The sequence below is a fragment of the Pyxicephalus adspersus genome, chromosome 1 (assembly GCF_032062135.1).
Source record: "Pyxicephalus adspersus chromosome 1, UCB_Pads_2.0, whole genome shotgun sequence".
Lineage (NCBI taxonomy): Eukaryota > Metazoa > Chordata > Amphibia > Anura > Pyxicephalidae > Pyxicephalus > Pyxicephalus adspersus.
Window position 1 is genome coordinate 20,303,183 of NC_092858.1, and position 72,089 is coordinate 20,375,271.

Sequence of the window (72,089 nt, forward strand, 5' to 3'; positions counted from 1 at the left end):
TAAGATATGTTTATAAAAATAATATTAGTACAGGGAATCTGTAAATAGAACTACAAGGATCATTTGCAGGCTTACATACTGAATTGTGAAGCTGATGTCTACAGTTTGCTTCAGTGTGAACATGTTAGACACATTTAAAGTCCTGCATAAAATCAATCCTCACAATCCCGTGTCATGATTATCTCTTTGTTAGATTCAGCTTCTTACAAATTAAATCTAAATTAGAAAGGCACACAAAAGTTTTTTTTTGGTTAATATTGGTATTAGCAAACATCTTGTATTACCTGCTTTTAGGTAGTACTCTTAAAATTACTGTTTATCAATGGCCCTCACTCAGACCCTATCCTTTTTAAATATAGGCACCAGACAAGGCTGTTTTATTTCCTTTTATAATTCAATACTGTATCCGGTACTTTTAGTTATGGAAAATGATCAGTCATCCATACAGGCTCTGTAACCAATTCTTTGTAATCTTTTACTAATGACTTGTGTCTCTAAAGTAGCAATTCCATATGTTAAGATTTGTAAGTCATGTGAGATTTTGGGAAAATATTAGGCTTTAATATAAAGCAGTACGTTTCTCTCTTTCAGTGAGGGGTCTCCCATTGTCCTCTTCCTTCTTTATGTTTCTTTTTTTCCATTCCAATTCTTTTATGTATTTTTGTATGCTCTACTTTTGGGCTCTACCCTTAGCTCCTGGGGTATTTGATAGACATGGGTTTTGCAGACCCACTCCTTTACCCTGTTTTCCATGTAGAGATCATGCCTTATTTCACTGCTTATGACATTTACATTCATTGAATTCCAGGGTTTACCTGTTAGGCCTATTGTTAGTGTTGTTGAAATCCTAATAAAATATTTGAAGAGAAAAAATTGTGCTATTGCCTAAACTGGTATATCCACATGTGAAACTTCTGATTTAAAAAAAATATGAATAAATAAATAAGGCCTATAAATGGCCTTACTATACTATACTACACTATACTTATTATTATAAATATAAATGGCATGGGAAGATGAATTGGATGTGTCTACAACATTTTAGGTAAAGTTTTCCTTTTTTTTTTTTTAAATACTTTTTATTGTGATTTTCAAAAAATTTTAACAACCAAGAAAAAAGAAAATATATAACACAAAAAATAAACAATATATACAATAAATAGTAATGTGAATAAATGTTTGCCAAATACCTGAGAGTATGTTATAATAATAATATAAAACAAAAACAAAAACACAAACATTTTTAGAAAGAAGAAAAGAAATGATGGAGAAAAGAGAGAAAAAGAAAAAGAAGAAAAGGGGGGGAGGTAAGTATAGGAAAGAGAATGTTGGGGGGGTAGAGTGCTGTGCGGTGATGTAAACCAAAAAACACAAAAAATATTCAGGCCTTCTGGATTATTACAAACAGAGAATTTATCGCCATATAGAACAGTGACATAGCAACTGGACAAGGAACCTTCAAAAAATTATTTTGTCTCGTATTGATTCAATTACATAGCGTTCTGTATAATGGAATGGGGTAAGTACCATTACCCATTCTCCCTCTAGGAGAGTATTAAGTATAAATGTAAACCATCTGTTGAAGAAATGATCAGCTTGTGGCTCTTTGTTGATAGCATTTTGGGCATCCAGCTTTTCCATATACATTAAGTTAGTGAGATCAGTGGAGACATCTTTATTAGCTGGAGGAGCCGTTGCAACCCACACTCGCATTATCACTTGCCTTACTGCCAATAGACATATACTTATCCATTGTCAATGTACCGACAAAGAACTGGTGAGAGTTTTACTAGTATGATACTAAACAATCTGGTACCAGTTTTAGGATTTGTAGTAGAATAAATAAAACGCATTAATGCTGGCCATGCACTGGTCAATATATTACTTAAAGTTCCAACTTTAGATTCGATCTAAACATCAAACTTAATGCAAATCGGCATTTGCAATATAATGTTTAATCAAGAAAATGATCAAGCATGGATCAGACATTTCTGTTCTTTCCAATTAATGCCACTCCCCTGCTCTGATCACCAATATGACTAACAAATGTAACTTGGTATGAGAAGTCGACTTTGCCACTGGTGGTCAGGATTAGGGAGATATTGGCATTAATTAGGCAAAGAATAGAGCTGGCAGATAGGTGCACAGTAGTAGCTAAATATTAAACAATTGATATCTGGGAGATATAGATCATTTACCTGTTTATCAATCAACCAATCAGCCAGCTTACTCTCTAACTTATTTTATTGTTCAGTCAACTATGAAAGATCAAAACCAGCTTTCTAACCATTAAATGTCAGATTTTACCAGCTTTGGTTATTTTTATTAGGATTTTCCCTGCTTTACATTCCTTCCTTCGAACAACCTCATAGATCTTGCTAAATAGAAAAACACAAAATTCCTTAGCTGTCTTAGCTTTATCTAAAAAAGAATAAAATGATGGTCCAAAAAGATGGCTCTCATTTTATGTTATATAAAATATAAAGCTGTCATCATACAGACAGATACTGAAAGCCAATGGGGTACCTTTTTTTTAGTATTTTGACATACAAAACTAAATACTCTCTAATAAAAATGTAAAATGGGACTGCAGGGGGACACAGAAAGTTTATCCTGCAAAAAACAGTTCCCAGCCTAAATACAATCATACAAAAAAACCCTTGCACATAGAACAGAGAACCACTTTTGGGATCTGGCAATCATTTTCAAGACAAAACTTTTCAAGACAAACAAAGCCAGCAATGAAGGCTTGTTTTGAACACACCTGTACAATGATAATCATTTTTTTATTTTTATTTGAATCCAAAATGTGTGGACAAGCTCGGCTCTAGATAGTATCCTCTGTGCAGTGAGAGGAAAATGGAATAGAAATGGAAACAATGATGCCAAGGTAATGTAGCAGTGTTTGAATATGAACCATTCATGTTTTAAACCTAAAAAATATAAAATAAGTAATACAAAAAAATACATTAGCTCTCCCAAAGACATACGTCGAAACAAAAATGCCAAATCGCCTAATGGATGTCAATGACAAGCAGGACCCTGAAGTGTATTTTTTTTCCAAATTCATGCAAATTTTTTTGTGGACCTTCACTCAAAAAGTGATGCTCCATTAGTCATCCTTTATTAGTCCTTCAGCAAAGAAAAATATGTGAACCCAAACAATTAGGATTTTTGAATATTTATCTTAAGCCATCTATGGGTCATTGGTTTGTGCGACAGGTTAAGATGGGCACTAAGACTAACTAAAATTTCAAAGACATAAAGCCATCTTGGCATGGTGTTGTGTCCACCTTTACTTTATGATTAAAGCGTACCTAAACTCAACATTTTCACTTTACATAAAAGGGTAGACAACACTTTATTTAAAGGGAAAATGTTATTCATTTTTTATTTTTTTTAAGTGCAACACTTTTTTTTTAAAACAAAGTGTGCAGCACTTCCCCTTTTAGTGGTAATTGGCAATGGGAGGGCAGTGCCTCCCGGGATAGCTATGTTACGCATCCCTGGAGGCTCTGAGTGCTCCTTCTGCGCTTGTCTGAGATCTTGGATGGGCAGAAGGAGCAATTTTTTTCTAGAGGAAAGAGATGCTGATCTCACGCATGCGCTCCCTTTTTTTCCCCTTCACAGCGGGCTATGTCACCTGATATCGCACATGCACAGTGGGAGATCAGGTGACGTGCCAACAAAACTGAAGAGGAAGAAGGAAGAGAAGAATGAACATTGTGCGGCCAAGCATTTCCTTAGTGTGGGAACGAATAAAAATTCCAGGATCATGCGGGACTAGATTGCAGGAAGGACCAGCGCCATTGGGGGACCTGCCGGGTTAAAGGTACGTAAAATGTATTTGTTTTTTGTTTAGTTCCGCTTCAATCAAAACCTTTTTTTTATAGAATGTGTAAGGACTACAAAATTTGTCACGTTTTCTTTTATTACTATCTGTGTCCACATTGGGAAAATCTACTCCTCTATTTTTCCTGGTGACCTCACTCACTGAGAAAGCGGAAAAATCTGTTCTGGTACACTTGTTTTGGTGACTACTAAGAGAGGAATTTTCTCCCGTTTTCATCTAACTTCTTCTTGCACCTTCAGGATGGAAAATAAAGGACATAAAGCAAATTTCCAAATTGTACAAAGACAGGTTGTGGTTGCACATAACCCTTTGTTGTATATTTATGGGCTTTTTCTCTTTAGCCTCACCAATGTTGATGGAATTTAATTTAGTTTTTCCTTTTGTTGTTTACTTTTATGACCACATCTCAGGGTGTTAGAATAAAAGAGAAACCTTTAAAGCCATAATATTTACAAGCACTAACAACCATGACCACATGTGATGTTTTGTTAAAGATTAGCATTTATCTTAATTTCCTATCTTAGAAAAACAGATCATAGTTTACAGCAATTAAACTTCTAAAGCTTCTTAAACATGATAAAGATCACCAGGCACTGTGAATAAAAATATGGATGATTTCTCGAGTGAATAATAAGATCAATCTTTAGGAAGCTGAAATGTGCATTATGTAGGGTTGTTGTATAGCATAATGTTTTATGACTATAGAAGGATCTAAAAAACAGTGAAATTTAAGGTAGAGATTGTTCACATGGCAATGACCTCCTTTGCACAAGATCTTTTCAAGATAGGTCTTTATTGAGGAACTCCAGATGAAACCCATAAACTTATGTTTTAAGTTACATCTTTGGTATATTGGGTCCGATTTAACAAAGTGCACCAAGACTGGGAGAAAAACCTGGAATGGATCAGGTCCAGGGTTGAAAATATTTGATAAAACTAATAGCAAATGATTTTTGAGAAATCCATTTCAGATTTGCTGAATCACCCAGGTTCTCCCCATGATAGTCTATTTTCTCTAGTCTCAGAGAGCTTAATTTAAGCAGACCTAAACTAAAGTTTTTACTTTACATGAAAGGGTTGACAAGCCTTTTTTCATCAAATCAAGACTGAATGGGAGCGCAGAGCCTCCTGGGATACACATGTCACGAATCCCAGGAGGCTCTTGGCTGCTCCAGAAAGGGCATTTTCCTACACCAAGGGGAAAGGGATGCCGATCTCATGCATTTGCAGTGTGAGATCAGGTGACGTACCCAAAAGATGTAAGACCAAGGCTACAGATGTCGGTGCCTGGCGTTTCCACGTGCCGGGACGAAAAAGAATTCCAGGACAGCGCGGGACCCAATTGAGGAATTCTCCAGCGCTATCAGGAGATCTGCGGAAATAAAGGTAAGTGCGATTTTTTTTAATTTTCATTTTAGCTCCATTTTACATCATGCCCATTGTACTTTGATTTCTTTTAAATAAAACTTTTGAGTGTGCTGTAATATATATAACCAAGAGATGTAACGGGGAGTTGTGCACAGGGTATATAAATGGCCATCAAGATCTTATAACCTTCTGAATGGCTAGGCTAGAAGTGGTAAAGGTAGAAATTAAGAAATCATTTGCCTTTTATGATTGTAGTACAAGCATGTACTGTCTCAACTACAACTTGTCATTGTTGCTTTAGCAGGTCAGAAGCATAGCCTTGTTGTTTGGATCTGAAAAACATTTCATCCAATTGCCTACTAGCCTTGATGGCTGATCCTGTAGAGATAGCCAACGGACATAAGATTTCTATTTCTGGAAACAATCTTTTGTGATCATTTCTTTTGACAGGAGAACAATCTAATACTGTACACACAGCACTGTTCTATGACGAGGGACAGGGTTGAGGACAAGCAAGTGGCATACGAGAGTACAGCCGTTGTCCCCGCTTAATCATTCATAAACCCTCTAGGGCTGGTGGGGGGGGGGGGTTCTGAACAATTTTGGGGTCCACTGTACACGTTCATCATCCAGCATGTGTTTATAGCTTTACAATCAAAAACAGCACTCATGCATTGACTATTCTCCAATTGCTTTTACATTTTTTCCTCAGTAGACATTGAAGCGGAAACTATTCCTAAGATCAGTTTACTATAACTAAATAAAAACACCCCCTCTGATTACATTAATACTTAACATTATCTGAAATGAAAACTTTTTTCTCCCATACCTGATCATCATACAGCATATTTACTACAGGAATTTCCAATTAGGTTGTCTATTGGACTTATTTTAAGAGGATAACAAATGTCAGTAAAGAAGGCAAACAAGTCCATGAGTTTGATTTTGCTCAAACTAAAGCTACATACACACTTCCAATTATTATCGTTGGAAAACGAACGACGAACGTTCATGCACGATATATATGAACGATCGTATAGCACCGATCCTGCACATAGAGTTAACGACACGATCGTTCGTAGATATTGTACACACAATAGATACGATCGTTTGAGCGATAGAGGAACTATGTGCACGACAGGAAAGTGACGGACGTTCGTTCATCACGCATGCTCTGAACATGGACTATCAACGAACGACCGTACACACGAACGATGGTCAACGATCGTCATCCAATCCGATCCGTCGGTCCGGTCGTTCGTTTCCAGCGACTTTCCTCGTTCGTCGGCGTCGTTGGTTACTTTTTTACGAACAATTTTTTGCCCAATCGATCGTTCGTCGTTCGATTGGAACGATAAAAATTGGAAGTGTGTACGCACCTTAAGTGGTAATCTGCTTTTGTAAGCTGGTGTTGAAAATCTAGTGGACCTTTTCTTTCATCATTCTAGTTGTAGTTTGCAGATCAACTTTTAGGTCAACCTTTCTTTTTATATGTTCTTTAGGTTATTAGGCATTTTCTGCCATTTGCCTTTTATCATAGTCTGTTGCCTTTACCATCTGCTTGGTATGTATTATTGGGTATGGGAAGTGTATATCATTTTTTAGCACTGCAAAACTGCATAAAATCATTTGACAATGTTCAACCCACTATGACTATAAAAGTAACTGAAGGACAAAAGGTTTGTCAGGGCCCAGTCTCTTGGCTGTAGATTATAGCTGGCCTTCTTCTTCGGCTTCTGGATGATCTGATAATCATAAAGACCATGAGTAGAGGCTTTGGCCAGAACATTGTGATTTTATCACATATTTCAGCTCAGTGGGGTTAATGATCTAATTCATCCTTTTCCCTAGGCCTGAAGATTTAGCATGATAGGGGAATGGATATTCCCTTATTTACTGCTTCCCCTAATTCTTTAATAGCTTTGCCAGGAAACTAAGGTCTTTGGTCACTGTCCAAAGACTCTGGTGTTCCAAAATAATAAAACATTTAGAAGGAATTTTGCAGTAGTTTTAAATCATTCTTCCTGATAAGATACACTTCCACCCAACTGCTGCATATGCCCAATATAAATAGACAGTTCTACCGATTACCTATACATTACCAATTACAATTCAAAGATGATGAGCAAACTGTAAAAAAATAGTGTGCATATACCCTAACTCTGTTCTCTAGCTTTTGGAAACCGTGATTATATAGGTCTGCTGCTGGTAACTATAATAAGCTTTAGAAGACAGCCTGTGGGCACCATAAGTAGATTCCCCTGGCAATTGTTTGTTAAGTCTTCCTGATTTCCTGGCATTCAAGATGAAGCTAGAAGCAGATGGCTGTGTAAATCATTACAACACTTCATAGAGGTAAATTCCTTTAGGGAAACCATTGTAACACCCCCAGTAAATGTACATTAGAATAAAATATGTATATCTGTTAATTGGTAGCTGCACAAGTGCTCCTCAGTTCTCAGAATGCCTACTGTTAGATCCAAGGTTGCTGTGTGAGTTGCTTGGATTCATGCAGAAAAAAAACACACACACACAGAGTATTGTATAGCAGACTTCAATTAATGCTGTAGCCCAAATAAACAAAATAAATTACTTATTCTGCTATTAAATGCATGAAAAAGCAAAAAAAGAAAAAAGTTAAAATCTGTTTTAAGTGGAACATTAAAAAATTGCGACCAGGTAGATTATTGCAAAAGGGACAGGGAAGCTCTCTTCTGCATTAAAAAAAACATACCTGCCTGATTTTTATTAAAAATACACTCAACTTATCCTGTTCCATTGTGAATTCCACCATCTTCTTCTTCTCCTTTTCCTTGTCTCCTATCATGATTGGGCAGGCCAGAATAACTCAATTTAGTCTGGGCAGCTCCAGGATACCCAGCATATTCCAGCATTGTATGCAGCTCATTTTTTGTGTTTTTTAAAATAGCAAATAGGCATGTAACATGTTTCATTGCAGAAGGGGCATTGCTTGTCCTTTCTGCAATAAAGGCCTGCCTGGTCTAATTTTTTTAAACCAATACTATAGTTCTGCTTTAACATAGGAATAATTTTTAAAAAATCTGCTTCCTGGATGCTCTATTGGATACCATTTGGTTCACAAAATTATTTGTGTTTGTAATGTTTAGACAATACTAAATACTAAAGTCAATGGTGTAGTATATACAATAGGAAGCCTAACAAATCTTTAGAAAATTTATTTAAAGCTGATTTCTGAATCCCGCTGAAAATAATTAGAAGAGTTAGAAAATATTAAGACAGTTACCTTAAAGTGGCAATCCAATGCTTAAAAGGGGTGAAGACTGTTTATTGCTCAGTGTTATGAATTGTATTATAATGACTTTGAAGCATAAAATGTTCTTCTGGCATTAGTGGAAGCTGGCAGTGAAAGTGGTTGTTTCAAATTATAACTAAATAGCATGATCCATTAAAAAGATACATAACATGCTGTAGGTATTGCTAGAAAAAAAACTTATGAATGGCTACCCTACTGAGCTACACCTCCGCCTCTGCCAGGTTAATGAAATACTCCTAAAACAAATAATGATGATGGGATGAGGATTCTGCCTTTGGTGCCCAGGTAGGAGTTGTGCTATTAAAATGATATAAAGGATGCAGTCTTAGCAGTGCATTAGCAGACCTCCTGTAAATGATAATATGTCAGATTATGAAGAACTTCCTCCAAGGTCAGTGTGATCTATAAATAATGCTGGCCACATAAGAATCAATTCTGAATTGATTCTTCTATAGATCAAATAAAGACGTAGAGTCATAATTCGCCATATGTGTTTCTTTCCCTTTCTTAATGTGATAAAAGTGTTAAATAATAAAAGTAAAAAGAAAGTTGTATTTTGTACTATTATCCTCAATATTTTTAACTAGATGTATTTATGGTTAGTTGCACCTGCTTTAGAACTTTGGTAAAATATATATATATTTTATTGATACCTTCAATAGGAAGCAATGTGGGAGAATTATAAAACATATATTTTTTTCTTTACACGTTTAACCTTACATTCCTGATCTGCCTTCCTGTTCTAGGTTGAGGAATAGGAAAGCAATGATGACAGAAGATTAATTCCACGGCTAGGTAACTGGAGTATCAGAATGATGTCAGCAATGGCAGCCTTCCTATAAGTATTGATATGGGTTTTCTTCAACAACATTGCTGACAATATAACTTATGTGTTGCAAAAATGTCAGTGAATTACATAGGATGGGATACTCCTGAAATATTGAAACATGGATGAATCATGACAAGTGCCAAATGTATTAAAGGGAGAATATAGACTATAATAGGTGAACCTGGGTGATCCAGCACACAGTTCTCTTTCCTGGCTCAGGTTGCTGGCACCCTGACATTCATTCTCTATTGGGATGCCGCTACATGTAGTGTCTCCCCCAAGGCAATGGTTTGGTGGCAGGAGCCGGGACTGATTTGTACTTTTTTTTCTCCCCTAGCCCAGCTAGCTTGTGCTTAGGGGCAAATATGAGAAGGGGGTTATGATGATAGTGGAATGTCATGGGTGGGAGCCATGATCAATGGGGACACACCAGCCCTATGGTCAGCCCTTTACCTTCCTGGGTGGCTCATTTCTGTCTGGATTTATATGTCTGAAAGCGGTACATTGTCTTTCATGTAAATTTATTTTACATTGTAGGCCTGTAATTCTTAGGCATGACTCACCAAAATATGTCCAAACAAGGGTCTGAGTATAGTAAAGTTTGAAACACAAAATCATGTCAAAATAATAAATAAAATTTAATAATAAACTTCAAATAAAAAACACAAAAATCTGCTAAAACAAGGGTGCATGAATAAATTAAAAATGCTGAGACCTGTAATACAAAATATAAATATATATATAGGAATAATTTGTATTGTATTCGATACAAATCATTTGTACTGAATCCAATACAAAATAATTTGAAATTCCCGCCACACCCCTCGTACGTACTGACATCATGGGGAACTGCCAGGGAATGCCAGCACAATCGCCGGGGGACCAATCGGAGGAAGAAGAAGCAGCCCTGGAGGACACCAACAGGACCAGGTAAGTCTTGATTCAATATTTTATTAGCTACCCCGAGTGTGGTCCCGCTATCAGCTGTTTTTTTTTTTTTACCTTAAGCCAAACTTAGAGTTACCGCTCAGAAGGTTAATGTATTAGAATGATAATATTACAGGCATTAAAAGCAGTACAAATGTCACCCCTAGTGGCCAGGGCATCCTGGGCCATGGTTTTGTGAGCAATCTGGTCCTGTGTGTGAGTGGTAACAGCAACCTGACCACTAGTCTGCAAATTCCTAAGGCAGGGCAGGTAAGCAATACATTTAGATCACCTTACCACCCACAGCCTGAGAACGGACAAAGAAGGATCAGCAGCAAACTAGCTCATGCTTCTACTTATTTTGATCCAAGCTTTTGATTCAGCTTTAATTATTTTTACTGCTTAATAAATAATCAGAATTTGGGACAAATACCCTATGAAGCTATAATGAAGGGGATGTAATTTAGGGAAAAGAACACCCAGTTTGGCTTGCGTCTCTGTTGTGCTCAGTTCACAATTCCCTCATTCACTGTTATATACACAATGCTTTGTCTGGATGTTTGCTATGTAAAAGTTTTATCCCACCCAACCGGTTTTCATCAAGCTATCAAGTGCCTCATTGAGAACAACTGGCACTAGCAGAGTGTTAATCCTGAGAAACTCTGGCAAGGACCGATGTATCCTGTGTGTTTGTTTTAGGCTTGGAACAAAAAATATTCTACGCACTCAAGTCAAGCAACACTGCTCTTTAAAAGCTGTCAAAAATTCCAAAGATAAAATACAAAACAATAATAGATTTTGATTGCAATGTGTTTGTTTTCAAATAAATCTTTGTAAATCAACCAAGGCACAAGTATTAAAACTATGAGCCTAATCATTCTCCTTATATTGTTTAGTGATTTATTGATAGGTTTCTCTGAATAGAGGGCAAACCATTGCTGTCCAACTGCAGTCCTCTGACGTACGTGTTGGACTGTGGTTGCCAGCTTGGAATAATGATGGACCAATCTGTCTGGATTCCATCATCAAGAGTTCGGCGAACTCCAACTTAAAACGTTCTCTTTGTCTGTCCATGGATGGGGGAAAATCATGTAGTTAAATTCTGGCTTTTTTGGGGCTAATTGGCAAACTAGTTGTTATCAAAAAAATGATATGGGAAGCTGGTAACTGGCAAACATGCACTAATGCAAATAAAATACTCTTCAAGGAAAAGGTTATTTCTCATGTGGCTTCTAGGCAACATTGAAAATACCAATCACTTTGAATATTGTGCTTTGAGAATGTTTACATGTTGTTACAGAACAGACAACATCAGATACACCATACACAGCAAGACATTTTGATCTTGGTCCTTCTTGGTCTGGTAAATATTGCTCATTGGTGGAATACAACAACTGCTTTTTCCATTAAATTGAGTAAAAAGAGTATGAATGTTTTGAATGAGTTTGCTTGAAACAAAATTCAGTTTTAATCATTTTTAAGTTTTGTCTGGGAAAAATAACTGATGTGATCAGAGTGTATTAGGTGGTCAGTTGTAAGAATTCTTCCATTGGGAAGAATGCTAGCCTTACAGCAAAAAAAAAGTTAGTGGTAACTGATCTGAGAGGCACACATTGCTCATTGCTCAAGGAATTCCTAGCAACCTGTAGAGCAGGGGTGCCAAACTCAAATACACAGTGGGCAAAAATTAAAAACTTAGACAAAGTTGTGGGCCAACCTTGAAATTTGTTGAAACAATTGGCGGGCCAAATCTTATAAGTGGCCCACCGCTGGAACTCCCTCTTCTTAGATATAGCACCGCTACTACAATTCCCTGCATTACTTGCGTCTATAAAACAGTCAAATGCGGGGCCACACATAGGCAGAGAGGCCGCTGGTCTATAGACCCGAGTGATGCCAGGAATTGTAGTAGTGGCGCTATTTCAATGCAGCGGTGGGACAGCTGCAGTTCAAATTTAGGATCCCATTGTGGGCCAAAACAGGACGTTGCTGGCCAGATTTGGCCCGCGGGACAGAGATTGACACCCCTGCTGTAGAGGAACCCTATTTACTTCTCCAGGGTAACTAATACTGGACTGGGACTACAACCATCTCAATAAATGAAACCAGTCACACCCCCAATGAGTTCAAAGTAACAAATTCACCTAACAGTTTTTCCCTACCATTGTAGATACCTACCTTTTCTCTGCCACTGCCATCAACCCACTTTGTTCCTGAGTATCTAGTATTTTGGGTAGAGGCCGTTAGCTGCATGCTCCAATACAGCCGAATACACAGCTTACGCATGGCTGCAGCAGGTATACAGAAAAGTGGGGGAGTGCAAGGAAGGTAAGTATCAGTAGGGGAGAAATTACATTATGAAAACTTGTTTTTTCGTCCTAAATAGAAAAAGTTAAGCCCCCCTTCAAACAAACACAGAGACAAACAATACATCTGACAAATATCTTTATTTTTCAGTACCATAATGTGACATTGATGTATGAAATAGGAACAACATATTGGATACATTACCACTTTTCGATGCAGATTCCACAACAGTACAGGAATATAAATCTGTGTAACCACAGTATTTACAGTATTTTGTTTTGAGTGTTTACCAATACAACAAAGCTGTAACATTTTAAAAGCTGGCATGACCATTATGTTTGATTCATCATAGTGAAAGTAGTAATGAAGTGAACTATTACCTTCCATTCACCTCTGTGTTTTATAAACAGCAACGTACAGTTAACCGATCCATAGAGAGCCAATTTAGCAACGTATGGTGAAATTCTGGGAGTAATTCCTGGCATGCTTTTGAGGGCTATTTTTGTTTGCAACAAAGATTTTTCAAAGGTTGGGAGTTTAGCAAAGAACGAGAGATTTGCAGTTTTTTATTGAATCTTTATTGGATTTATGCATATGCTTTATAAAAAGAGGAGATAAGTATAATCTTTAGGGAATGACAATAAAATCAACCCATTGGTTTGCTTTGCATAGACCAAGCACAGTTTTATTTATAGCTACATAGTTACGTAGTTAGGTTGTAAAAAGACATCAAGTCAAGTCAAGTTGAACCCCTAGGGAAATAAACATATTGCAGGTAAAAACCCTATAGACATAGTTAATCTAGAGGAAGGCAAAAAACCTGGTTCACTCTGCAACAGGAGAACAAATTCCTTCCTGATGCCATGAGGAAATTCTGTTCTATGTATTAGGAAAAACAGCATGTCAGTTCCATGTAAAAAATGGAGGCAAATTAGAGATAGATCAATGAAAAATGTTTTTAATTATTGACTTTTTAAAGTGTTAATTCCACTTAATTCCATGTGATAGAGATAATGTATTGTACCTTGTCAACAATATGAAACTCCAAGCCAGCCATTTTCAAGTAGATATCATCTAGAGGTTGCTGGGGGTTCCTCAAACTTCGGCTGATTGACTTCCCATGTTTTAGTTATGTATAAAATTGTGGATCATGCCACCAAAGGGGGGGTGGAGGCATTCTCTCCACTTGTCACAATTTATGAGGCTTTTTCCCACTGAACCCCCCAAAATTGGTTTTATTAGCGGTTCCCAAAGGCCTGGAAAATATTTTAGCTGTTCCACCGGGGTAAAAAGGTTGAGGAGAGCTGCTGTAGGTTCTACTTTTCTTGACTTCTTCCTTCCAACTAAATTTTTTAAAGTTGTAAAATGCACTCCTAAACATTTGTTCTCTGTGAGAATCTCACCAGTAACTATTAGTAACACTTTAAGTTATGTATGTGTGCTAGTTAGCTTGTGCTATCTAATTTTGTGATATTTATAGACTGGCAAGTTTACAGTTGTCTATGATCTTTGACATGCTGGGCTTCGGTTGCCTGCCTACCATTGTGCAGAACAAACTTGAGCAAAGGTCTCTTTCAACTTGGCTGGGATGATGTAATGTTCTTTTGCCTGTGCTGGGAATGTGTGCATTCATTCCTGGCACACATAGAGGAAGCCAGGAGTGCAGGGTATCCTGGCAGCTAATGCTGATGCTGCTTATGTGCAGCTTTTTTGCCAGAAACCCAGAGCAATCAGGCAGGTAGGAAGGATTATTGCACATAATCTGGCCCTAATGACCGGTCTGATCATGTAATCTTAAAAGTGAAACATTAGTCCTGCTTTAATCTGTTCACTGGTTCAAGAAAGGATGGTACAGTTTAACAGCATTGCAAGTGCAAAATGTTATTATTATAAAGTCATTGGCATTACCTATTTTTATACTTAAAACGGACATAACTTCAGAATTTTTAAACACATGTGTAGTGAGATCGGCAAACTTTTTTTCCAATCCACCTCAACCGATCTCGCGCCTATGCAGTGCGATATAGGATGACGCAGGAAACAGAACCCAAAGGAAAAGAAAAGAAGATGTTGGCACTCGCAGACGGATACCCGGACGATGCGGGACCCGAGGGAAGAAACCTCCTGACAGATCTGCGGGATTAAAGGTGTATTTTTTTTTCTAATTTTGGGTTTATTAACGCTTTAATGTGTATGCTTAGGTAAAGCTTTTTCTTCGCTTTTGGATAGGTTTTGGATACAATTGTTTGCTGACCACTAAAATTACCGGCTCCCGACCACGCATGTGCAGTGAGCCGGGTGTCAGAAACCTCCCCCATAGTGATGTCATGATGGCATAACCCCGCCCACTTCCCAACGCAGATCTGAGCCTGCGATAGGAGAGTGGGAGGGTTGTGTCCAGGGACACAGCCCGCCCACTTCTCCGAGCCAGGGATTTATACAGGGGACATGGTCCGTGGCTCTGGCCAGTTTCTCGCATACGACCAGTGGTCCGCTGACCATCAGTTGGCGACCGCTGCTTTATTATATATGTAATAAATCAATCTAATTTTCAGTATAATCTTTAAAATAGGTTCAGTTATGGAATAAAACTGAAACATTAACACCGTATTGCTTCCTTAAAATAAAACAGTATTATGTTTGGCGGGTGAAGGATAATTACTTAGCAATTTGATTTCCTGCCAGTATTTTGTCTTATTTGCATTTGCTTGCTATTAAAACATGTGATGGCAGTGCCTTGTAGCTCAGTCATGTGCAGAGATTTTAATTTTAAAACAAACTTTTATACCCAACTTTGCAACATTTATTTTTTAGGTTATTTGATTTGCTTTTAATTTATAATGTTTCTATTATTGCCGATTTTTTCCTGATTTTTTTTTAGGTAATTTTGCACTGTTCAATTTACAGGATTGCATTTTAGAAATGACTGCTGTGCTTGAACGTTAATACCTTACACAAATACCATTACATAAATGAGGTGCCTAAGCTCTGGATTGAGACTGACTTAATTAAAGGGGCTGTCTAGTCAAAATATAAATACATTTTAAAAATAATTGCTCACAGGTAAAATGATGGCCTCATCTGCTTCTCATACTGTCCATATATAAACAATTTATTAAGCTCTCCACAATTCTCAGTATATCTGCTTATTTTTACAGTAGCAGAATTATTTTAACACAACCGCAAAGGAGAGAGACTATGAACTAATTTTCACATTAAAGGGGACAGAAAGGTAGATTATATGAAATCTGTGTAAGACACAAGTTCTAGTTTACAATTTTTACCTGCTGTGGTTCTTCTCTTCACCATTAAAAGACATCTAAGGTAAAGTACATACGCATATTTATTTTGATAATACTGGTACCCTAATTTTTTGCACAAAAGGAGTCAAAGAAGAAACCAGCAGGCGGTCAACGTAACCCCAAAATTATTTCTTTAACAAAGCTGGTTGCCAAGCTGGGTAGTAAACGATTAGTAGCATATAGTTTACAACCACATCTCAAAGTCAACCCATAGAATAAAGCAAGGATCTAGAGCAGTGCTTCTTAACCAAGGTTCCTCCAGAGGTTGCCAGGGGTTCCTTAAGCGATGAGCAGTTTGGGCCTCCTAGGTCAGATTAGGTAACCGAATGTTCTTTTTGTTTTCTGTAAGTGTGACATTCAAAACTAATGCCGGCAATGTAAGAGGCATTTTTTCCACTAACCACCAGACTAATGTACTGTGAGCTGTGGATATAGTAATTATAGAAGGGATACCCCGAAGACCAGAACGGTATTTTAAGGGTTCCCCCATGTTAAAAAGGCTGAGAAAGGCTGAAAGTTCAAAAAGCCTGATTGCCTAAATAAACAAATGCTACAAATGAAAGAAAGCAGATGGTTTAAATAGCCTGATGATCTAATACATAGGGGGGCGAGGTTTCTGGTAAAGTATTTTTTTAATTTGATTTAAGCTATGTATGGACACATCATATGAACGTCACCTGGAAATCTAGCATGTGTACAGTGGTCAGTAGAATTATAAGGGAACAACATACTTTAGTAAAAATTCAGAGAGAAAAAAAGAGGAGGGGAAAGGGTGAATAAAAAAATCCATATTTAGAATAAATTGACAATTGAAAGGAAACACAGGTAGGAAAAGACTTGGATGTGGAAAAGAGGAAATAGTAAAAGGCTGAGGGAGTAAATATAAAAGAGAGTGAATTAATAATACCTTATTAATAATGTGTAGGGGTTAAAAGGCGGTGAAGGTGTAGTGCGAATTACCCCCAATCATGTCCTCCACTAATTTACTTTCCTATAAGTAAGGTAAAGTCAAAGCTTCTCTCGTCAAAATGCTAATTAATTTTTAAATAAAATGTTTCTGTTTTCATTACAAGCCATGTTTTATTCCATATGGTGGTCATCACAATGCAGGCAGATTATGGCTGGTGGAAGGCATTGGCAGGATGCTATACATAAATTTCAGATATCAGGAAGCTGGGGTAACACCGAATTGTCATGCTAAGTCTCTATGATTAAAAGAAATCTCCATAATTAACTGAAATCCAAATATTGGAAAGGGTGAGCAAGGGACTGTCAAGGTAGGGATGAATGGGCTAGATGTTGCTAGATAATGCCAGATGTATGTCAGCCAGGCTCATTTTAAAAATATAAAATATTGTAGGTTTTTAATGCTTTCTACGTGAAAATAAGAACATGCAATTAAAATACAGGAGAGGAACTATACATCTATGCAAGACTGAACATAAAGCTTTATGTTGAGTTTAGCTTAGGTCCTTAGAAAGAAGTAGAGAATGGGTACATTGGGTCTGATTTAGTAAAGCTCTCCAAGGCTTGAGAGAATACAGTTTCAACAGTGAAGCTGGATGATCCAGCAAATCTGGAATGAATCTCCTAAAAGTCATTTATTTGCTAGCAAATATTTTGAAGCCTGGACCAGATCCATTCCAGGTTTGCTGGATCAGGCCCATTGACTCCACCAAGCCTGAAAAAAAATTTGTCATGTGAATTTATCATCAATATGCTATGTTTTTCTGTAGCTAGACATAAATCTACATGATACTTTACTCTCATAAATTGTATATGATGTTGCTTCCATGGTTTGTTTGGCAGTCAGCAATATGCACATATCTAGGTAATACCAGTGATTTTTTTAGGGGGTTTTTAGTCAATAAGTGCCATTTTGCTGCCTTTTGGCACTGATCAAATTTTGTGCCATTTTCATTACATAGAAAAATAACAATAGATATAAACATAAATGATCATTTTCACAGGGAAAGTCAATGACTTCCAATCAACTTTGATAAAGGGCAGCTTTATGGTTAGTGCTGCACTTAATGATCGTTTTTTTGAGATCCAAACAATTAAAACTGTTGGATGGAATGGTTGACTGTATGAAAAATTGATGTGTGTACTGCCAAGGTCATCAGCTGATGCTGTTTGCTTAAAGAATAGGCTTTATACAAGCTTGAAAGTGTGTATTCAGAGATGAAAGACAAGCTAATAATGCAGGGAAGTTGGAAAGACACAAAAATGGATAAAGAAAAAAACAATGTACAATGCAGAATAATACATGTGCCAGGATTTAAATATATGCTCTGCTGTATCAGAGGGAAGTCTATTTCCCTTATGTCATAAATATCAATTAATACCAGCCCTATGCTCACTGCTTGGGAACATTTTACATCTTCAGACACTACTTATCAAGTAAAAATAATTATGGAGAAGTAATTATAGGCAGAGTTTGCGTGAAATATTTCACAAGTATAAAATTAGATTTTCATGGCCATAAATTGTGTTGCCTACCTAGTCCCGGCCCGATGGAAGAAATGCGTTACAACAATCCTCCCTGGGAGGAGGTGGGCCAAGTATAATGCATTTTGGCTCAGGGCATTCTCTCTTTTGCTGTCATGAACTAACAATAATTTATATCCTATGAAATTTTAATTAAAATGGGAATATGCATGAAAAAGTATTACTTAGTCACAGCACATGACCTAAAATAAAGACCACCTGGTCCTTCAGTTTTCATATTCTTTTTATTTCCATATTTAAAAAACAGCATTATATTACACAGCATTGGAAAACATGCTGAACTGGTGAACTTAGTTAGAAATACAATGAATTGTAGAAAAGATGTGAAGACAACCTAGCAAACAAACTAAGTAAACAAATAAAATAAATAACAGTGGGAACAATTTTGAACAAATATTTTGTTGACTTCAATTTTTAAGCTTATTTACACTAAAATATGTATGCTGATTCTTAAAGTTCAGTTGATTTTCTTCTATCACGTCAGTTTTTTTCTCTACCGCTTATATTATTGCGATTACTGTAGTGTGGATTTGTATAGGCTATTCATTTACATGCAAGACAGTGTGGTCTAAGTATTTTTCTACTTACACACATATTTCCTTTCTTTCAGATCATGTCTGGCTCTGCTGTTTCTCATCGTAAGTGCCTAAACTACCCTGATTAATTTTGTTATATCTGTGGCAGTTTCACCATTCCCAAAGGGCGAACATCAGCACATTTGTAGAGCAAGCTTAGCAAGTAAAGGTAAACTTGGTGATCAAGATAAGTATTGGACCCCTCATAAGATGTGCAAACAGTGTGGCGAGGGTTTACGGATGTGGACAAAGAGAACACGTGATAAGATGACATTTGGTATATCTATGAAGAACATGAATATGGTGATGAATTAGGTGACAACAATGATCAAGAGTTTGAAATTGAAGAGGACTCTGTTCATTAGGGATTTGATCAGCATGCGTTGAGTTTTTTGCCATGTGATTTGGGACTATCAAAGAAGCCTTCAGAACTCCTAGCATAAAGACTACATGAGAAAAACTTACTTGAAAAAGGAACAAAGGTATCGTACTTTCGAACCAGAGAAATTGCATTTCTGCAGGACTTTAGAACTGACATACCTGGTTTAATGGAGGAATTTGGAATTCCAATTTATAACTCAATGTAATTGTGACTATTCATTGATAGCTCAAACCAGAGCTTAAAAAGTGTGTCCTCCTTCACAATGGCAATATATTTGGGTCAGTCCCAATTGGCCATTCAGTTTCTCTTTGTGAAGAATATGCAGACATAAAGACAGTCATTGAGTTGTTACAATATCACCAACACAATCATCTGTGTTGACCTTAAAATGGTATGCTTCCTTCTTGGTCAGCAACGCGGATATACCAAGTATCCCTGTTATCTGAGAATGTGGGACAGCAGAGCTTGTCAGAGGCATTGGGTGGAAAGGAATTGGCCTCCAAGATCTGCCCTAAAACCAAGTGATCCAAACATTCTACATGAGCCACTTGTTGATAGAAAAAATATTATATTCCCGCCTCTGCACATGAAACTGGGTCTGATGAAGCAGTTTGTTAAAGCTTTGCAAACTGAAGGAGAATGTTTCAAGTACCTTATTGGCATTTCCTAGCCTGTCATTTGAAAAAATAAATGCCGGTGTGTTTGATGGTCCACAGATTTGGCAGCTCATCACAGATGAACATTTCATCAAGACAATACATACTACCCCTTATCTGAACTTAGCCTGCCCCTGAGCTAGAATACTTGTGTTATGTTCTTTGATCCTTTTGGGCAAATGAGACAAAAAACGATTCCTAATTCCCATTTTATTTTTCAGATCATATTGGCTAAATACATTTTGGGTACATTAAAATAAAAAGTGTTTGAAGTTCTACAGTTCATTTTATCTGCAAAGCTGTCACAGCCCATAGAGTACAAAATCCTTTGCCCTGCAGCAGCTACACTTACAATGCTGCCTTTGTGGAAGCAGTGATCTCTCGTCAGGGGTCTGACTCACCCCCTACATGTGGACAATGGAGTGGCTCGTCTACTTGGGATATCGCTGCTGGTAAAAAAAAAAAATTTTGAAGATATTGTTATTATTACTATTATTATTAATTATTTTATTACTTGTTGATTTGTAGATATCACCAGCTTATTGAAAAGCTCTGTCTCTGATTCTGCACAGGGACCTTTACAGTGAAACCACTGCTTCCAACAGAGAGCAAGTGCCTGGATGTGGCTACATTAAGAAGAATACAATTGTAGATATTACTAGCACAATGTATGTTTTAGAGCCCTGTATTTGTTATACTGACACAAGCAACATTTGAGAGCTCATAAACCTTATAATCTCCTTGATCAGGCAACTGTGATGAAACAGTGTGACAAATAAAGGGCTCTTACTGAGCATGTACTGGGGGTATCTACAATTTACTGATACAGGGATAACATCACCAGGCATTATAAATCACTGCAGCAATCGCCTCTAAGAAGTTGAATTTGTTTGTAGTGCTTATAGTTCTCATGTTCATTCCCTTTCTTCATTATTTCTAAATAAAAATAACTGTAAGACTTTGCACATCTTTTGTTTTGTTGCATCTGAAAAACATAGATGTACAAAAAATGCAGCAACAAACTTGCATTTGCAATTGTGCCGGTCAGGAATAAATGTCAATTGTAGGTGCTTCATTTTCTCAATCTGAAAAATATCTTCCATATCTATGTTCAGACTGGCATTGAGGTTGTGGTGTGATTATGGCTTCCTCACACCCCTTAATTGCTTCCACAGGTTAGATGAAATATGTTGCGGCTCACCCACGGCAGCGCTCGGAGAAGGATGGCAATATTGCCTGCTGAAAAAATTTAAAATACAACTTCTTGAAGAAAATGGCAGAGGTGCAGGTAGTCAAATGGCCGGCATGCTAGGAGTCACACAGAAAAACTTAATATACTCGAGTATAAACCATGTTCTCCTTTCTCTTTATAAGTTCCTGCTGACTTTTCTGCAAGACACATATGGAGGCAAAGAAAGAAATACTTTTTTTTGACCTTCAAATATCAACATCTGTATAATATGTTGTTTGCATGAATCCTTCTGCATGCAATGATATTCACATGAAAATTATTTGTTGAGCTCATCTTTCTCAGGAAAATTGTCTGCAGTGATTGTCTCCGCTCTGTTCATGCCAAGCATGGAGGTCTCAGGGAGGGCTAACGCACTATTTCAACAATTGGAGTCAGAACACTCACTTCATGTCCTCCTGGCAGGGTTTTACCAGAAGGGAATGAGTAAGAAAAAACTAGAACCCCTGTCATATTTTTATGTCTGTGCCCTGTTGTGCCCCAAATTTCTCCTCACTTTATGTAAAAACATTGTTAACATGTAAAGAAGGGAAGGTAATTATTCTTATTGGAGCCACATATAGCAGTAAATCCAATCCAGTCATTCCCCATACTATATTGCTATATACAGTATATACCTTATTATGTATATATTTATGCTAATATTCTCAAAATAAGTGGAAATCATGCTGTTGCAGAATGACTTAAAATGTTAATATTATGCTATATATATTGTTATACCATGCACTCTCTGGAACCAGTGGAAATCACTTGAACAGAGTAATAGGTGCATGCAGTTCTCAATGGACATATATATATATATATATATACTAAACATATGCATTTATAAGCCTGTTTGGAATAAAATCCACAGCTACCAAGCAGAATCAGGTTTTTTAGACTTTAGCCCTCAGTCAGTATTAAATGCACTTAAAAATACGAAAATTAAGCTTTTGCAGTGGATTTGATTCTAGTAACCTATAGACATATAGCCTGTATTTTGTTTTCTGCAGTTTCTAACCTAGTTTTGTAATTCTGGGAAAGGGAGATTTGAAGTGTGGCTATTGTCATTTAGAGCAAATTATCAACAGCTTCAGGCAGGATACCAAGTTCTAGCTCAGTAAACAGGACATAAAGTTAGTGCCAGCGACATTTGTGCAGTTGAAGAAAGTCAGGTATTACACAGACTGCAGCCAAAGTAAAGGTATAAAGCTGCAAATGCCAGCTTTAAAAAACTTAAGTAGAGGATATGTGAGCAGAATAGAAAAGAGTACATCTGTTTGGTCATTCAGCGAAAAGATGATTTATTTCCTTTTTTAATGCTTAATGTATTCGGATTTGTTTATTAAATCAAAAGTTATAAAATTAACCACAGTTGCTTGAAAAACTTTAGGAAACATTTTGAAACCACCTACAATATCTGGTTGTATGGCTCCTAAAATATAGCTTGATTGCTCACTAAATCACAAAACATAAAATACAATAATACATTATAGTACTTTGATTGATAGTTGACAATACTTGAATGAACAGATCTCTGGAAGACATGGCACTGCATCTCATCTGGGTTGAGGTCTGACTTGGACATTCCAAGATATGCATTTTCATGTTTAAGCAATTTTGTTGTTTTACTCAAGTTATTCAAGCATACCGTAACTCCAAACTGTTCCTAACCAAACCTTCCTGTAGTCTCTCTGTAGCTGATCTTTTCCTCTTTGCTGACTTACCATGCCTTGTTTCACAATGTCTCCGTGTGGATTCAGTTGTCTAGGTGGAGGACATGCTTAGTTTTCCTATGTCAGACCTGTCTTTCTGATAACTCCTGATCTGATGACTTGTGAAGGAATAATAAACCAAAAACAATTAGAAGGGGTTCAAAAGGGACAGATCCACAGAATAAATGAATACCTTGCACTACAGGTACTTCCATATCCCATATTGATTTAAGGGTCAGCATGATGAACCACAAGGCATCACAGGAGACATGGAAATTTATTTGCAAAACAGTTGGTTTCTGCAGAAGACTTTTGGTAGTGTTCCATTTTAAATGAGCATCATTTGGTGACATGACCAGCAGGGAAGGAAAGTATTTATTCTCATCTCTACAGGGTGAGCTTTAATTTTTTCCAGCTTTATGACAAGGTTAAAAGGAAGGGAAGGATACGTTTCTTTATTGCAGCCAAAATGTAAGTAAAGAGTTCCAACCCTTCCCCATGCGATCTAAAAAAAAATCCCAAAATATGTTAATGTTCAAAAATTTGATCTATTATTGGATTAAGATTTTCCCTGTAAAAAGTAAAACCTAGAGAACTAAAACGCGTAGTGCATGAAATAAAGTTGCATGGTCTTTGCATGCCTTATCCGGCGTTCAAACAAGATCCCTTTAATCGATAATTAGTTCTAGGCAAGGATCAAAGCTTTATGTGTGCACTAAAAGACTGTTGGAAAAGATAATAAGTTAATACTCACTGGAGAATTTTGTTAGCTTTTTTGTTCATTACATGTGTTTATTCACATTGCCACCAAAACCATTAAACTACCAGTCCCCGGTGGCCTAATAAAATAATGGTGCATCTCCAAGGACCATTAACAGGAAAATGGCAATGGCTGTTAAGAACCTCAGACCTTGCTAAGAGGATATAAAGTAATTATATTTTTTCTACTGGATAATGCTAATTGTAGTTTATGCCGTTCACGAGGATTGTAGTGTTTAAACACCACTGGGAGTCCTGATTCAGAGATATTCAGAGAAACAGTTACCATTTTTTTTGATAAACAGATTCTAAATAATGATTTAAAGGGATAATGGGTTCTTCTACAGAATTGATTTACGGGAATAGGTGATTTACAACTAAGTGGAAACATGTCCCAGTTTGTGGGAGCTGAGGGTTGCCATTGGATTGGCCTGAGTTTCCTATTGGTACATGTTTAGGTGTGACAAGGTGATTGTTAGTCTTGCAAGGTGCCGTTTTAGGAGCAGAAAAACAAAACAGGTTGGGGAACCTCTAAGTAGAATTCCAAATAAATGGCTAAATGCATAAAACTTTAGGTGAGAACCCAAAAGATTTTGGTTTATTTATTCACATTAAATGTGGGTGCCAAACTTATTTGTATAAATTTGGAAGAAAGGAGAGTGAAAAACAGTTCATTTTGGCAACATAGGTAGTTTTATATAATATTCCGGGGAGAGAAAAGGGGTCAGAAACAAGGTAAAGGATGATGAATGGGGTGTGGAAGGGTGGGAATGACTGTATCGATATCTAGTAGGAGATTTGAAGATAAGAATTTTGTATAAAATGATAAATAGGAATATGGTAGCATGCGTATAAACATTTGTCAATGGATCAAAAAAAGGAAATACAAAACCATATTAAATAATGTTACTACATTTGTAGTTATTTGTCAATAAATCATATTATAGATCACGATATGAAACCATACCATAAAGGTGAACTATGCTTGCTTAAGATAAGAAGACGAAAACCATATTAAGTGATATTAATCAAAGAAAATGTTATGTAACTAAAATAAGGGGGAGCATTAGTACTTATATTATCATTTAAAGAAATCTCAAATCTTAGTTAAAGGATATTTTCGTATAAACAGTACAATACATCAGGCAAAGAAATTCTTCACAATGGAAATAAGACATAGATGTAGTAATTGTGAACTAGCTACTGTATGTATCATATATACAAGTAGAACAGATGTGCTGCTTAGCCAATAAAAGTGGTAACAACACAATTAATGTGTGTACCATAAGGGTATGTGTATGGGTAATCAGTAAGGTGAATAGTTGTTGAATACCATGAGTAGTGAGGGTAATAAATACCTCCCCACTATTTGTAGATTTAGTTACAGAAATGGTTTGAAGGAGAAAACGTCATTGACACCTGGATGCTTATTTACTTCCAGTTTGAATATCCACTTGGTTTCAGGTTGTAGAAGATTCCTATAAAAATCTCCACCTCTGCAGTCATGGGGAATTTTTTTCAAGTACTACAAAGGAGATAACATTACTATCAAAATTATGTTTTGACCCGACATGATAGCTGATTGGGGTAATCATTTTGCCGTTGTTGATAAAGTATACGTGCTTAAAGATTCTCTTACAAAATGCTCTCTTCATCTTGCCGACATAGAAGCCGCCACATTGACAAAGAATAAGGTAGATAATTCCAATGGATGAGCAATCTGCATAGTACTTAATCCTAGGTATCATGCCATCGGGCAAGGTTATAGCCTGGTTTTCTTTTATCCAGTGGCATTGTTTACATCTACCACATTTAAATGTATCTGAAATTCAATCGGGAGAAGTGTTAGGAGTCATATGGATGTAGTGACTGGAGAACCCTTTAGTGAGGGAGATTTTCTAAAGGTAATCTGAGGTTGTTGGTGAATGAATTTAGAAATAGAGGAGTCAGCTAAGAGGATCCTTCAATATTTTGAAAGGATGTTAGATATTATTTTATGTTTATTGAACATTGTAATAATTCTCAAGGTGTCTGATTCACATTAAAAGTCTTTTAGAAGGGTAAAATTCCTCCTTAGCCTCAAATATTTGCTGTATGGTATGCTTTTTTTTAGAGACTGTGGATGTGTGTTTTTTCCATGAAGGATAGTAATTCCTGCTCTCTCTTTTCTATAGAGGGTAGTGCAAAACGTTCATCTTTTTGCTCTTCATTCTAATTATACTGCCTTAATAAATCACTTTTACCAATCTAATAATATAATTCTTAATAATTAGTGGACAATTTTAATCTTAAATTCACTGGTTTGTTTTGTCAACAATCCTAAAGCGTCATTATTCTAACTGTATGTCTTTTATAATATATGTCCAGTATGGTCTACACTATCCCCTGAGGAAGCCAAATGGTGAAACATGTTGGGAAACAGAGCCATCCCTGTATTTTGACGTTATTTTGAGATAAGTTTTTTTTTTTTTTTTTACTACCTGTGATACTTTATGTATGAATCTAGTTGAGCTATGTTGAAACTAGGATATTAAACATGATTAATATATAAACTACCTAAGTTGCTATATAGAGCCAAATTTGGCTAAATACATAGTTGAAATAGATTTTATAGGTATAGGCACATAGCAAACCCTCAACAGTATGGCACGGAACTCTTTCCTTGGGGTCAAGAGCCACAGAAAAGTGTCACATGAGTTACTCCACAGCCACTGTTAGGTCTTCTAGACAGAGATATGCATGCCCGCTGTTTTGTGCAGGACCATGACATGTCAAATCCTGAAGGGGAGAACCTTTTCCAGGACTGAACATATTGGCCCTGATTTATTGAAGTTCTCCTGTGTGGACAGTGTGTTCTGCATTGCTTTTCAACAAGACTTAGTTTGCACAGCTTTCTGGAGGCGATGCCAATATTTGGTGCTAGAAACTAAGCGTGTAAAGTCATTACACAAAGTTTGTTCTAAAACTCATCCTGTGTCAGGTTTATATGTCATCTGCCATCTGTCCTCATTCTGTCTTCTTCCATATTAAACTGTATTTTGTTGTATTGCTTTTTTGCTTTAATTATAGTGCTGATTGTTGAGAAACTCTTAATTTATATCAGTAGCTTTAACAGGGTATAATCTAATGATCCTTATCAAGGGTGTATATAGCCAAAGCAGAACAAGTGACTGCAATGGTGCCCAGCAATGCTAGAAGCACAAATATTGATATCATCAGGCAGATGTATCATTGGATAAATAATTATGCCCAATGACACATTTCAATGACAACTGTCTCAGAAAGGATTTCTTCCAGTGATTTTCTCTTACTGCTTGTTATGTGTGAAGGTTCATTTATCCAGGTCATGTTATATTTACCAGATGTTAGTTAAATTTATCTGAATAAACTGTTACTGAGTTTATAACATACCCCAGCATTTACAGCCACACAGGTAACACACATTATCCGAACACCATGGTATGTGTCATAACATATGTTGATTTGTCCAAGAACAGAATCAGAGGAATCAAAGGAAGCACAATAATGACATAATCCCATCCCTGATCCCCTTGTTCTTCGTTGTTGTCATTTTGTCACAAATTTTTCTAAAGAAAACTTCAAGTGACCATGCTATCCTACCCAGCCATGTTCCATCATTGGTGGAGAACAGCAGCACGGTGGCTAGTACTATTGCCTTTGCAGTGCCAGGTCCAAAGTTTCAAACTCGGCCAAGGCACTATCTGCATGGAGTTTGCACATTCTCCCAATGTGTGTGTGGGTTTCTCCTGGGTACTCTTATTTCCTCCCACATTCCAAAAACATGCAATTACGTTAGTTGGCTTCCTCTGAAAGACCTTAGACTGTATGAAAGACAAATGTCTATGGTGGGGACTTTATATTGTGAGCTCCTTTGAGGGACAGCTAGTGACAGGTCTATGGACTTTGTAAAGCGCAGCATAATATGTTGGCTCCATATACATACTGGATTATAATATTGATATTAACATGCATGTAAATTGCAAAAAAAAAGTAGCGTTGTTTTTTTGTGATTGGGTAGTAATGGGGAGTGCAGGGGTTTTAGGGAAACAATGCTTTTTTTCAGACCCATGGTGAGACCGTTCAGCCATGACACAACTGTAGACCCAAATTCTTCATTCATGGGAATCGGAGCTGAGTTTTGCATGCAGCTACAGCTGCAGCATATCATGCCACAGTTCCCAACCTTCTATTCCCTTTCCCACACCCAGGCACACAGTGGCAGCTGAACCTGTACCCAGGAGCTGCCACTGGGTAGAAAAACCGTGGATGTGAAAAGGCCCTAACAGTCCTGTTCATCACGATCATTCAGGAATGTTTTATCCAAACCTACTCTAGTTCTACATATAAAATAAATTGCCATATTCTGGAATTTCTTTCCATATTCAGGAAAGAAGGACGTTCCAACCACCAGCATTAAACCAGAGAAATCCATTTGGTTTTGGTCCCATGGCCCATTGCCAGCACTGCTCCATCTCCATACTCGCTATTATGCCATTGCAATGCTAAAGATTTAATTCTGAACATTTCTTCTTTCTCTTGATATACAAGCTACTTTGAAGTATAATATGAGATTCTCAAATAAAAATGATAATAAACGAGAGCTACTGCAGGTGTTTATATTCCTTTGCATAGCTCTTATAGAAATTCTTCAGCTTGATGGGCTTGCAAACACCTGTAAGCCCCATCCAGGCACATCAATGTACATAATATCATGAAAGATGTCACTAATAATATCATCCTTAAAAGACAGGAGAATGTCTGTAATCTGACAAATAGACATGTTCCTAGAATAATAAATGGAATGGCAGCTAGCGGAGCAATGGCCTTTTATCCGCAGATGTTGCCTGTCCCCTGGTGGCAGTTTTATTTATTACTTTATTTTAAGTGATCACTCTGATCGCTACTTTATTGCTTTCTGACAGTAATAAAATCATATCTGTGTTTCATTAATATCAAGTACACCCCTCAGGAATCAAAGTTTTTTCTGTCAGGGCACTAAAAAAATTAGCAAATGTACTCCTGGCATATGTTCGGGTTGGATAAAAATATGTGCATTTCATTTCATTGCTGTAGGGGTTATTTAATAAGTCAAAATGTAATAACTACTGCTAGTGTACAGAGCGGCCAATTAGATTTAAGATTGTCAGATCAGTAAAATAAAGTTAGCTCTGATTACAGTGGGACGCAGAAGTTTTCTTGTAGTTATTGCACCTTGCAGTTATAATTTCATAGTCGTTCCCAACGAGAAGCTAAAGGAAAGAGAGCCAACTCAATTTGTATGTATGGGAAAAAATATAAATATGATTATATATAATTGTATGGAAATGACTTTGGAGTATGTGCAAAAAAAAGAATGTTTCTTCTTTTTTGAAAAATGGAGACAATATATTTTGGATGAAGTGGATAGTCCATAAATGGATCATAATTATAGAGATGCCCATCTCAAGATAATTCCCTCCTCTGATATAATAGAATGTGTATATGATACGGATACAATAAAATGAAGACTGATTGAATTATTTGGCCAAATAATAAAAACTAGGAAGGAGAATATCCTAAGATTTTCCCCATTACAATTCACCAACCACAAGTGATTCATGTTGCTTCTGTGGAGCTTAACATTACTCTGTGACTTTGATCCCAAGTTCTTCTCAAGCTGAGTAAAAAGAAAAAGTAATCCCAATTGGTTTTAAAATCTTTCAATACCCAATATTTTTTGATGTCCTACAATTTTCCTGAGGAAGAAAAATCTGTGAAACGTGTCAAACCGCAATTCGGACTAATTTGATCCAGTTTCATGTACTGATCCAATTGATTCACAAAATGTGTTGTACTTTTCATGTATTTTAATCTCAAATAATATAAGTTTTTACCAGTAATATGAGGTTTAAAGAAATTGGTTTATTAGGAGGTGCCTGAAAAGTCCAGTAAAGTTTTTTTTTGGTTAATTAACTATGGTTTAATATGGTTGGATGTGGAACCATACACAAACTATATTTTTTTTTAAAAATTACTTATTGATTGTAATAAACCAGGGGGGCTAAACCTATGGCCCGCAGGGCTGTCAGACCCTCTCTGATTCTCTTGCTGCTCCCTCTGCTCGTTATCTTGCAGGGGATGGGGTGCTCATATCTCCAATGTTTCTATATCAAGTACTACCAGGAGAGGGAGCTTTCTGAGCATGCTCAGTGTTAGCTCTCTGAGAGCGGGCATGTACTATAGACCTGGCAATCAGCTGTGGCTGCTCCCCGCACCTTGTACTGTCAGATAATCCTAGCGGCAGCAGCATGAGAGCTGTGTCTGTGTCCATGCAGCTGTCATTATCCCTATGTATAAATCCTCATATCTCCCACACCGATTGTCATTAATGGGAAAATTTCAGGGTACAAAGGGGACCTTGAGAGTTGTTACTAAACCTATTTAAAAACTATTTCAAAAAGTTGACAAGGATGGGGTTACAAGCATAAAATCTTAAGCCGCATACACACGTGCAATTCTTGTCATTGGAAAGGATCTTTGACGATCCTTTCCAACAATAAGAACCGCACGATGCATGAACGGTGCTGTACATACAGCACTGTTCTGCTCTATGGAGAGGGGAGGGGGAGAATGACGGAGGGGCACCCTGCTGTGCGCTCTCCCCCTTCCCTTGAATTAGGATCGCTCGTCGTTCACCATCCATGGATCCGCCAGGAGGGATCCACGGACAGTGAACGACGCGGGCTGTACACATGCCAGATTCTCACCCGATATCTGCCCTAAGCCGATTGTTGGGCGAGAAAAATTTGACGTGTGTACGTAGCTTTAATAACAATCAGTGATATTTTCACATTAAGTAGGGCTAATTCAAGACCAAATTGAGTTTGCATGTTGGGGACCCCCTGGGGGCCACTCTTATTGCAATGAACATTAGGGTACTGCCAATTTTCTGAACGCTGTGATGCCCCTTGAAGTTCACAAAACTTCAAAGCTGCATTCAGGTTGGTGTTGAGGTTACCCCTGGCTCAGGGGAGACGCACAGTACTGCTCACTGCGGCCTGGAGTTAAATCTGCAGACACTGTGGTGTGATGGACTAAGCTGCTGGTGGGATGCCTGTTACACACTTACCTTCTCTGAACCCCATATTCTCTGGAACAGAGGGATGTTGGCAACTGGAAATGTGGGGGGCCAATTGGAAATCCTTATAACTGACCGGACACATTGCATGGTGTAGTTTCTGCTCTTCCGTACAGGAATGGTGAGTGGGGAGCAAAATATGCCCGGCCAGCACTGTATGATAACTTTGTATCTTTCATTAACAATATGAGTGCAAAAATTCTTGATTTGCCATTTCCTTTATTTGGTGCATGTAGGTAGAATGTTAAATGAAAACTGTTCTAGTTTTAAACATACATCCCATATGTTTGTTTGCATTGTGGCCTGCAAGTTTTATCCCAATATCAACACCGGCCCCCAGATTATAAAATGTTGGGCACCACTGTATTAAACTTATATAAAAAGCAATAGCTATTCATTTTGTTCTTGGTCTTAAACATTAGATAAGATGAGAGTTAGCAAGTGATCATACTGACACAAATACAAATGTATAGCTATTACTAATAGCTATGGCTAATTTTTTCTTCAGCTTGGCTGAGTGAACTGTATGTATGTATGTTTTACCATTTATCAAAATTAAAAATAAAGATTGGTGAGATGCTCCCTCTAGTGGCCTGCCCTCATACACACCTTGTGTATTTATGAAATGAATATTACCGGATAAACTGGTTTCAGATCTCAAAACCACCATCACATCTTAATTGGATCTAGAAACTTTTGGGAGTACTTATGATATGTTTAGTCCAGATATGCTATATCAACATTTATGCAGCTTTTATAGTTAATGAACAATAACTAGACACAAGTGACATGTCTTTGCAATTGCTGACTGTCACATATAAAAGAGGGAGTTTGTAGCAATTTGCTTTATATACTTTCCTAGACAAGCCTGATACAGGTGCTGCTAACTCTAAAGTTAATAAATTTAAGTATTCCACTATCCAGTAGGAAAAAAGCTCAAAGACCCCTAGGACAGAAAACTGGCTAAAGACCTTTTCAGAACATTATATATATATTGTTGTGTGCCAACGCTGGGTCAATACTTCCCAATATTTGCAGATAGGGAAGAGGGACACTGTTAACCTCAAAGTATGTAGGTATATGACACACCTCAAAATTTATAGAAAAAAAACTAAATTATTATTATTGAAAAAAAGATTGGTTAAACATAGTTATATAGTTAGGTTTAAAAAGACATAAGTCCATATAGTTCAACCACTAGGTAAATAAACATATCCCAGATAAAAAAAAAAAACCTATTAGACATAGTTGATGCAGAGGAATGCACACAAAAAAAAAGCCTGGTTCAATTTGCACCTACAGGGGAAAAATCCTTCCTGATCATGAGAGGCAATCAAATGTTCCCAGGATCAACAGCCTCTGCTGTCTTTACTTGAACCCCCTAGCGGCAGTCCCTAGTGTGATTGGGGCTGTATTTTACCTGCAAATAGCGGTAAAAAAACCTTGTTCCGTCGCTGTCCCCCAGCATCCTGCTGGTCTCCGCAGGTCCTGGGGACACATCCGTCTTCTTCGATCTCCAGCCATGCAATGAATAGACGATCTCTGGTGGTTTCCCAGTGACGTCGGTGCATGCGCGAGTGCGGGCGGGCGGATCAGTGGGAAATTCAAATAATTTTGTATTAGGTTCAATACAAAAAAGCTGTATTAAGTCTAATACAAAGAAATTTTCATATAATATATATATATATTTATAATATATATATACATATAATATACATTTATTATTATTATTATTATAAAAGAGGATTTATATAGCGCCAACATATTACGCAGCGTTGTACATTAAGTAGGGATTGCAAATGGCAAACTAATACAGACGGTGATACAGGAGGAGAGGACCCTGTCCCGAAGAGCTTACAATCTAGTAGATGCTACTGTACACTTACATTACGTTTACCTATTTTTTTTAAATATTGGACATATTTCGGTGAGTTATGCCCAAGCATTATAGGCCTACAATGTAAAATAAATTTCCAAGCAAAAAAAATTTAATTTTTTTTGCATGGAAATTTGGAAGGAATTAGACGACAAGGGGGGTTAAAGCCTTAATACCCAGTTATATTCCGTGCTTCTAGAAAAACATCCAGCTTTTTCTTGAACCAATCTATCGTAGTTGCTGAAACTACTTCCTGAGGGAGCCGATTCCACGTTTTCACAGACCTTACAGTGAAGAATCCCTTCCTTATCCAGAGCTTAAACTTCTTTTCTTCCAGACGCAAAGAGTGCCCTCTTGTTCTTTGTAATGATCTTAAAGTGAATAGTTTGGAAGAGAGTTCTGTATATGGACCGCTTTTATTTTTATACAGGCTGATCATACCCCCCTTATATGTCTCTTCTCAAGGGAGAATAGATTCAGTTCCATGCTTTTTTATATTAGTTTTTCAAAATATCAAATGGAACAGTTTGGAGACTAGAAAAAAATGTAATAATTAGTTCAAACCCTGACAAACAGGGAAACCCACTGGGGGAAATCCTATTTAGTTATTACTGTAAGGCACTCTTTACAGTAGCGTGCTCCCTTGCGCAGGGCCGAAGACAGATAACGGGACATCGCGGGACCCAATGGAAAAAACCTCCCAATGGATGGACTGAACTGCGGGATTGAATGTAAGTTGTGATTGTATTATTTTGGGTTTACTTCTGCTTTAAACTGACCTGAGAGGTACAAACTGCTAATTGCTCAAGGAACCCCTAGTAATCTCTGTAGAATCCCTAAGATTCCACAGAACTTTGCTTGACATTACCATAGATATACATAGTTACATAGTAGGTTAGGTTGAAAAAAGACATAAGTCCATCAAGTTCAACCACTAGGGAAATAAACATTTCCCAGATATAAAACCCTATAAGACATAGGGCATCCTATGGGTTTCCTATTCCTTCCTGAGGGAGCCGATTCCACATTTTCATAGACCTTACAGTGAAGAATCCCTTCCTTATTCACAGCTTAAACTTCTTTTCCTCTAGACTCAAAGAGTGCCCTCTTGTTCTTTGTAATGATCTCAAAGTGAAAATTGGGTAAGAGAGTTCTCTGTATAGACCGTTTATATATTTATACAGGGTGATCATATCTTCCCTTAAATGTCTCTTCTCAAGGTAGAATAGATTCAGTTCAGATAATCTCTCCTCATAGCTGAGCTCCTCCATTCCTTTTATTAATTTAGTTGCCCTTCACTGCACTCTCACCAATTCCACAATGTCCTTTTTGAGAACTGTTGCCCAAAACTGGACTGCATATATACTTTGTACAGGGGCAGGATAATGTCTCCATCTCTGCAGTCAATTCCTCTTTTATTACAAGAAAGTACTTTGCTAGCTTTAGATATTGCAGCTTGGCATTGCATGCTGGTAAGAGGTCTATGATCTACCAGAACCCCCAGATCCTTTTCCATTTCTGACTCCCCCAAATGTATTCCCCCTAGACAGTATGAATGTTGTTAGCTCCCAAGTGCATAAATTTACATTTATCTATAATAAATGTCATTTGCCACTTGGCTGCCCAATCAAACAGTACATCCAGGTTTGCTTGTAGATTATATTTCAGTTTGCTTTTGTAGGACAGACTTGAAACATTCCCATTTCTGTTCTGTGTTCTTTGAGGACAATATTGTCTCCCAGTTCAAGTGACAGAGAGCCGCCCTTAATAATGGAAAACTTGCTCTCTTAAAATTTAATGTTTTTATCTTTCCTGTTTTGTGCTTCCTGTTTACAGTTTACATTAAATGAAATCATATTATGGTCGCTGCTACCCAGATTCTCTTTTAATTACACATTTGTTATAAGCGCTGCATTGTTAGAAAGAACTAGGTCCGGCAGAGTATCATTTCTAGCTGGGGCTTAAGTAAACTGTGCCATAAAATTATCTTGAATTAAATTCACAAATTTCCTCCCTTTTGCTGTTCCTGTAGTGCCATTACTCCACAAGGGTCTTAAACTTGATTCAGGTTAGCATTAAAGACACTGGGCCTGATTTATTAATGCTCTCCAAGGCTGGAGAGGATACACTTTTATCAGTGAAGCTTGATAATTCAGCAAACCTGGAATGGATCTGGTCCAGGATTCAAAACATTTGCTAGCAAATAGCAAATTACTTTGAAGAAATCCATTCCAGGTTTGCAGGATCACCCAGCTGTACTAATGATAATGTATCTTCTCATACAAAAAAACAAATCAGGGGCACAGGATCAACATACAAAACACAGCATTTTCATTTTTATGTGGAGGTAAGCACTTGCAGCCCTTTTTTTATAACATTCTTCGTTTTACAGTTTTAGAGAAGTAAACAAAAGACAAAAACAAACAATCATCAATACTGAAACATATTAAAGATCCTTGATGCAGCCCTTTTTTAATCTCATGACAAGTTTAGTTTTTAAGTGAACTGCAACCCACAGAAACGCAACACACCAAAACCATCTGCTCCATCAGGTTTTGTATTTGACTGTATATTTCTGAATGTTTGCATTGTCCTTAAGAAAAGTCATCTGAAATTCCTGTATTAGATCTTTCACATTACTCTTAATTATTTATTAAAAATACATTCCAGGTGCATCATAACAAAAGGTGAGTAAAGTTCAGAGGTATGACTCAGAGCTAATGCTCTCAATCAAGAAGGTGCATTCATTTTCTTAATTGTAGAACTATAGGTCTGACTCAGTAGGGGGAGTACCAGACCTCTACTGAGAGAACATCTTCCACAAGTTTAAGCAAGTGTTCTTCTCACAATGAATAACCTTTCTACTTACCGTGTGCATGCTTCTAATAAATTAAATCTTCCTATATGTCAATCAATTTATCTGTCCATATTTATTTGTACATAGATGTCTCATTGATACACATGGGTCTATTTATATATAATTACACCCATCATTTACCCATTGGGTTCAGTTGGAAACATTTTAATTTTCACATTTTCTAATCTATATATATATGTATGTGTGTATGTGCATAGAAACATTTTAACTAGGGATGAGCGAAAATGCCTCTGGAAAATTTCCTGGAACTTCAGATGGTTCTGCAAAATTTTGGCGATTTGATTTCAAGAAACCATCGGAAGATCAAGGAAATTATAACAGGAGGATTCACAGGGGATTCACAGGATTTCTGTTTGCGATCTCCTGTTTAACCTCTAGTTCCCCGGGATCGCAGTGGATTCTCAGAACTGCAATCATTCTTGCAGCTCTGGGAATCCTGTTTGCGATCACTGGCACTAGAGGTTTAATGGGGACAAGTATCCCCATTCAAAACCTCGAGTGCTCCCTGACTGGCTGAGGAAAGCTTAGAGCAACAGAGGTTTTGAATGGGGAGACTTGTAACCCATTTAACCTCTAGTGCTGGGGATCACACACTGAGCTGGTTAATGAATGCAGCCGGCACTTTTTTTTTTTTTTTTTTTTTAAATTGAAGCTCGATTTGCAAATTTACACCGGCCATTCTCGTCGAGAACGGCCAAATTCGCCGTGAGATTGAGTTTTAAAAACTCTCTCATCCTTAATTTTAACTAAACTTGCCATACATATGACTGAGACTCATTTGAGTGCACCAGTCATCTTTGTACAGCGCTGTGCTATATGTCAGAGCTTTATTTGGATGTATGTATGTATGTGTGTATGTCATCACTAGGAAACGTGTCAACACATTTAAACCAAACTTGCTAAACATATGTCTCAGACTCATGTGAGTGCACCACTGATCTTTGTACAGCGCTGTGCTATATGTCAGAGGTATATTTGCATGTATGTATGTATGTGTGTATATATTGCACAGTGACAGAGTGCTTTTTGCTTAACACTATAGCTTTAATTGATTCCTTTTCCTGTATAATATAAGATTGCAATAAAGAAATACGCCGGGTAATCAGCTAGTCCAAAATAAATTTTGAATAAAAGTTGGATCTTGGATGAAAATATTTGTAAATCAATCTAAAAGTCTTTCTGTCCACCTTTATATAAATATGGACATGTTTTTGTTTTTTTTTTGCCATAGTATTTATCAGCAATGTTCTCATATTCACTCACTTTCATTTAAACATTTTCTCTTTTCCATCATATTGCAGAACCACATGTCACATGTGAACACCGCTGACCGTAATTTGACACTGTTAATAAAATTAACTGCGGTCTGTGATTCTGCTGTTCTGTACCTATGCATTCATTATCTATAATCGGAGAACAGGGCGTGAATCTTAAAACACGCAATTATTTGTTGATTGCTGCAAGAGCTTTGCAGGAAGAATTTCACTCATTCATCCACCCATTTTAATTTGTAATTGGATGTTTATGCCATAGTGGTTTGCCTATTTATATAAAGATTAGACATGCACACCTTTTAAATTAGCCTGCCACAAAGTATGCATGATCTCTTTTTATTTAATTCTGCTGCTCAGCAAATAGAAATGTATAAAAGATATTTATTTAATCTGCTGTGAAATAAGGTGTTTAATAGGAACTCCTTAAATGCACCTAAAACATGATCTGATTTTGGTGCCCTGTTTTTCAAGTCTTAATTCTAGATTATGAAAACTTAGTTAAACAACTTAGGTAAAATCATTATACTTATCTATTCATTAGGAAAATTGATCCATCAAGTGGAGGATATAAAGTTACGTATTTGCAATCCTCTAGAACTCTTAGCTATTACAAGAGAAAATCAGGAGTGGCAATGGTAAGGGCTTTAATCTTTCTAGAACAGGAATCTGTATTTTCATTATCCAAGTCTGACCTTGACTACACAAGTCTGTAAAAGTGTAATGGAGATTTCTAAAGTCTTATAAAGGGCATTATTTATGGCTAACCAGAATAAAGACTGCAAAATTGTTTCCATAGAGTTGGGACCAGCCCATTTTAAGCTAATTGTGTACAAATTGAGACAAACCAACCCCGAGGAGTGGTCAACCAAAAAAGATTGCATGAAGACCAATTTGTGTAGTACTTCAACAGATCTCAGAGGCCTTTTGGTAATGTCTAAAAATTAAAGGCCATGTGTGTTAGTGTTAGAGTTTACCATCAGGAGAACAGTAAATTACAAGGTAAGGCAGGGGGAAAGCCGTAAGTATCCAAAAAGATCACTGCTGCCCATCTACAATTTGCTAACGACCACATAGTTTAGTCTTAAGGCTAACAGGAAAAATGTTCTGTGGATACATAAGAAAAAATGGAACTTTTAGAGTTGAAGCATTTAAACCTTATTTTATCTGTGAAACATGGTGGTGGTGGTGTTATTGGTGGTTTGGGCCTTCTTTGTTGCTTTTGGAGTGGGACAATTCACTATCATTTATGAAGCTGTAAATTCTGAATTCTACCATCAAATTCTAAAACAAACTGTCAGATTATTTATCAATGAACTGATCAGGAGAAAGTGGGTCAAGCAGATTATGACCATAAACACAAGTTGTTCTACCCAAAAATGAGGTAAAGTAGAAGAAAGTCAATGCATTGGCACTATCAATTCAGGGTCATTAAATTTAGGTATATTTATTGGAGTAGGGGAAATACTGGGGCTCATATTCTCTAATTAAAATTAAACCATGATATTGCTAGCCAGCCCTGGATTAAACATTACAGCATGTAAAGGAAAGGAAAGAGGCAACAGAAGTGACTTTTTGGCAAACAAGAGTAGATATGTTACTTTTGAGAGTTATAGTATATACATAAGTGAAATTCATGACATTACTAGACATAGCACAGTTTAAAAATAATTTGATGGATGTTTGGATCTCGTTATACTCACATATATTCACCTTGCAGCTTTCTCAGGGTTTTTTTTAGGACTGTTGTGAAAGAAAATGCTTCAGGCTCATAGGCATAGGTATTTCCAAGCCTATGTGCAGGATTCATGAACAATTATTGAAACTGTTTAGTTGCTTTTATTTCCCAAGGGGAACACACCAATTAGAAAGTCAGAAAACAAAATGTCCCACACACCTTATTAATTGCAAAGGAAATAATATGTAATAAGTAATTTTGGATGATTTTTCTCAATAAACACAGTAAATAAACCAGTATTTTGTTGTTGCCTCCTCTGTTTAACTAGAATCCTATAATCTTGATTTAGGATTTAGGATTATCTGCTAACAAAACAGTAGACTGTTCTGAAATAAGCAGCCATGAGCCCTGTGACGCCCTTTAAACCTTACAGTGGAAAGGGTAGGGGCAACTGCAAAGGTAAATTATATTTCAATTTTATGTTTCTCATAATTTATGTCTAATACGATCTCTACTATCCCCTGCAGAAGCCACAGGTCGAAACGTGTCGGAAAACAGAGACAACCCTGTGTTTTGATGTTACTCTGAGATAAGATTACATGCTTTTGACTATCTGTAACTTTTATGTATTGATTTATAACATAGATGGGCTATGTTGAATTTAGGATGCCAAACAATGATTATTATATAAATTACCTAAATTGCCACAAAGAGCCGTTCTGCTTTCTTTTTTTTTCTTTACAAGTTGTTTATACAAATAGGCATGGCAACCACTATGTGAGATAGAAACCAAAATCTTTTGGGTTCTAACTTCTTTTCCACTAAAGGTAAATTATAGTTTTAAACTAGAATTCAGCTTTAAGAAAGAAAAAAAGCTGAAAAGAAAAACTTCATCAACGCCACATCATGCTTTTTTTTGGTACATACCAGAAAGCAATGATGAGTATGCAGTTAAATCTAATCCCTGTTCCTAGGAAGAATGACTCATTTAAAAATGAACTAGTTAATGGTACTGTTAATGAAAAACCATGTGCGCTAGTCTGCCCATTTGTGTTTAGAAAGCCGGTTTTTATCTTCCATCCCTGGACTCGTTTGTGTCCTAAATTGGAATGCAGTACAAGGTGTATTTATGCAAAGCTTGTCTTGTAAAAATAGCTTGTATTCATAGAGATGACATAGACAGTGCCAAACTAATTGCATCATTGGGAGAAATACACATATTCATCTATCAGTTTAAAATTCTACAGTTAACCCTGGTTATCTTTTTTTAGAGATTGAGATTGAGATTCTGTCAGGTTTTTATTTCTGTCCAGATTGTGGGAATATATTCCTTTAGTTTCTGCCCCTGTGATTCCAGTTCACCAACCAGGAGTAGAGGCATCACAGGAAAGGAAAACATAGAGATTTAGGCATTGTCTGAAGTCCTAACATCCCGGACTCAGGATATGGGAAATTTCCCATGGTTTCACTGGATGGAATGGATGAACTTTTCCACAACAGGGTCCTACATATAAAGAAGCAGCAATCACATGACAGATTGGCACTTCTTTGTTCACCCATTTTAAAGACGTTGTAGGCAATTCGATTTTGTAGAGCAACGATCATCAAAGCACGTTACTTATTTTCTCAGTTAAAAATAAGTATCTTGGGTTATATTCATGTAAATATGGTAATTAAACATTAAACATTTGTCACTGTAAAATTAGTTTTGCTGTTTCAATGTCAGTTAAAGCAGAACTTCCACTATTTTTCCAACATTTGCCCATCAAAGCCCTTCCCTCTGCTCTTACATATTCATGAAATGTACAAATGAACAGTTTAGTTTAGTTTGAACAATGGATTTGTTTTATCCTCTTAGAACCTAATGTGTGAAATCAACATTCAACAACATTCTTGACAGCAGCACTACAGACCAACAGAATTCTTGGTCTTCATAACGGTGAAGGGTTTGTGACTCGGAAAGTAGTGAACAGAATCATTGTGACACCCAGGAAACAACTAATTTAGGAAGAAAATGCAGTGGAAGCTATATATTTTTCTTAATACAGGTTTCCTTCAGATCATCCTAAAAGCTGAAGTTTGGTTCTATAATGTGCATCCAATTTGGCCATACAAACATGTGCAAACTAGTAACTATCCTCTCCTGTTTTCTGAGTACGTACCACTAGGGGTGAGCGAGCATGCCTCTGACATTCTCGTAAAAATTTCCTCGAACATCTGATGGGTCCGGAAAATTTCGGCAAACCGATTTCACGGACCCATCAGAAGATCGAGGAAATCATTATAGGAGGAGTACCGCAGCTGCAATGCAGCCATGGGAATCGTTCTGTGCATGATCTCTGGGCACTAGAAGTTAAATGAGGGCGCGCCTGGGGATCACGCACAGGAGGATTCTCAAGGATGCATTGCAGCCAGGGTAGTCCTCCTGTCAGTGTGAGTCCCGTGGCTGTGCTCATCAATGAATGCAGCAATGGGAATCATCACAGGATGATTCCCATGGCTGCATTTATTCATGATGAGCACAGCCGCAGGACTCTTGTGTTCATAGATAGAGAATCTCCATCCAAGATCACATACTACAGGGCTGCAAGAGCAATCAGGGAAGATTGCTCTTGCAGGTCCCAAAAAATTTGATCTCGATGGCCGAATTTACACAGGCCGTTCTCGCTTACATGTTCGGTAAGCGAGAACGGCCCAATTTGCAGCGGGATCGAATTTTAAAATTTCGCTCGCTCATCCCTGCGTACCGCTTTTTCTTAGAACATGCCTAGAACATCTGTCTTCAGTCCAGAGAAATCTCACTCCAAAACTCCCAATGAGCTTTTCTCTAAATGCTGCACTCAACACACACAATACAATACAATATTACCAATATAATCCAATAGTTCTCATCAAGTAATACAGATTTTAAAGAAAAGTTAAAAGTACACAAAATAAGGTAATCCAGTAAAAAGTTTAATATATTGAATTACACTCTCTTAACAGGCTGTATTATTGCAGTTATAACAATGCAAATGCAGTCTGGGATACAAAAGAAGACTATACATGTGTACATGTGAATGGAAACAATATAACTTACATTCATTTATACATATAGTTAATCTGTACATTAATGATGACCCATTAAATAACATTTCAGTAAATATTAACTCATTTGCTGTGTTGCAGAGAGGCCATAATCTTCTTTTATCCCGGAGTCTTTTTTTCTCTTTAATTAAACAGGCTCATTCACACCAGACACATTGCCATGCCTTTTTGCAACAAAAAAAAAATATATATGAGCAAATGAAGATGTATTAAATTCTAGTGCATTTGTATCTACCATTGTACTGTAGGGCACTGAGGAAATCCTGCATACTATGTAATGTGATCATTGCATACATAGTCCTATTTAAATGTATGTATCCTTTTTTGCAGCATGCCGGTTGTAAACAAGCTTTACTAGTGAGGCTCTGGCTGGTTTCTATAGAAAATGAACTGTAATTGAATATTCACATGGAGCAGGGAGGAGGAGGCACACCCTTATTAAATTTACGCATAAGTGCTAATGGGTTATGGTTAAGGCTAGGGTTGAGCAGATGGTTGGAAAACAATTAATTGAACTTTAAGATAATTCCAAGGGATCCTTTATAACTGTAATGTAGTCCATGTGACCACACAAAGGGGTTGAAGAGGTCTCAATCAAGACTGATTCCTGCTCATGACCACTATCTGGCCTCCTACTATTGTACACAGAGCCAGAGTAAGAGATAGGATAAAATAGGATATTTTCCCTGACGAGATGGTGAAGCGGACTCAGGTGTTAAATGGGGGACTATGATCTAATAAGGGGAAGCAGTGATGTAAATGTGAAGTCTGAAATGAAGGAGGTAGTATGGATGTAAGCGAGAATCTCTAATTTGAACTGGTGTTTAACTATCAAAGGGGGCTATTAATTTTAATAGGAGAAGTCTGATTTAAAGTGTTGTGAATGTATGTGTGTGGGAGGGGGGCTTCTGATGTGAATGATGTAAATGGAAATGGCAGCGTAAAAAACTAGCACTGAGTCAAAAAAGGTCTGTAGCTAGAAAACCATCAATGGTGGTCCAGGTCAATCTTCTGCATGGGGTCATGTATACGCCACTGCATGGCAATTTGTGTGACTACAAAGCATGTTGCTGTAAGACTGCTGATGTGAATTAAGCATTAAAATGAGCTCATCTTCTCCATGCCAGTATTTCCTGGATCACTAACTGCCATGTTTTAGATTACATGTATATTGCAACCCTCTTGTGAAAGCTGATATGATAGTATAACCTTTCTAGTTGAATAACTGGATTTTAGGGGTCTATTGATTTGTTTTTTTCCATCCAAAATTTACATAGCATTCACAAATAATTTACACAATTTTCAGCCAAGTTTTTTTTATATTTTATATAGATATTTTTCTAATTGAATCTAGGTTCAAAAAACGTATGAATCTTCTGTAAAAACAATAATCAACAGATCCCTCGTTTTGCAAACAAATGTGAAAGTAGAAACCTTCATATATGTATAGACTAAATATCCTAGCTAAACCAAAACACTACAAGATGTCTGCTATTATATTTATTAGTCAGCAGATCCTCCCTTTTGTTCCTCTCTATATTAGGTTTCACAATAATAAATGAGCATGAGCTTCACCCATTTCATGAAAGGTTTCTGCTGACTCCAATATGCCAGGAGACTGTTTCGGGGACCAGTAAAGGTACTACCACTGGAGAAAGGTAGACCAGAAAAAAAAGAAACTTGGCTATGAAGGTAGGTAAAGTAACTCTTCTGTAGCCAAGTGAACCTGAACCAGGGAAGAGTTTCTTAAAAATTTAGTAAAAGATAATTTTCTGCCTAATTTAATAAAACTCTTCAAGATTGGTAACTATCATAAGAGAACCATTATTGGAAAATCAACAAACGTAGATCACCTAGATGCCTTTTAGTACTTTTATAGCTAGGTCACTTATGTCCCCTAAAACCATCTGGAATTCTCAAATTCTTTACTTGAAGATAAAAATAACAACTTACAGTTCTCGTCCTTGCAGCAAAAATTAATAAAATAAAGTTAAATAAATAAACCAAAGCGCATGTTCCAGCCATATTGCTGGGAAACTTCTTCATTCCGCCAGTTTGTTTAGAATTGATAAGGAAAGGCTGTCCGCTAACTGTTGTAACGGCAGCATTTCCTGTTGAGGAGACTGGTCACGCAGCTTGGCTACTTGTAAGTGACCGGTCTTGTCAACACCCAACAGAAAGGCAAACCTACTTCATGTAGGGTGCCCTCCAGCATGTTTATATCTTATAAAGTAGTCAAAATTGGTCCAAACCTAAGCAATATTCTTCTGTATTGCTTGGCCTATAGTACTAGTTACAAAGACAATTGTGTTTAAAAAATAGTTCATTTCTTTCCTGGACTAAAAAATGAATAATAAGGGACATTACTAAAAGTTAAATGCATGTTAAAACTGGCATGGTGATTCTGTTTATATTTCTATGGGAAAGATAAGAATTGTTTCATAGTATCTGTAAATATATTTCTAAACTATTCTCTATAATTTCAATAAAAATAAATTTTATACATAACATGCTATTAAATACTGTAGGAACCCATCTATATATATATATATATATGTTTTGTGTGCCAGTGCCTGTCCCACCCACTGGTGAGATGCGGCACACACTATAGTGGGTTGAGATGCAATGCACTGCTAAAAATAGTGCGGGTCTGATTTTTGGGCTACCTTGAGACTTACGTTAATTGTATAACAGCTTTTTTCCATTGGCTGATACTGTGGCTATAATTAATAATAAATTAAGCCAAAATAAGCTGATAATGTCTCCAAATAAACGTGTAAGGTTTTAAATTATATTTGTGCGTGGTTTTGATGGCATAGGAGAAAAGCAAGTCATGTGGGCCATTAAACCGGAAAGTTGGTCCTTGATGTGGCACAAAAAGAAAATTGTCCATTAGATTACAATTCTTCATTTATAGAAAACCTCTTGTTTACACGGTCTGGACAATCCACTGAACGCTTCCTAACATGGTCTGGACATTCCATTGAACGCTTCCTAGGTTGTTCATGCTGCTCGCTCCATTCTTCTACAGGGTTGTATGTCCCCAGTAGTATGGCCAGTTTCTCTGCTGGGGTCCTCACATATGGGTACAATATATAGTAATACATAAAGGAGGCTACTACACCTCCTACCAATGGTCCAATCCAAAAGATCTGAAAGAAAAAAACAAGTTTTTGTTTTAGGATAACATCTCTAATGGAATGACCAGATGACCAACTATAATTATAAACAGAGTACAACTTTACCAGTGTGCCATGGTCAAATAGGTCCAATAGACACTTTTCACATCTGAACCCTTACACTTTATTAGTCTAATGCATTTGGGCTAGCTAAAAAGTTACATATGTACTGCTCTTTATTTTTTATCATTGTGCGCATCGTTGTCCTATATCCAGCTGACCAATTTCTGTTTATAGAATTTGCACAGTTTATGTGTACTTTCTATTCAAAAGTAAAAAAAAAAAAAAAATAAGTAATAATAATATTAATAATTCAAAACTACAAAATGGTTTAAAACATTTTGTAAATTTGTTCCTTGTTTTCATAAATCAATAAACTTGATGAATATGAATAATCGGCTACTGGTACAATTGTTTCTGTTAGTAAACTATATTAGGAATATTTTAATAGTATTTAAAATGTACTGTATACTGTAAACTCTTACAACTAAGCACACAGATATCTGAAAATGGAAATTCCTAATTACTTACCCACTGATTGCGAAAATTTCTCACAATGACAGCTGGAGAGAAGGATCGTGCAGGATTCATGGAGCAGCCAGTAAAATATATCTAGAATATTTAAAACATTATTGTTAGTATTAAATGCCTAATGCAATGCACTGTATGCACTAGTTTTGACCATCTTTGGGGGTTTTATAAATAAAGATATATATATATTAGCTTTTTATCAAAATCTACTCAAATGAATATAAATTTATACACATGCCACATGCCCCTCAATATCATTCATTTCAAAAATAAGTTGATATTCCTGTTCTATAATGTAAATGCGGTCAAGTTCCTCAACCAGTATTTACCATTGGAGGTGACAGGTCAGAAAAAATTTTAGCATATTCAGGGCTCTTTTTTTACACTGAGTTTTTTTGCCCCTGTCAGCCAATAAGCTGTTTTCCCCACTCCTACTGGCTATTAGTGCTGCATCTGCGCTAGCTTATTGCTCTGCATGGTGCCTGGCATCAGAGGGAGAGAGCAACTGCACTAGAATGGGACACGGTGGCCCTGATTTAATAAATTCCTCCAAGACTGGAGAGAATACACTTTCATCATTGAAGCTGGGTAATCCAGCAAACCTGGAATGGATTTCCTAAAAAACAAGATACTTGTTAGCTATTTGTTAGCAAATGTTTTCAATCCTAGCCCAGATCCATTCCAGGTTTGCTGGGTCACCCAGCTTCACTAATGAAAGTGTATTCTCTCCAGTCTTGGAGAACTTTAATAAATCAGGGCCTTAGAGTCAGTGAGCCGCATCAACCCCTAGCTAAACTGCAGTTCCAATCTCTCTGAATGGATTTTGCATGCCACGTGGCATGCAAAAAAGATTGTAGCATGATTCCCAAAAGTAACAAGCTGCTTTGAGCCATGTAGTCCTTCTTAGATTTGCATCACTGCCATATAGAAATTTCAACTTCAATGCTACAGTTTGCCTTTCCTGCATCCTGGGAGCTGCCATCTGCACGGATTCAAAAGGTTTCTTAAGCTTCTATTCTCTGCCTATTTACAAATGAGGGTCAATTCTTCTTTTAATCAATAGTAGATATGTATAGGGAAAATCAATTTTCAAATATTCATATTACCCTATATAGCTGCTTAATTAGAATGGGTATTCCTCTATAAAAAAAACATATATGACATGATACTTCATTATGTCTGAAGGAACACAATGGCTCAGTAAAGTAAAATAAAACAATGTATTTTGTATAGAATACAGAAAAATAAAGCAAATGATGGCGCTCTTGATGGCACCAGGACAGGTGAGTGTAAAAAGAATTAAGTTTTTCTATAAAGTAATCTAGTTTAGTTGACACTATAAACAAGTAGCTAACAGGCTTCAGCAGGCTTTTAACAAGCTTCAGATTGTACCAATTTCCTAAAGTTTACTGGAACCTGCAAGCTGCTGGTTTGAAGTCACAGTTAATAACTCAATTAAGATCTGTTGTTGACCTAACAAGCTAAATCTGATGAACAAAGCGGAGTATTCTAGGGCAAAAATGCTTCCCAATGAGGGTTGAAGCCCTTGTTGTCAATCCCGGACAAGACAATTTCTAGAGTTTGTGTTTAAACCTGATGGATAGCAATTGGTAGCTGTTTACCATTTCTCATCTCAACACGTCAACCAGTAAACCAATAAATCTAATAATCTTTGGTAGAAAACCTATTAAAAATTAAGGTAAATTACTTACTCCAACAAGATGTCCCAGAGTCACAGAAAGGCCAATAGAAATAGCTGGAGATCCCACATTATCAGTTCGACGTACATCAGTGGATGCAAAGATGCACAAAACCAGTTGGAAGGTAAGAATCATCTCAACAACAAAACCAAGTCCGGGAGTTGTGTTATTAGCAAGCTACAATAATAAAAAGACATTTGTATTAGGCAGTTGTACACAATACACTTTTTAGATTTAAATAACTTCTAAGATCTATAATAAAAGATAGCAATTGTTTTCCAAAGTAAGTATGTAAATAAATATTTTTAAACTAAGTATAAATAAAGTATGTATACTAAGCAAAATGTTGGAAACTGAAAATGCCATTATTGCCATTAAACAGGAATTTCAGTTTATACTCAGGTCACACCACAAGATGACACTGTGTCCTCATCTAAGGAATCTGACATACTTGCCATCTAGGGCATTATTAGAGTTTGTTAGGCGACAAGTGAACAGCCATCTCAGTGTAGCACAAATTGCTGAAAATTCTAATGTTGGCCATGAATGTAAAAGGACACAGCACATCACAGATTGCTTTGTATAGGAGTGCAAAGCTATGCACCAATCATAGTGCTCATGATGATCCCAGTCCACCACCAGAAAGTGCGCTCCACTGCAAAGATTTCCTTTCAGTTTTGGTCCACTGACACCACAGGTTGTAAAGGCAAATCTTCCCAATGGGAACAAAAACCATTGTGATCCCTGTCTACCACCAAACTGCAATTCTCCCCAATTAGAGAGAACAGGTATTCTAAACCAGCGGTCTCCAACCAGTGGTCCGCGAGAATTTTGGTGGACCGCGGCTCTGGCTAATGCCAGAGAAGGACCCCACTGAGGGGACACACCGGCCAGAGCCGCAGACCATTTCCCTCGTACATATCCCAGGCTCGGGGAAGTGGGCGGGCTGTGTCCCTGGACACAACCCACCCACTCTCCAATCGCAGGCTCAGATCTGTGATGGGAGATTGGGTGGGGTTATGGCATCATGATTACACTATGGGGGTTTCTCCCCCTTTAAGTGACACTCTGCTCCCGGTGCATGCGTGGTCCAAAGTCGGCAATTTTAGTGGACCGCGGGACTGAAAAGGTGGGCGACCACTGTTGTAAACCTTCCCTATTTACAAATTTACTATTTGTCTGGAGTAAATGTGTTACGTGAATGATCAGTATCTGTTAACATTAAAAGAAAATATACAGAATTATTTTAATAAAACAACGCATTTCAAATTGTTATTTCTTAATATCAGAAACCTATAGATATTTATCCAGGTGAAATCCAGAGAAATAAATTCAATCTTGAAGTAACCAATCTCATAATTGCTTTTAATTCAAAGTAATTTATTATTTATGGTCCAAAGACTGTCAAGGGAGAACAGACAAATTGCACATTAAATATAACCATGAATATTTGTAAATGAATTATAGAATATCTAATAAATAAAATTAGGTCACAATATTATTGCAATTGCAAACATTGCAAACACAAATATAATTCCATTACTATACTGACAAAATACATTTCAACCACCAATAAAGAACTGTTAGTGTTTTTGCACACAAGTGTTTTTTCCTAACATTTGATGTGCACACAGATTATTTTTAAATACATTAAACAATGTAGATGTCAGCTTCCTAGCTGTTTTATGCAGCAGTTCTTTGGATTTAGCTAATTCAATGAGGTGTTAGATTAAAGGAAAGCAGGGTCAAATACAGCTTTTTCTTGTCAAGGAATGCCCTGGAAAAGAAAAGGCTATATATGAATGCCCCTCTAAAAAAGCTGTTCTAAACAATTCTATCATAATATCTTGTTTAAAAAAATTTCATACAAACAGATTAATAAATCCTCCTGAAACCACAGATACAGTAATCAAATATTTCAAAAATATTTAGATAAGAGAGATAATATCATACAATGCACCTTATTAAACTAACCACTGCACACGCAAAAAGAGGACATTGAGGTTGATTCACTAAATAAATTCACACTCTTTACTAAGAAAAGTGAACAAATAAATACGATTTGTAGCCCATATCCCAACTAATTAAAAAGGACACATCCATTATAGCAATGGACATTTTTACACTTTTGCTATTTGTTATTCTTTTTAGTTATACCAAGGTCAATATTTAAAAGATCATACATTTTGATATTTTATCCCCAGACAAAGGAGCCCAACTAGATGCTTTATTTTGATCAGTATTCTTCCTGCCATTTCTCTGCCTTTTCTACTAAGAAAATTGAATTATCATTCTACAAGGCATAATTCCCTCAGTTTAGTGAATAAGGAAAAGCTTTGTTGGCTTCATCCATTCAATACTTTGCAAGTAAAAATCCAGTTTGTTTTTATTCCTTGTAGAAGATTGAGTATGCGTATGCATTTTCCTGACATGCACAAGTGTGTCACTTGCAGAATAATAGATCTCTTTACTAAGTGAAGAGCCTAAACCTAAATTGACTTACATAAATCAGCTCTATTGCATTATCAAACCCAAGTTCTAGTCTTTATTTCCAGCAGAATTTAGGTTTATCTGAACATTGGGATTACATCGGATATAATTCAGCCATAAAACTGGAGGTGGGTTCATGAAACAATGACTGGATAAGGTACAACATCTATCATTATATTTAATCAGATTGTAAAATGTCTCTTCTGTACTGTTAAGCTTCATTTTCCCAGCGGTAGTCAGGGAAATATAATTTGCACCTTTTTAGATGAATAGTCATATGAAAATCCTAAATCCAATTGCTCTGCATTTTGTAACACTATGTGCTCTATTTATTACATTCTTTTAAACATTTCCTAGTGGGAATCTTCCAGATCCATGTGTTTCAATGGCAGTAATTGATTCCCACCAGGGATTGTTTAAGGGGGATGTCTTTTAAATAAAGCCCTGTGTGTGAATAACTATGTAAGCACAAACATTTACTTGTTTTTCCAAACTATGAACAAAGCAAGCAACATTGTTAAAATACATTTTATGCGGTTATACAGTTGGCAAACCGATACTTTTTATTACTAAAAAGAGGTAAAAGTAGGTAGAGGGTAACAATCCTGTACAAACCTCACAATAGTATAAAATGTATATTAAATAACTTTGAAACTTTGGAAAAATAACACAATATGTGCCAATATGATAAAACAGTGCAAGCATAAAGTCCGGTGGTAGTCTAAAAAGTTGGAACCAAAAAGCATTGTGATCTGAACAGGTAGTGTGTTCAACCTGACATGTGTTAAAGTGCACAGACATAAAACAAAGGTTACCATTACTGAGGTCTCCATCTGAGAAGAGTTACCTGGCCATCAGGCTCATGTTTTCTGAGTCACGTAATAGCAATTCATTCGTAGATTTGATCAATCTGACTGTTCTTTGACTTTCACTTGCTCCATGCATGTTGTAAAATTGTGATTCAGAGATAACTAAAGCAGGCACGAACAGTCATTTATTGCTTTCCAGCAATGGTAAAGCTCATAATTTACTCATGACAGCTGTGGTTTAAAAACATTGGCTGACATGATGGTAATTGTAGTTTTAAATAAATGTGTCACTAGGAACAAAGCGACACACATTTTTGAATTTTTATATTAAAGGTCAGGGTAATATGCACATCTTCAGGATACTAAAGTATGAATGTTTTAATGTGTGTTCCTTTGTATTATATTGCAGTAAAACTGTATAGGATTAAAATGTCTGATACCAATTTGAAATACTATACTAACTCGCAGAGATCATCTATAATCCTTCAACTGTACATCATAAGACAGATTTCAGTCATCTTAATTGTGATAACATTTGGTTTATTTTTATACTTACAGCATTAATGGCAAGGTTTCCTCGGACGGCAGGTGGTACGACCCCGTATAGTATACCAGCCCCAGCCAATCCCCCCAAAATCTGGGCAATTATGTAGAAGGCGGCTCTCCATATAGAGATCTGAGATCCAACAAGGCAGGCAATGGTAACAGCTGGGTTGATATGTGCTCCACTAATGTTTCCCACAGTTTGGACAAGGGTCCCTATCGCTAAACCAAAGGCCAGTGAGATTTGGAGCACCGTTGGTAGGGCAGCAGGCCATCTCAGAGCAGATCCCAGTCCAAAGAATACGAATATCATCGTAGCCAGGAACTCAGCAAATACGGCCCGGTAAAGGGCCCACGAACACAGTTCTCTCCATATGTATTTTTGGGCCATGTTCATAAGGAGCTTTGTATGTATTCCTCAGAGCAGTTTAACTCTGGAAATTAATTTGCCAGCTTATATATCTGTAAGATGCTGAAGTGACAAGTTCAACAAGAGGTGGAGAAGTCTAAAGATTCCACCCCTTGTTTCACATGTTAAAAAACAGTTCAGCCTAACAGAATGTTAAAACCTCCCTCTGTGTCACCTGAAAGAGATTCACATTTTTTTTCATGCATGACGCATAATTAAGTAGTTTTATATAACATCAGATTGAAATGACACTCAGATCTATTTCATAAGCTCTTCTTGTCTTTCATGTATTTTGTCAACCTGCCACTGAATGATTTCTCAATCATTGTATTTTTTTCTTGGCAATCCCTCTATCCATTGGCTTGTTCACTTAACACCGAATGAAAAACTGGCAAATTGTCTCAATCGTGTTATGTGCCAGCTGTGTCAGAACTTGTGTCAGTTCTCGTTTTATATGTAGACTGTAATACACAGTAATTATACATTTTATGATTTAAAAAAGTTTCCTACAGAACTTACATGATATACAGCTAACGAAAGTGTTCCCAAAAGGGTCAGTGAGAGTAAAAACAAGTTATTGGGACAGCAGATTGCCAGGTCCCTAATCTAGGTACTCCCCTGCTTGTTCGGTTCCCTTTAGGGTAAATGGTTACCACCTGCCCAACTTCAAATCAAAGGGCCTGATTTATTCAAGCCCTCCAAGGCTGGAGAGAATACATTTTTATCAGTGAAGCTGGATGGTTCTGCAAACCTAGAAAGGATCTGCTCCAGGATTGAAAACATTTGCTAATAGCACATGACTTTGAAGAAATACATTACAGGTTTGATGGATTACCCAGCTTCACCGATGAAACTGTATTCTCCCCAGCCTTGGGGAGCTTTAATAAATCAAGGCCCAAGTCTCGCCATTCCCACTAACAGCCTCCTGGGAAGTTACTCAACCTGACCTTGTCCACTTCCATGGTTAACATTTACTCAAAACATAATAATGGGTTTTGTTTATTTTCTACAGAAAATGGTCCCAATTTATTAAATCTTTCCAAGACTGGAGAAGATAGACTATCATTGGAGAACATGGGTGTTAATGTGTTGCAGTACAAATTCTTTTGAATGACAACCCACTAATCTTTACTGCAACACAACACATACTAATGCTGTACACTTGTGGGGCGCTGAATCAAAGGAAAAATTTGGGTCTGTTTTGGTACATTTTGTTCATTTGAATGGGCTGCATGTTTTACATTCTTTCTTCGTTGTAATGTTTTTTTTATGTAAGAGAACGAGAGATAAGCTTGTAAATTAAACAAACAGGGAGAATCTACCAGCAAAAAATGCTTTTTTTCTGACATGTACAGATCTCCCTCTGAGAAGGATTTGACCCAATCGTCCATCATGGCTGCTACCAGGACTTTTGTTCCTATGATTTATGGGAACATATTTTTATACAGACATGTAGTACTCTGGAACAAAGGTAGGAAGGTTTAGGTAATAAGGAGTTGAAAGACAAGTTTTTATTGTATGCAATTCCACACTTTAATTTTGTTTTAATAATAAGAGTTCATATTTCAATGACTACCTGCTTGTTACAGGTCAGGACAAAAGCCCCAGAGCATCATATTTGTAATGCAATTTAGCAATAATCTCTGACTTATTTCTCTTCCAGTGGTTCCCTTTCTTATAACACTACCGTCATTACCATAACTGTTGGTGTGCAAACTAGGGGTCTGTTCAGACTAAATAATTTTCACCTAAGCTTCACCCAACTTTTACCCAAAATGTACTCTTTTTTTCATTAGATCTAATTAGCCAAATACATGAATCACGAGTAAAAGTTAATTCATACATTTTCTAATTATTCCATCATGAAAATTAGCAAATTTTGGGTAAAAGTTGGGTGAATCTTGGGAAGAACATTTAAAAAAAATAGCCATTCCCAACCAACGTTCCATGAAACTCTTGTGAAGGACCTACTCAAAAACCTGACTCTAGCAGCTTTCAAGACCAAAAAACATCTTTGGATCCCTCCGAGCACCTAGCAATTGAACTGGGGTATCACGAAACAGTAACTGCGCAGCCAATTGATTGCCCATCTGAACATATTTTGACTGTTGTGGGACTTACCAACAGAACGAAGGGAGAAACAACGAAGAAAGGAACCTGCAAACGTTCCACAGTAAAGGCTCAGCTGTTCCCTATGCTTTCAGAAGATACATTTAGTTATCACCTTTCTTTTCTATACAGCCACTGGAGAGCGTGACCACTCCTGCTGACACATTTACTAAAACAGATTTGACAGAAGATTATCCTAATACAATTCTTCGAAGTGTAATAGGTAAGTGTTTAGTATGTTTTAGATCTTGTGAACAGATAAACTTCAGTCACTATTGTGCGTTCACAAAAGACAAATCGAAGAAGAGAAATTGGGAGGAAGGAAAGAACCAGAAATGGAGAACAGGATTAACTTGGGCAAACATTCACATTAATAAACCATAAGGAAACGTGGCTTGGTTTCTGAGTGTTTCAGAGTACTTTTTATCTTCAGAGGTGATGTAAGATTTACATCAGACGACGATTAACAGGAGACGTCCAAGAGAGATAAAGTCCACTATCCGTGGACAATATTAAATTAAACTATTTCTATAATTTAGGCAAAACTCATCAGGTTACAGCACATGAAACACATAAAGGTTAACCAAGCCTGGTGTTGGTTCATTTGTTTACATTTTTGTATTGAGAGGCGATCTGGAATGTATGAAAAATGTTCATATACATTGCAATGGTATGCATGATTATAGTTACTACATGTAATATGTAAATCCAGGCTTAAAAATAAATTTGCTATTTCCAAACTTTAACAGTTTATTAAAAATTGTTAATGTTAGTTCATAGGTTCTTGGTTTACCAACCAATCAATTTAGATGGTTAAACTCACTATGGGAAAAAAAAGAACTGATTAAGGTGCTGTAAAGTTCCCAGAGATCTGTGAGTTTTTATTTTTTTCAATACACAGCTATTTGTCTCTTTTGTATTAAATCACATCAGTGTATTGAAGCATGAGCTGTAGTTCACATAAAGGTTCAGCGCTTTATTTGTTTTCTAATCAACTATAGCACTTGCCACACCTATCGTTCTAAATTATGCAATTGTTCTCAAAAGACCTGTACCACTACTGCGTGTTAGTCTCAGAAACAAAAACAGATAGTATTGCAACACAATTTACCCTAAAGTGAAACTAAATAAAAAAAAAATTGCAACCAGACTGATTCTTTATTACAGAAGGGACAGGCATGTTTACTTTATCGCTGGTGTCACCATCTTTACTCAGTCCTCTTTTAGGTTCCGGATCTTTGGTCATTGTGTTGGTCAGGCCGGGATTATGTAACTGCGTGTATACAAGCATCATACACTGAGCTGTGTAAATTTCAGAAAAAAATGTCAACAGGAAGGTTGGTATGTTTTATTCCTGAAGAGACATCACCTGTCCCTTCTACATAAAATAACCTGCCTGCTTGCAATTATTTTTTTAATCTAGTTCTATTTGAAATCATTTTTTGTGATCATTTCCAATAACAGATAAACAAACAATTGCTGAACACACATAGATGTTCTGTTCAATAGAGAAAAAACAGGGGAGAATGAGCTATGCAGGGCAATATTAATCTGATGTGTGAATGAAGGTTAAGCTATGTTTACACCAGGGGTGTAGTAGGGCGGGCACATGTGGGAACGCCGTGTCCTTACTTTTTCGGGAATGGGCCTCTTATTTTGCAAAGAATTCTTTGGTGGTCCACTTGGAACCCAGGAGCAGTCATAGAGCTTTTAAGGGGGGGCAATGAGGAAAAGTTTTTATTATTATCATTATTAATAACAATTTTATACTGTATTGTTAAAGCACTAACATATTATGCTATACTGTACATTAATAAGGGATTACTAATAACAAGCAGATACAAACAATGACACAGGAGGAAAAAGCTGTTGAAGCAGCAGACTTTCCCGAGATGCTTCATGTAACCTTTCAAAAAAGCACCACAACTGCACTGCAGGGGTAAAGAGATTTCAATTGTTTACATTGATTTCAATAATAACCAGACATTGGGGTGGTAGAGGAGTTATTGACAGCAATGAACCACAATGGCACCACTTGGAAAAACCAACACATAGCCAAAAGAACTTCTGCAGAATTGTCCTTATTTACACTTGTATTTACCAAGACGTTGATAAAGACAGCCAAGGATATTTGTTTAGCGCATAAAGATGAAAGTCACTCATTAGGCAAAGTATGTTTTATTTTAACTGTGACGATCCATCTGTCTTTGATGAACACCATGCCAAGTGGCACCTGCTGGCACACACAGCTGTCACCATATAATTGATTAGACTGATTAGGCACCCCGGATATGTGGCTAAGGACATGTGGATGTATATCCTTTCTGGAAGGAATGGAATTATTAGCAATGTACATCGATATGCATGATCAACCTTCCATGGCACGTCAGACAACCAGCAACTTAGTCCCAAACTGCAGAATGTGAGATTGTTTATGTAAGATCACCAGCCCATGATTAATCATAATGGCTTTATTCCTGCTCATGCAGTTGTCAAGATATGAGGACAGGCAATAATGTATGGCTTTATTTTGTGATAAATATATGTTTGTTGTGATTTCAGAATTTCTTAGTGTTTGTATTCTTAGCTAAATAAATGTGTGTAGCCGTATCCTAATATTTTTCACAAATATGGGGGCATGGATCGTCTTGCAGCACAAGGGAATCCTGGTTTGAATACTGGCAAAGATACTACCATTATAGCAATACGTTTTGTATTTTCTCCTTGTGTTTTATGAGATTCCTCTGGGCCAGCCTGTATTTTTCTTTTTTACGTGGGGTGATCCTTGAAATAACTTTCATGTCTTTAAGTAACCCCTAATATAATTACTATATGCACAGCTCACAGTTTTTTAGCATGGTGGTCACTGGGAAGAATGCCTCTGACATTATTGATCAATGTTAAGAATGTCATCCTCAAAAAAAAAAAAAATGTAGCCAAAAAGATTATTGATGTTACTTAAGCTGACCAGAGAGACACAAATTACGGTACTCATTTTTCAAGGAAACCCTAACAACCTTTGTTGAGTAACACTGCTCTTGGCACTCCCACATGTCAAATAGCCATATGGGTAGGTTAACTGTCTCTCCCTCCAAATTTCCTAAGGTACTGTCACTATACACTGGGTACAGGCATTCTGATTAAGTCCACACAGTCATCCAAATCGCCCAGTAAACCTTAGCATGTGCTAAGCAATTTTCTGCCATTAGGAATCCCTACATCCCTACACACTGGCATCATACCTCCATCAGCCCCCACTTCCTTTAATACAGGCTATATCAGTAGGGGCAACCTACCTACTAGGATTAGCACAGCCTGCCACTTGGATACCTATTGGAACTTGTGAGTTAGCTCAATATTGGATATTAGGGCACAACACCCCGTAAAAACTAACCAGGTGGTTATCTACGTCCAATTTAAGACCTGGAGTTTTGGCCCTTTTAAAACTGGAAGCCTCTGAGCTGACCTTTTGCACTTTTCTGTCTTATTTTCCTTTAAACAAGCGCAACTGGGCGAAACACATCAAGACAGAAACATTCACGCTCAAGAATAGAGAAAATCACACATAACTAATATTAATTTGTTGTAACATCTATTGTGACTATGTTCATGTTGTTATAACTTCTTGTTTAAATATCACAATACATATTATTATTAGAAGCCATTTCTAGGATGTGTTTTTGAAATTTGTCATATTCAGACCAATGTATTAATACCAACGAATCCCTTGCTAATTTTCTGAACCCTTCTCAGTCTGGACATACCTTCCTACTTCTCTATGTATAAATAAATACATTGCTCAACTTTTTATATCAGAATTAAACAAGTTGGTGCATTTTAAAGTGTCAAACATTCCTTTTCTAAGACTCTGTTTCACAGTAGGTGGTTGTGGTAAATACTGGAATACATATGTTCCCCAATTTCAAGCGACCAAAAAAAAAATGGCACATGAGTGACTTTCAACAATAAATGTGTACTGTAGTCTTCTTCATGGAAAAATAAGACATCCCCTGAAAATAAGACCCAGGGCATATTTTGGCATTTCAAAAAATATAAGAGAGTGCCTTATAATCGGGGAAACAGGGTATGTACTTTAGACTATGTGCAGTGCTTATGACTGCCTTGGAAGACAAATGGTTTTGAAAACAACCGATTTCTCATTTTAGATGACACTGGGAGTTTTTGGATGGCAATTTGCATTGTCCTGTAAAATATGCTTTAAAGTGGAACTAAAGTTCCACTCACTGTAGATCACATACAGTTTATATAAAGCTATGAAGATTTAGGCAAAGGATTTCTTAGGTAGACTGACATACCAGGAAGGGCACTGCTATTTTAAAAAAGAATTCAAGAAAAAGATACAATTTTAAGGCACAATAAACATTTAGAAATTTTCCCTATTACACAGCATATTTTTTCTAATTAAATTTAAGACACATTTATGTACTGTTCAGGTTATATTAACGCTATTTTTTTAAGGTATCATATTGATTCCTGCCCTGAAAGGGAAGTCATTGCTGATATTCCATTGTTGCAGAAACATGGTCAAGTTTCGTGACTGAGACTTTCTTCACAATACCCATTGTTTATATATAAGAAAAAATCTGAAGGCAAAGCAGATTACTTTAAAAGTTGTGCCAGATTCTTTGCTGTTATAAAAACATAAAACGTCTGAACTTATTGTGTGTTCCATTTTATTCCTCCTGTTCTAAAGTAGACCTGGCCTGAATAAGTTTTTCCAAAATGAAAAAAAGTACAGTTGAAGACATTTGTAAAGTACACTGTTGTATGCAAATTTTCTTTAAAAATATAAGGCAAAGATCCAACAGTTTAAAACAAACTATTTCAATATTAGGGGTCCAAGGGATTAGTAGCTGCAGGGTCATCAAAGAGGATGCCTCAGGCTGCACCCACCACATCCAAGGGGCAGCACAATGCCACCAGAGGGAAAATATTAAGCTTGCATCTGCACAGTGCGATAATACGGAAACAAGGGTGGATGTGCCAGGGTTAAGAAATTAGAAATTAGCCTCATCAGACAGTCTATAAATACCTGTGACAGTTTTTAGGTGGTGGAAAGTGTAGGAAGAGGAACAAAATTAGCTATCTCAATAAACTGATTTGCCATTACCCAAATGACAGAAAACCCTTGGTAGTGGACTGGATGAAAGATAAAGTCCATAGCAATGTGCAGCCATGGTTTACCTGGGAATGGGAAGGACAAAAAGGTACTAATAGGTGTGGGGCCCCATAGGCATGCTTTCACATTTTTACATTTCAGGCTTTGGTGTCTTTAGAAAGAGAAAGCCTCCAGATAAGACATGACAACAATGACAAGGTTTTCTTCTTTATTCAATGGAAAGCAGTCCTTGGGTTATGGAATTGCTTGAAGATTTCCAACTAGAGAGGCAGTAATAAAAAATACTCACCAGATCCAGGGTTGAACCCTGATCAGAAATGATGTAGCCTAAGAAAATGAAACTTTGCAACTTAAAAGCGTACTTCTTCAAAATGGCAAAGATATGTTACTGTGAGTTTTTTAAGGAACCTGTCCAACATGGTTTTAGGAACTAGCAGAGAGGGGTTAAAAAGAAGCCAGAAAAAGAAGTCACCCTTGACTGTAGCAACTCAGTTGGGCAATTATTATAATCTATAGGGAGGTGAGAAGTAAACTGCCTGTAAAGAAAAACACATCATCAACATAGGACATTGGTTATTCCTCTGAACCTAAATTAGAATTCATTGGAGGAAGAGATACTAAAAAACTGCTGGAGCCCCACTCACTGACACCATTCTACCAGTCCATCCAGGGTTTGTGCCTACAGAGCCAGGGCAGCCCCAAGATTATTGGCGATGATAGGGCAAGAGGCAAAAACCTCAAAGTAGGCAACTTAAAAAATGTTTTTCTGATTTTGTGTTGCTACTAGAGATCCGCTCTAAGTTCTTGTCTGATAAGCACAACAGGCCGTGTGGGAAAAATCAAACAACAGATGGCAATTCACCGCAACAGGAGTTATACCCTTTACTTATTCTATCCAAACTAAAAAAAAAAGAAAGGAAAAAATAACTGCCTGTGACCTTTAATATCTAAAGAGTTCATACATATATAGGATTCCCCAGTATATCTAAACAAGCAACATATTTATGTTTTTCAAGGGTTGTGTCTCTGGAGTGGGTGGGTTCTGGCATCATGACGTCACTCTGGGGGAAGTGTCCTCTCCTTTAAGTAACGCATTGCTCCCTGCGCATGCGTGCTTCGAAGTCCGTGAAGTTAGTGTTCTGTGACAACCAAGAGTTTGGTAAACACTGATCTAAAGAACATGTATAGCATTACTTACTTAATTACTAAAAATTTAGTATGCAATTCCAGTAGAGATAGGTTGACCATGGAAAGGGTAATTTTCTTCTGAGAGCAATGAATGTTAAGTTATCTACCTATTGAGTGTAGTGTATTTAAGTGTGTGTACCCATCATGGTCTTCTTTCTTTACAGTGTGTGTCATAATTAATTAAAATTCAATGTGCTGGGGGGGGGGGCTTTTTATGCAAGACTGATCAAGACTTTTGAATCAGTTGTATTACTTTTTTTGGGACTTGAAGAGCCGGCCATTATTCATTTAGGAATGACTATTATTAGAGACAGTGCCAATACTAATACGCAAAACAAGTTTTAATCTTCTTACCTCAGTACAGAACCATATCTAATCCATGAGAGTTGCACAACACAGGTAAATAAACAACATTCCGTAGATGTTAAGTACTTCAATACACGTGTACTTTTAATATTTTTTTCTTACTGATCTGAAAAAGCAACAAGTAATTGTAATTGTGTCAACATTTTACAACAGATACAGTTAATGAAGGACATGTTCCGTGGGCTTGGATTGCTAAATTTTATTTAAATACCTATTTATAGTACATTTGTGCTTTAATAAAGAAAGTTTTCTAAAAGTTTATCTTTCTCAAAAATGGAAACTCTGTTGATTGGGACATTATGGCACCTTAATTATGGGCATCAATTCTACATAAAAATATGTTTTTTTTTAACTTTCATTTCTTTGCCTAAATAGAATATTGCATTTATGTAAAGATGTGGTGTGGTGTCTATTGAAGATATAGGTCTTCATTGCAAGTAAGGAGTGCCAGGATGGAGCTCCCTATATGTGTGTGAACATCACTAACGTGTTCATCTTCCTTCAAGTACCTCCTGTGTACACCAAAGGAAAGTATTGTTGGATATATAAAAAAGTCCCCTTTTATAATTCTGCACAAGTTAGTTTTTCAAATTCTATAAGTGCAAATAAACAATTGAATGTATTTCTTTTGATTAATGATCATTTGATATGATGATTCTAATGGAGTCATTACCATTGTTCATAGTTGTGATGGATCTTTTCCCATCTTTTTAGAAAAAAATTCTGAGGAAGCAGATAAGATAGCTGCGAAACACAACAATAACAAATGGGTTTTTGATGAATATAATGACTTCACAATGTACTAAATGACAAAGCTGTATTGTTGTTGTTGGTTTAAAATACACTATGTTTTTACAAAGAATTTATGTTCTTTTTTAAGATGCCTACCCAATCAACAGAGATTTCATTTTTGTAAAGATAAAAAAAATCCACAAAATAAGTCAGAATAGGGCCACTTGTTTAAGAAGGATTACATATTCAGTGAAATGAAACTTGCTGTGTCCTCCATCCAAACATGCAGGAGTAATTCCATGCTGCTGGACTCAACCCAATTGTTGCTGCTGTGTTTATTGTCATTTGGGAAAATAACAAATAGTAGATTGGTAGCTGTAATCACATAACAGTTGTGCATTGGGTGCACTGCTGGTGGAACACAGTTTAAACATTCACTTACTTATAGTAACATTCTTGGCACAGAGTAAATTATGGGTACAAAGCTCTGGATGATTCTCATTGTTGTCTGTGCCCCCATTAAGGATATCTATCTTTATTTCATGTCCTAAAGATGTTAACGGAAGGGAGTAGAAATCTTCCTAAAGTAAGGGAAATGTTACTTTTGATAGTTGACACAGAGACAGATCATATTGTATGATATCCGGGGCTGGTTTTCTATTAAGACCAAACTAGAGTGCTATAGTGAGGGGTGGCATTTCTCTGGAAGAATCCATTGCAGAGTTAATAGGGTTCAAAGAAAGTTAACTTAGTTTAGGTAGTTTTTGGTTCACACATGGTGATCAGGTGGCAATATTTGACAGGACAGCACTGTATGGTAGCTTTATTTTTGTATTTGTTATGTTGGGGGGGGCAAAGGCTCCTGGCCTAGGGGAGAACAAAGTATAGCCCGTTCATGATAATACCCCTCTACTACTGTTCTCTTTACGAATGTAACAATTTAGATAATGGTCTACCAGAATAAGGATGGATTTCCTCATTGGCAACTGGCAAAAGCATGATGTAGGTTCACACACTTTCTAAAACAACTGCTTTAGGTTCTTCTTCAAGCAAATTTACAATAGGCTGCAACCCTCCCCCTTTGATTAATCCTACCTAACTACATTTGTTAATGTTAAGTTGCTTAGACTAACTATTTCATTGTGAAACACAGAAAATTAAGAAATTAAATTTACAGCACATTAAAAGTTTAAAAGGTTTGTGACACTTCTTAGTAAAGAAAGTCTCTTGAGAGCTACATTTACATTTTATGACTTAGTTGTCAAAGTTTCATGCAACAGAATGCAACTGGTAATATTCATGTTCTTTGACACGTGTAATCTCGTCAAAGAATTCTAGCCAGCATCCATGGCTTCCAAAAAATTTAAGAGAAATAATCCTCTTGCCCATAGGCACTTTGTCGAAGGTACATTTATCACAGTATGATTAATGATGGTAATGTACATTCCATTGACTGTTTTTATATATATAAAACTGTGTATTTTAATGAAAAAAAGAATTAGTGTGTTAATGTTTTAGAAAATGATTACTATGTAGAATTTTCCTAAAGGGGCAGCCATGTTTGATCATCAGATGCAGGCTATGTTATCTATGTGGGTAATGTATACTAGTGACAGGATTTAATCCCATGCTTTCACCGTGGAGAATCTGTACACAGAGCCTGATTTATTTAAGCTTTCTAAGACTGGAAATAATTGACTGTCATGAGAGAACCCATGTGATTAAGCATATCTGGTAAGATCCAAAAAAAATTTTTTTTTTTATTAGTTGGTAAATATTTTTAATCCCGGACCAGATTAATACCAGGTTTGCTGGATAACCAAGATTTCCCCATAAAAGTCTATCTTCTCCAGTCCAGGAGAGCTTTATTAATCCAGACCCACAATTAGGTTAAACTTGAACGTAATTTCCATCTTCAACCCTGACTTCTCCAGGTCCATGGCTATAATCTTCAGCCATTGGATGGCCACCGATAATGATTGCCCCTGGTGGGTTTATTCGCGGATGTGTCAGGTTGAACACCTTCATCGAGATTATGCCCTGTTCTAAGAACAAAAAAAAAAAGCCATCAGGAGTTAGGAAAGGTTTCTTGGCAAAAGTCATTTTGCTTGTCTCTTCTGCTAAAATATTTAATTCCTGGAGAATTTTTTTTGGGAGGGGGTAAATTCCTCTTTAAATGTGTCCCTTCAACTCCACTACTTGCTCAAATGAAATACCAGCAGTCTTATTTCCTGCTAAGCCTAACATTTGTATGTTCCATGTCAGAGCCGATGCCAAAACCTGTTATACCTACATCGAAAGAGCAGTCATTCTGGCCACAAGTGGAAGGGATGACTACCTACATATGGCAGTATGTAGTGAAAATAATATGAGGTAACTGTAGGCTTCTGATGAGACCTACGCTTTATTTGAGGTTTACGTCCTAACTAGGTTATTGGAAGAAAAATATTATTCTAATTAGTTTAATCCCTGAATTTGTGCTGTGTTGCAGCTAAACCTACCAAGAAAATTAGCAGCAGAATAATACTAAGTATTAGAGTCTCAACCATAAACTACCATTGCTAAGCTCACCATACAGTCAAATTTAATTTCCAACTTTAGATTAGCCTTTCTCAACCTTTTTAACTCAGGGGAAATCTTGAAATAACGTTAAGATCTTAGGGAACCACTTCTATACTTACTTCTATCCACAGCTCAAGGTATATTAGGGTGGTGTTCATTTGGAAGAAAGTCATCTTTATAGATAGCCAGAAAGATCATTGGTGGCAGTGGTAACTGACTTGAGAAGCACACATTGCTCATTACTTAAGGAACCCCTAGCAACCTCTGAAGGAAGCCTAAGGTTTTACGGAATCCTAATTAATAAACACTGCTTTAGATGCTTATCCAGCAAACTGTACAAAGTACTTTATACTTAACCCTAACAATTTACTGAACTCATCCAGTTTGGCTTTCTTTCATACAATCCACTTCTAGGTCACATTTATTAACTGATGTCTACAGAGTTCAGATCTAAATCAAAATCTGACTTTTTGCCTATCTCTTTTTGTGCAGGAGGTTGTGAGGAACTGGATGACATGTTTCAGAAAGTTAAATTAGCAGTATGTTGTTATAATACAACATTTGCATCTAAAAACAGTACATAACTATTTACCAATGCCATTACCACTGCTCATGCCTTGTTGGCCATGTGGCAGCCAACACCAAAGTAAAAAGTCTAGAAAAAAAGCCATGGGACTTTCTTTCCTAAACAACACATTGTTGACAGTACAATCAGGTTTAGCTAAAAAATGTTTTTTTTAACATTCTAAGAAATTGGCATCATTTAAATTCATATTAGGCCACATGTGCTTTCAGACTGGAGTAATACAAAATACTTTGTATTGTTTACTCGTTCATTTGTATCTGTGGAGGAAGCCTTGGATGTCACCCAGGCTGGACTTCAAATGTGTTTCTCTCTTTGTCTCCATCACAATAAAGATAGGGGGATTAGTAGTTTACTGGGAGAGATAACATTGTTTTTTTTTTTCTTGCAGCAAATGGCAAGAAGAACTGGTATTTCATGTACATGTTAAAAAAGTTTTGTGCCTGAAAAAATGAAAACTACTGAAGCCACCACATCAAAGGACTGATAAGCTTCAATATATTTCATTTTTGTTTTTTGGGTTTAGTTATTCTTTATGTCATAAACAAAGTCAGGAATTCATTTCATAGAGGCAGAGTTAGTGATTGAGCCCTCTATCCATAGTGATCATACATGATGAACTTAAAAAAGAAGTCTCTAATAACTGCGTATAATAAGTGCCAGTAGAGGTATAGTGTAGCCACCTTGTCCCCTTGAGAAAAGAAGTAACTCCTAACAAGTTCACTTTTTTTTCCTGTATCTCCCTTGGATCTTTATAGAATTCTGTTTTTAAAATTATATCGGAATTGTCTTCCTCTATTATAACCTGAACCCCAAATCAGTACTCCTCCATCTAGGTATAGAATATAATCCACTTTCAGTTAGTGTTTCCATCATTCACCATGTCATCATTGTTAGCAGCTAGGTCTAATATTCTCCGGAGATGGTTTTGCATTTTCTCTCAATATCTATAAAACAGTTAGGGATCAACTCAAATGAAAATAAGATAAATTAGTTAAATTCTTAGTATTTGTTTGCAAAATCTGTAATGACTATTAACTTGATTTACCTACATATAATTTTTTGTTTAAGTAGGGTTATATTTCCTTGACTATTACTTACACTCTTTGTTTACTTACACTTACACGCTTTGTTTTTTATGTGAATTGTATTATGCCATTTGTATTCTTCTCTTAACACCAATTAAGACAATTGAAATGAAAAATATATTTAAATATGTATTAGTGGTTACAGAGCTCCATTATTTGTCTCTTTTTTGTATGCCTAAAGAGCAGATTTATTTATATTTAGAGACATATTTTGTTTTAGGTTTGTTTTATTAAAGAGTCTTTCAAACAAAAATAATACTGGTCTGCTGATCAGATGCAAATCATAAACTAGCAAAGAGTCACTCACTGCTCATCCACTTGGTTCTTTAATCTCCACTGACATTTCCACATGCCAATACCTTTAGATCTATTTACCTGGTAGGGTAGATTTTGTTATATATTTTATTTTTTTATTTTAGAATAGTACAATTTGTATACAAATTGTTGTTTTATAGGCTAGTACCTACCCACTTCTTCTGCTATAAATGTGACATAAGAACATTCTTTGTGAAAATGAAATGTATAAAATGACAGGTACAGCATCGGAATGACCTTGAGTAGTTTTTTTTAGAACCTTTCGAAAATGCTTCAGAAACTCTAAATAATTTTTTTGAGTTAAGCTGGAGATTTGCCAGATTTTAAATTAGGACATCATTTTAAATGTCACAATCACTTTTCATTCTTTTTGTTGTATTGTAATACAAAAGGCACTTGATTTTTTTTTTCTGCTGATGATCAACCTTGACTCACAGCTTAGTCTGTGTGCTCAGGCTAGATTGCGTAAAGAGCTGTTTAAGGTGCAATTGATATTGTTTTCAACTCATTTTCGTCATTGTTTTTTTTTTTACTTTATGCAATCACCTGCTGGATAAAGAATTAAAGGACAACTGTGTTCTTAAAGAAATGGTTGAGTACCACAGGTATCTGTGGGAGATCCAATAAGTACAACTAAGGTATAGGGTACATCTAGTAATAGTTCTTGTTCCTAAGAAATACCCTGAAATTAAACCCTGAAAAACAACACAGTGGAAATACCTAAAAAGCAACTTTATTACCTTCAGATTCTTCCTGTCCAGTTCTAGGATTTATGCATCTCTAACTGTTAAGGCAGAACTAAAGTTAAAAAAAAGTAAAAAAAATCAAAAATTGGGCACAGAGAGGTCTTTTATTGTAGAAGTGACAATAGATGTCCCTTCTGCTACAAAATAAACTTACCTGATTGCGATCTTTTAACTAAACTCCCTCTGCTAACTCCGGTGCCAGCTTTTTTAACCGATCCCCTTCTGAGTTTGGAATCTTCAACCATCCTGATTGGCCGCACATGCAAGTTTATTATTTCCCAGCAGCCAACAATGTTGGAATCATACACTGAACTGTGCATTTGCGGCACATTGTACAATTATAGAAAAGATTATGATCAAACAGGTTTGTTTTATTGCAGATCTGCAATAAAGAACCTACTCACATTGTTTTATTTTTTTTTTACCTTTATCTCCCCTTTAAACAGCACAGTGAAAATGCAACATAGTATTTAGTTATTCCTAATTCCAACTTTTTTTTTTCAACCAGAATGTTCTCCTCATTGAGAGTGCATTTAGCACACCAGATTGGCTCCTTTGTTAATCAAGTGCAACTGTATGTGGGATTACAGAACTCAGGTTTCATTTACAAAAACAATTTTTTTTTTATATAAATATATACATACATCATGTCTTTTTATATTTTATATATTATATTTTTTATATTATTGAGTTCATTATTAACTTTTCTTTCTGTTATTAGGACTTTTTGAGTATTTATCATTCCTTTTAGTGGAATTTTCCTTTGCAAAAGCTACAGAGCTGGCAGTGCAGCCAGGAAAGGTGGGAAGCGAAAGTGATGGGTGTGGGAATGCAGCCTGTTAGACCAGGGAACACCATCAATGTGATACACAGGAAGGACCTGCAATGTGTGGGCATTGAGCAGGTGTTATAGGAGTGTGGCCGGGTGTAGGTGGATAAATTGTGGTGAGATGAATCGGCAGATGTGATTAGAGTAAATAACCTGCAAATTCATTGCCGGTCATTGCAGGCTAACTTGGAAATGTTCCAATCGATACAAATGCAGATGATTGAGAGTAACTTTTTAGGTGCAATATTAATACACAAAGAATCAGATGAATGCATGTACATATTATAATGAATAATTTTGCAATCTGGTATTTAGTCCTGACATGTTGTGCATCACTTACATAGTCCATAGCCATGTCACTAACTAAAGCTCACAATCTAACAATGCCTCTTCCATGGTGATTGTTTAATGTTCCTAACATAGTTTGGGGGAAACCAATTATCCTACCAGTATTATAATGAGAGGTGGAAGGAAAGTGGAGTGCCTGGGGGAAACCCTTGCAAACACAGGGAGAACATACAAACTCCATGCAAATAGTATCAGTCCAATAGAAATATGGACAGACATCATCAGAATGTGAACATTTAAAAGTGCCATGGTAGCCCATGAGGACCTCTCTTTCAAATATAGCCACATAGAGGGCTATGTATGAAATGCTGGATAAGAAGTTTTTATTCGCTGAATTACTAACGTCACATTTACTGCAATTTTGGCAGAATTTTCCTTTGGTTTTGCTATGTATATATCTACTAACGTAAAAAAACATAGAAAGATACAAACACATTCTTACAGTTTTAGAGATATTTATAAGCAATTGGTATTATTTTATTGATAGTGCTTCCTTTTTTCGTTCCATGAAATTTGGGATGAAAATATTTGAATGGTAAATAAAGATTGGTGAATGTACTTTATTATGCCTGAAACTAGTATGTAGGCACAGGTGAATGTACTTAGTAGTGTACTGTAAAATTTTAATACTGTGAAAACAATTTTCTCTTGTAATGTGCTTTAATTTTCTAACATTATCCGTAAATATTATCACAGCCCTGGACAAAGCTGCAAACAGGGCCTGATTTAATAAAGCTCTCCTAGACTAGAGAAGATAAATTATCATTTGAGATCCTGGGTAACCCAGCAAACCTGGAATCGATCTGGTCCAGAATTTACAATTATTAGTAAATAATTTGTATTAAATCCATTTGATATTTGCTGGATCACCCAGGTTCTCCCATGATAAAAATTATCCCTATTCTTGCAGATCTTTAATAATTCAGCTATGTCCAATCCAATCATGTAAACAACAAACTCCTGTTTACTCATCCCATCTGCACATGGATAATTGAAGTAAATATTATAAACAATTTATCAACTCAAATTAATGAATCAGCCCATGTGTAAACACAGGTTCAGCACCATACTATTATAACTATTAAACTTTTTTAAAGTACCAACATGTTATGCAGAACTGAACATTAAATAGGGGTTGCAAGTGACAGACAGATAAATACAATGACACTGATACTTATCCACTGACATCCAGCTCCTTCAGTTGAAGCAAGAAAGTGTAAGTTGCTACCCTGCAAAACACACACAACACAAATACCTTTATTTTTGTTTTTTGAACTAATGTTTACCTTTCTGCTTACCTGATGTCCACCTGATCCACTGCTAACAAATGCGGGAATGTTGTCCTCCACCGGTCAGATTCCTATTTGAGCCATTGATGGTTGATTGTTCCTGCACTAGACATGTTTCCTTCTGACATTATTGTTCATACAGATCAGTGTTTCTCAACCAGGGCTTGGTGGAATGCTAGGGTTCCTCCAGAGGTTGCAGAGGTTTCATGAGCATTGGGCAATTTGTGGCAATATACACCATAGTGTATACCATAGTCTTTTTGGCTATCTGTATACGTGGCATTCTTACCACTGGTCATTTTTCCCATTGACCACCATATGAATTTACTGAAAGATATCAATATAGTAATTATAACAGGGGTTTCCTGAAGACCTGAAATCTATTTCAAGAGTTCCTTTAAGTTAAATATGTTGGGAAAGGAGAAAGGCTGATATAGGTCCACTATATAAATATATATAATTAAAAAAATATAAAATAATAAAAAAATTATGAATACAAATTTATATAATTAAAAATGAACTAAATTAATGAAAACAATAAAATAAGCTCTTATTTAAAACAGCCATGCCCTCACATAGATGGGAATTATGTTTGCTATATTTTATGAAGTTGAAAAGAATCTCATTAACCTTTAACTTTAATTGCATTTTCCCTACAGTAAAGTAGATACTATATAAGCAAAACAAACCACGGAGAACAAAAAAACAGGCTATTTATGTCATGGTATAATGTGTACATCTTGTCAACATGTCAAAATGTTCTTCATGCATCAGTGCACTTTAATGACTAGTTTACCTTAATTATTTCACCTTTGTGAATTAATATGTTCTAAATTTAGCTGCGTTTCCAAAAAAAATGAGACCCTAAATTCAAAAAGGCAAACTTTTAATTTGTAAATATTACAACAAAGGGTATATATATTATAAGAACAAACAAAACATGTTATTCTGACCCAATGGGCCTGATTTATTATAGCACTCGAAGACTGGAGAAGATAGACTATCATGACAGAACATGGGTGATGCAGCACACCTTGGGTTGATCCTGCACCAGATTCGTTCCAGGTTTGCTGGGGACAATTTTTTCCTTTGGCTTGAAGGACTAAAAAAGTATATTTTGAAGTACTCAAAGTGGCCATCTTCCTTTGATGTCCACATCATGGCTTGCGTTTCAGTTAGCTATCCTGTAGTGGGGTACACTCAAGAAAAATCTATAAAGCTAATGTCAGCATGACATAACTTTCCAGGACTGGCTGGCATGGGCATATGTGGATTATACATTTCTTCACCAAAGATTCACCCAACTTTTATCCAAAATTTACACTTTATTTACTATAAAAATTAGAAAAAGGTACAAATAAACATTTTATTTATGATTCATTTTTAATTAAATCTAATGTGAAGTAGTTTGGGTGTGCACAATTCTAAATAGATCCCTCAGTGGTTTCAGCTTTATAATAGAATTTCATAACATGAAGACCCAAAATGGAAATAAAATACTTAATAAGAATAAATACAATTAATTAATCACAAAAGTTTGCTTTATGGTTGGAGGACTGGTCAGCTAAGTACAGGTCAAATGATAGTCATCCAGTATATGTCGAACAGTTTGCTTGTTTTGGGTGAAAATCTGCCACCGATTAAATGATCAATCAGAAGCGAGCACAGCAAGAACAGAACAATGTTGTGTGTACAACACTCATTCAACTGTCACTGGAAACAATCACAAAAGTTTGTTTTCTATTGACATCTATCTCAAGCCTATGTGGATGGTTTAATGCTGGTTTGGAACAAAAGAAGTTGAAAATGTTGAATGTTTTATTCTTCAGCACTAGATATCTCAAAGTGCAGCTGGGACTCAGTTAGTTAACAACTTTTTCACATGTAACTCGACTTACTACACAATAAACAAGAACATACATCAAACTGCTATGTGCAATCAGATACCCTAAGGCAGCTACATAGAAGGAACATACCACATTCCATTATATTCTGCAAACCATCTTACACAATGCAAAGGTGAGAAATTTAAAAAAAGTGTTAAATAAGCACCATCCCTAGCATTGTGATTGGAGATTTATAACTCATAAGTAATGTTCTGAATATGTAATATTAGCCCTGGAGCACAAGTGACAGATCAATGAATGTAAAATACTGTCCTCACAAGGATGGGAATTATAATCGCAAATAAATGAGATTCACACCCTAGATATTAATTTAAGGTAGGCTAAATGCTATATATTTTATAGGGTTGGCATTGGGCCCAAAACATGTTTATGTAATGTATTTTTTTCAATACATTATGAAATAGATGAGCATACACATTTTTTCATAGTACCAAACTAAATAAAATTCTGGGCGAAAATAAAAAAAAACTACCCACTTACTCTCCTCTAATTTATTCCATGGGGGGGTTTTGTTATTTAACCTTCAGATGCAACTTGTATTGTCACCTAAAGCTGTCCTCCAGATCCTTTGCTAGCACTGGGCTGCTCCCAAATGTCACCTCTCCTAGCTTCCAAAATTACCCCTGTGCTGGTCAGCCAATAAGAAGTAGGAACCCTGAAAATGATACCCCTCTACTCTCTCCCTCTGTAAGCAAGGTAGAAGAAGAAAAAGAGAAGACTCAAGCATTTTTTGACCTGGGTTTATTTGAATAAAAATGGCTTTCTGAATGTTTTTTTAATTATCAGTGATTGGTTAGAGGGAGGTGGTGGGAGGGGTTTTGTATATTGACCAAGGATCAGCTTTAACCCACTTCTTAGTCTAAAAAAGTCAATAGCATATTTGTTTCTTTTTTTCCCAGGTAACTTAAGTCTTCATCTTCTTTTAATTTTTACACTGTATTCATCTGTATATAGGAAATTTGATTCCAGATGTGGGTAACATGTTACAATTGCCATCACTGTTGTTCATTTAACCCCCTAAGTATATCTGGGGGTCTATTGTAAAAGTAAACAGCATGGAGCATACAATTTGGCTGCTAGTTGTGCACATTATATTAATAACTGGTTGTGTACATTAGGGACTAGCCAGGGATTAGGATTCTAATGTATATAGGATTCCCAATGGCTGGTGCTCCTTTGTAATCACTGTAATAATGCCCCAATAAACAACATAGTAGGAGATCCTTAAACATAAAGGAAAGGTTGATGGATTGACTGATGGTTGTTAGGGGGTATGCTGCCAAAAATGAAGTGCGAGGTGTGGTTATACATTATTTGGTTCTAAATTTGGGAGCGACTAAGGATAAAGCTTTGCACTTGGCTGAACTATATTTGGTGACAAATTTAGGTGTGGTAAAACCTATACAAAATAAATATACAGTAATTCAATTAATTATCTTCATACTATTTTACGCTACAATATATTTTATGGTAGTCCCTTCCATTTACCTTCTGTGGCCCTTAGTTTCTCTGGAACAGAGGCATGTATATGGAGCCAGTAGGAAATGCCTTTTGCCCCCCCCCCCCCTTTGTCCCCCCAATAAAATCTTAT

At 36.5% G+C, this 72,089-nt stretch overlaps 1 protein-coding gene across 1 annotated transcript; it reads right to left on the bottom strand.

Moving 5' to 3' along the window:
- Positions 1-41,482: 41,482 nt before the first annotated feature.
- LOC140325423 (aquaporin-5-like) lies at positions 41,483-51,327 on the bottom strand. Its single transcript, XM_072403254.1, has 4 exons — positions 50,901-51,327; positions 47,058-47,222; positions 45,346-45,426; positions 41,483-44,787 (listed from the first exon to the last, which is right to left on the bottom strand). Exons 1-4 carry the CDS (start codon positions 51,282-51,284, stop codon positions 44,533-44,535), a joined length of 885 nt encoding a protein of 294 aa, XP_072259355.1. The 5' UTR covers positions 51,285-51,327; the 3' UTR covers positions 41,483-44,532.
- Between the last annotated feature and the right edge of the window lie 20,762 nt (positions 51,328-72,089).

What these genes read in the sequence shown, in the direction of transcription:
- LOC140325423 (XM_072403254.1), bottom strand. Translation starts at nt 51,284, where the DNA reads ATGAACATGGCCCAAAAATACATATGGAGAGAACTGTGTTCGTGGGCC. An exon ending in GAAACCTTGCCATTAATGCT is followed by an intron (nt 47,223 to 50,900) that starts GTAAGTATAAAA and finishes TTATTATTGTAG; the next exon opens with CTTGCTAATAACACAACTCC. An exon ending in GAAATTTTCGCAATCAGTGG is followed by an intron (nt 44,788 to 45,345) that starts GTAAGTAATTAG and finishes TTTTTCTTTCAG; the next exon opens with ATCTTTTGGATTGGACCATT.